Source organism: Lupinus angustifolius, chromosome LG03, assembly GCF_001865875.1.
Source record: "Lupinus angustifolius cultivar Tanjil chromosome LG03, LupAngTanjil_v1.0, whole genome shotgun sequence".
NCBI classification, from domain to species: domain Eukaryota; kingdom Viridiplantae; phylum Streptophyta; class Magnoliopsida; order Fabales; family Fabaceae; genus Lupinus; species Lupinus angustifolius.
Window position 1 is genome coordinate 6154264 of NC_032011.1, and position 72089 is coordinate 6226352.

The 72089-nt window shown below is 32.7% G+C and overlaps 5 protein-coding genes across 6 annotated transcripts; 1 reads left to right on the forward strand and 4 right to left on the reverse strand.

The window, feature by feature from the left end:
• Positions 2808-7915, reverse strand: LOC109343270 (protein TIC 20-IV, chloroplastic-like). 2 transcript variants are annotated; one of them, XM_019581489.1, is made up of 3 exons: positions 7698-7915; positions 4065-4147; positions 2808-3780 (listed from the first exon to the last, which is right to left on the reverse strand). In XM_019581489.1, exons 1-3 carry the CDS (start codon positions 7781-7783, stop codon positions 3143-3145), a joined length of 807 nt encoding a protein of 268 aa, XP_019437034.1. In that variant the 5' UTR covers positions 7784-7915; the 3' UTR covers positions 2808-3142. The 2 variants fall into 2 exon arrangements, with proteins under 2 accessions (XP_019437034.1, XP_019437035.1); XM_019581490.1 differs by lacking the exon at positions 7698-7915 and adding an exon at positions 5934-5943 and having other exon boundaries at positions 4065-4201.
• On the forward strand, positions 25577-42662 carry LOC109343271 (vacuolar protein sorting-associated protein 18 homolog). Its single transcript, XM_019581491.1, has 24 exons — positions 25577-25694; positions 25776-25941; positions 27341-27553; positions 27667-27806; positions 27974-28069; positions 28315-28382; positions 28669-28770; positions 28986-29130; positions 29243-29386; positions 29482-29601; positions 29754-29810; positions 30373-30432; positions 30860-30967; positions 31420-31562; positions 32519-32597; positions 32713-32775; positions 32938-33068; positions 33191-33296; positions 34199-34387; positions 40320-40547; positions 40799-40954; positions 41139-41300; positions 42079-42198; positions 42422-42662. The coding sequence occupies exons 2-24, from the start codon at positions 25776-25778 to the stop codon at positions 42590-42592; spliced, it is 2967 nt and encodes a 988-aa protein (XP_019437036.1). The 5' UTR covers positions 25577-25694; the 3' UTR covers positions 42593-42662.
• Positions 44982-45485, reverse strand: LOC109343273. The gene has a single exon (XM_019581492.1). The coding sequence runs from the start codon at positions 45414-45416 to the stop codon at positions 45159-45161; it is 258 nt and encodes an 85-aa protein (XP_019437037.1). The 5' UTR covers positions 45417-45485; the 3' UTR covers positions 44982-45158.
• LOC109342553 lies at positions 57634-58433 on the reverse strand. The gene has a single exon (XM_019580520.1). The coding sequence runs from the start codon at positions 58368-58370 to the stop codon at positions 58101-58103; it is 270 nt and encodes an 89-aa protein (XP_019436065.1). The 5' UTR covers positions 58371-58433; the 3' UTR covers positions 57634-58100.
• On the reverse strand, positions 64891-65331 carry LOC109342554. The gene has a single exon (XM_019580521.1). It carries the CDS (start codon positions 65260-65262, stop codon positions 64993-64995), a length of 270 nt encoding a protein of 89 aa, XP_019436066.1. The 5' UTR covers positions 65263-65331; the 3' UTR covers positions 64891-64992.

Sequence of the window (72089 nt, forward strand, 5' to 3'; positions counted from 1 at the left end):
ATATTAGATCATATACATTTATATATATTTTTTAATCATAAAATAAATCATATTGTAATGACTATAATGTATAATATAACGACTATAATGTATAATGTAACCTAAGATCACAATTACAATAAAAAAAACTGTGACTACCATCACAACTTTAGTGACAGTATGGTTCACTAAGCTTTGGGGCAAGACTATACAGTTAGGTAGACTGAAACATCATATATAGTGTTTTAGATTTATACATCTAATTTTGTTATATAGGTCTACCTTATTTTGGCAAATTTACTTTATTGATGTACTTTGATTAAAATAATACAATCTTAGTGTACATTTAAAATTATTTACTAAATTACTGTACTTTTTAAAAAATCGGCAACTAGATTGCTGAGTTTCTTATCTTTTATCTGCTGCAAACATAACTTGACAACTGCATTGTATTGTAGTGTCTGTCATTATATATATATTATAACAAACTGGTTACTGCCAAAAGAGTTTTCAATTTTTTAATTTTTTTAATAATTTCATGTTAAAATTGGAACTGCAAATGGAGTTTTATAATTTTTGTACTTTTCTTTTTAATTTTTATTCTTCTTAAACATGCAATAAGATTGGGGTTTTTGGATTTAAAGAAGAGTAAAGAAAATCAACGTGAATCTACAGTCAATTGGTCATACTTTTTCACGGGAGATCTATTATTGAAATAGTAAGATTTTATTTTTTATTAATTATATTATTTATTTCTTATTTTCTTCTATACCATTTTACAAAAAAGAATGTGTGATCAGAGTGTTCCTCCAACTACTTTAGTCCCTTCTAAGTATTACTGTATATACTACGAGTACCATAGCAACATGTTTCATGAGAAAGTATAAACCAATTGACATGTAGATTGACACTAACTTTTTTTAATCATCTTTGTCAACTCTCCTTTAAGTCAAAAACTCCAATCTTATTACATATTTGGGAGGAATAAAATTTGAAAAGAAAACTACAAAAAATTATAAAACTCCATTTGGAGTTAAAACTACACCTTAACATGAAATAAAAAAAATGGAAACTCCATTTGTAGTGCTGTTTTTAACATGAAATTATTAAAAAAAATATTTGAAACTCCTTTGGTAGGACGAATTTTTGTTTGCAATAGAAAAAAACAAGAAATTCAGCAATCTAGTTGCCAAATTTTTAAAAAATGTTTTGATAAATTATTTTAAAAGTACATTAATGTAATATTTCAGTCAAAGTGCATCATTTTTCGTTTATGTAATATCAGTCAATTAGGGTGTTCCATATGTCATGTCACTTTGTTATTTCAATCACAACCAAATTGTGTGAAAACATATATAAGTCATACTTAAAGATAGTTATATTAATTTATGTTTTTGATACTTTATGACTAAATTTCAATTGTAATTAAAATTTTAATGTGTTATCAGAATTTTATTAATTATATAATATTTTTACGACAAGTTTTTCTGTAAGTTGGAATGAAAACTCAATGCTGTGATCATATTTGTTTTTCTTTGTGGAAATTACGTGTACGTTTTATCCGTAGTATTAAAATTAAAAGACGGCTATTTTTATGTTGTTGAAAACGAAATGATTGCCATAATACTGATAAAATATGGTGTCAAGAACATAAAAACTATTGTCACATGTATGAGTGTTTTATAAAATAAAATAAAATGATATTAGGCAAAAATAAGATCTTCATCATCAAATAAAACCTTATTCTTATTTAAAACCCACAAAGTATTTTATAATTTATTATAATTCACTAAAAATAGAATAACATTTTTCTCACAATAAACATTATTATTATTTTTATTTAAGTTTTACAATTCTTTTTTCCACAACTATATTCTTTCTACAATATCTACCTTTTCTCAACAACATTTACTTACCTATCTCTCTCCTCATAGTGGAGTCAAGAGTATGAATTAATTTGTTAAAGATAATTTTAAGAACTAGTGTGATTGCTCTAAGTATATTATGTAATCATATTTTCAATAATGAATTCTCCCATATTTGATATTTGGAGCAATCTTTTGTTTTTATTTTTCATTTTCTATTAAAAAATAACTTTAAAACACATCTTTTAAAATTTTATTTATATCACATGTTACAATCTCCACCTAAAATTAATTCTCAATTACCGACTATTAGATAATCTATGATTTATATCCTACTTTATATGTCACTAGATCCCTATTAGTTTTGATGATATATATAAATAAATAAACGATTCACAAAATATATATTTTATAATAATAACTATTATTAAGAGCACTCAGTCTAAAAAGGAAAGTGATATACATTTATGATAATAAATGATATATTAAAAGCACTTAGTCTAAAAAGGAAAATACATTATATTTATTAAAATATAAGGTTTAAGTTCTCAATTAGATATAAAAAATTGATAAATATCTAATATTCAAAAAACAACCGTATATCAATTAGAATCACAAGAAATAACATGCCTTTTCCACCAAATATCATATTTTCGCTATTGTATATTTACCAAAATACTTCATTACTCCATGAATAAGTAACTAATCCCTTTTGAAACCTCTTGTGGGAATCCAATTTTTGACATTAACATGATATGACGCAAAACTTACATAACTTATAAGCACTACATATAATGTAAAGAATAAGCCAAACTTAACAGCCTAGTTTCATCTTTGGATTAAAGATCATATCTTTTTTTTTTTTTGCTTATAAGATATCTCATAAAAAATACACTATTTTCATATGAACTCAAGCAATTCTTATATATATAGAGAGAGAACCTTAGTAAAGGGGGGTGCCTATAAACCAGAGACAATATCACCAGACATTGCATAAAAATCAGCCATTAAAGTTTTAGGCATGGCAGGGAAAGACGAGAAACAACACAAGTAGCTACTAGAATCTCTATCAGAAACTAAGATATAGGGAAAAACCTTACTATCACTGCAAAACCACCTAGTATAAGTTTAATTGGACAAGACTACCCTGAAAGTGATGCCAATGAATTGAGCAAGTAATGATATAACTACCCTTACATCATTAATTGTTTAAGATCATAACTCACTTTACATTACATCAAAGTTCACCAAACCCACATTTTTTTCTAAATTACATATGTTCTTGATGTTGGAGTGAATCACTTTACACCGAATATAGAATGAACGAAAGCCGATTCACTAACCATAGGGATCTTCACAAACGTACCCAGAAGTGCACACCTTATGCACTGCATCATTACAAGAATATATGTCACTGCTACACCAGCCCAGTAATACACTCCAAGTGTTCCCTTGAAGTGTATAAGTGGCATGAAATTGCTTGATACCCATACAATCTGCTGAGCAATTTCCAATAGCATTCCCATCATCAAATGGAACCTGAATAGGAGAGGGAATTTCCTATTTTTTACCACAAATACAATAGCCAGATAGCAATATAGTATAGGGAACCAGGTTGGTAATCGGTTGACAGCTCCGGGGATATAATATACCAAATTTTCGAACAGCGGGAACTTTTCCATTAAAGGTCCGAGATAATACCCAGTTGCAGACATGTGCATTGCTATTAGATAGGGAATGCAGGATAATGTCCTCCACCACCATTCTGGCCTCTCAGCATTTGCAGGGATGCGAAAGCCTGAATTGTGATATATGTATGCTTGTCCATGGATCTTAGAAAATCTTTGAGATAAAGGAGTGTTAAGTGAGAGGCGAGCTTCATTATCAGTAAATAGTGGGGATGAAACAGTAGTGTTGAGTTGGGTAGATGATTTTCCTGAAAACAAAATGTTTGGCATTCAAGAAACTAGAAACAATTTTTAAGCACGGCAACTAGATAATGCATATACGCAATACATGTATATAAAATACCAAGTCACTGCAAATTTGAAGTAACATTGTGTATAAATGTCTTGATGCATTAGCATTTAAATAAACAAAATGTTATAAGATGATAGGGCACCTGCAATAGTTACATCTCCTGAGCATTGTGAAGACTCTAGCAGGTAAGCCAAAATCTATATAAATGTCCAAAAAGCTGGGGAGGAAGATGTAACTTACCCAGAGACATGCTTGCAAAAGGCATGGCATAATTCCGTTTCAAGCAGGTTGTAGTGCATCTTTCTGGAGCCAAATCTTTATTCCTAGTTAAATCAAATGCAAGGGATATAAATTTATTCATAACTTGAAACAAGGCTCTAATCAAAGACTAAAGTAGTGGGATTGGTCCAATAGAAATCAAGACTGGACAAGAGAGCACACCCAATCAAACAAATGCATAACAACAATGTGCCTAAATGAAAAATACTATTATAATGTAAACAAATATGGCACACACTACAAACTCATCAGTGCTGAAGAATGAAGAAAATCTATAAATTGACAAAAGACTTTTTAACTATCTAGACTTTATGATAACTACACAAAAGCTTAATGATGTGGCCTCACTGCCCTGATTTCCAAATTTCCGAGTATTATAAGCTAGTCATTATGTACTAAAAGACTGTATTCAATTTTAAATTCATTCTAAATTAGGACAAAATCTATTAAACCCTCCTCTATAAAACTCAACAAGGAATGACAATAGATTCATCTTGCTCCTCTTGCAAATTAAAAAGCAAGCAATAACACATGAGATAATGTCTTCATGGTGATGCACTGCGCAACTGTCTCTAGGGTCCTCAACAAGTACCAAAAAATATGAACACGTGCAGTTATAACCATGAATATCAAACTTAATGCAGTGTTCGTAACAATACAACAAGGTGCCCTCATTGCCCTGATTTTCAAAGTTCCCAGTATTATAAGACCCTTTCTTGTATAAGCTAGTTTCTAAGTGCCTAAAGACTGTTCTCTGTATTTTCCAAACTCATTCTAAATTAGAGAAAATCTATTCAACTGTCCTCTCTATAAAACTCAACAAGCAGAAACAATAGATTCATCCTGCTCCTTTTGCAAATTAAAAAACAACAAGGGATGACACATGAGATAATGTCTCTGTGATTACACACAGCACAACAGGCTCTAGGGACCTCAAAAAGTATGACCACCCAAGAAGTAAGAAGGCACGGATTGGTAACCATGAACATCAAATTTAATGCAATTTGTTGCAAAACCAAAAAGGTTCTTGCCAAAAGGATTGGTAGATCGCCAAACTCAGCTCAGTTGTTTGACTATTACATGAAATTTTTGACTAGGATTGTATGGTCATAATATATTTTTGTCTAAGAATCATAGATAACACAAAGTTATAATAACAACATAAAGTTAATATAAGATTAGCATAAAAAAAATCTTAAAAAACATATTTAAGATACAAATCTTAATATGTTCACACCAACTATATCAAAATATTAGCATTACTTATGTTAGAGGAGTATCTGACGAAATGCATGTCATATACCAGTGTAACAATTATTCCAAGATTTCTTAATGCTCATCAAACTAATACCTTAGACACAATTACATATTAAACAATAGACTAACAGAATAACAAAATTGATGCACGTAATACAGATGATCCATGGATAAAGAATGTACTACAAGGCAGGGGAACCAGTACAATTTGTTAAAAAATTAAATTAACAAAAAACATATGAGAGGACCATGTTGCAAATTTACAGTTTGAAACATAAGTGTGTCTCATTTGTTCCAGATAGAAATAGATTACAAATTAGTTTTTTCCTTCGTTATTAGGAGTACCCAGTACTTGACACGTTCAACTCTAACATATATAAGCTCCAACTTTAACATGCCTAAAAGCAATGTTTCTTCCTCAACATATAAATTAATTACACAGATATTATTATAGAAACTACCAACTGTCAACAAAAAAGCTAAAGAAACTACTGACCATATACTTACCAGAAATTGCTAAACAACAAATTAACATATTACTGGTCAACCAATTTAATTATACTACCTTAAAACCCAATGCTCAGTCCAATTTTTTTTTGTCGCCGCAAATAAGTGCTCGTACCCTATTACATCTATGAAAAACCCGATATCCATCCGTTCTCCACACCAGCTTCACAGTGACCCCAAAACCTATTCTTCTGCTGTCACCACCGTCATCTATTGGTCAAAAGGTCATAGGCCATCATGACATATTAATTATCCTACCTCCAACCATGAAAGTGCTACCCAGAACCTTATCTACTAACCATCATTCAACTGCACTATTCATTTACCATGTCAATTGTTTTTCCCACAAAAACAGCTCCTCACCTGTACTCAGCCATTAATTCAGACGGGAACCGACACTGATACAAAATCCATCCTCCTCTACCATTGGCAACTTAAGAATCACACCCTCACTATTCTTACGAGGTGTGGCCCTTTCAGCTCAATATTATTACCTTATAAATCTTTTGAAACAACACCTGATCAAATCCTAGAAACATTTCTCCATTTGCCATGGTAAGGTTGAGGACCGTATTGCAAATTTACAATTTGAAACAAAAATGTGTCCCAATTGTTCCAGAGAGAAATAGATTACAAAATGAGTTTTTTTTCTTTCCACAAACAGACCAATGTTTTCGCAAACTGGCCCACCACCTGGAAATAATAATTTGGCCTAAACTAAACCATTTTCTATATATGTACATATGTCATTATAATTTATAGTAATAAACTTCTCCAAACATATTAAAAAATAATTAACAGGCTTTTTTGTACACCAATTTAGGTTCACCAGCTCAGGACGTAAATAATTATAAAAAACAGTCCTCTATTCTAAAACACTATAAAAATTTGATCTGCTTTCATTATTAGGAGTACTTAACACGTGTTCTAAAATATATAAACTCCCACTTTAATATGCCTAAAATCAAAGTTTCCTCCTCAACATATTAATTAACTACAGATATTTTATTATAACAACTACTAACTGTCGATAAAAAACTAAAGAAACTAGTGCTCATAGACGTAACCAAAATTGCTAAACAATATTTTAACTTATTGGGTTTGCATCAATGGCAAACCCAATATCCATTCAGCAGACACACAAGAATACTCTGCCACGCCCGCTTCACAATGACCATAAAAACCTATTCTTCTGCTGCCACTGTCTTCACCTATCAGTTTAATTAACCTACCGCCGAAAATGAAACTGCAAGCCATAACACTATCTACTAACCATCATCCAACTGCACCATTCATTTACCATTTTCAATTGTATTTCCAACGAAAATGGTTTTTCACCTGCACTCAGCCTTTCAATTCAGACATGAACCAACATGAATACAAACTGCATCCCCCTCCACTGTTCACAAATACAAAATAACACCTTCACTATTCTAACCAGGTTTCACCCTTTCAGCGCAACGGTAAGATCGTTGCTCAGTGACCATGAGGTCAACTGTTCAAATCTTGAAAACATCTCTTGGATTCCGGGATAAGACTGACTACATCTACCGCCCGCTACTAACAATAAAGAAAACAATTTCGATTACCAAACCTAAATAATAGGTCAAGGGACTATAACAAAAATAAATTTCAGTCTCCGTCCAATTTTTATACAAAATCAACGGATTAAAAACTAACAGCAACATAAAAACTCAAAAACAAAATCATATAATAACGGAACCATGGGTAAAAGATTGAAAACAAGAGTAGTGAAATAAAATTAAAAAAAAAGAATCATATAACGAAAAAATAGAGAAAAAAAACGAAGGAGTTGGTGAGACAAGATACCTAAAAGGAGGAGGAGAAAGAGAGAGAGGAAGACGAAGAAGAGAAGAGTGAGAAAAAGCTGATGCTGCTGTTAATTGAGGTGCCATTTTCCTCAATTCTCAGATTTCACTCTTCTCTGCAAAGATAATGATAAAATTGATTTTGTTTATTTTAATTTGGTGTCTCTGTTTATAAGGGTGCGTGCCTCTCCGTGGAAGGCTCTGGAGAACGGTGTAAGTCGGTAGGTAACAGTGTCACTTTCTTATAGGGTTCTTTCTACGCTCTATTGTTTATTTTACTCATTATTTTTATCATTTTCTATTTTTTATATATAAAAGTTATGCATTAGTTTCATGATTATTAATAAGATGTTAATTCAGTAATATAAAATAATATTTAGGATGATAAAAAGTAAGGGTTTGATTTTGAAAGTAATACTTAGGACAAACAATTATATATATGAAATGTATTACTAGACGTCTTATATTCATCAAAGAACAATTCCTATTCATTTGTTTTCCTTTCTACCCTTCACCAACTACTTTATTGATTTTTCCATTAACAATGAATTCATCATAATATGCTTGACTTATCATATAATTAATATTTGAAATTATAATGACTAGTGTGTTGTTCGACACACAGAATGTCGATCGACCCACACTCATATTTTTCTAATATGTAATGTATCAGCTTCACGTTATACTATTTAAGAAAAAAAAATTAATATAAAAAATGCAATATATAAAATTAATAAATAGTGAAAATATAAATAAGAGAGTGTGTGAATGATTAATAATATTAATATAAAAAGTAAAAATAATAGAAATAATATGTGAAACTTTATATTAATTATTAAGGAGATATGTTATAAAGAATAAATTTGGAATATAAAAAATTATGTTACAGTGGTGGTTATTATTTATTTTGTCTTTATTAATAGTACACAATTATAGATTTAGATAACATGGATAGACAAATTATAGAAAATTATATAAACATTAAATTACAAGTTATAAACATAAAATACTTAATGAATAATTATTTTATGTTTATTAGTATTGGTATAGATAAACATGAAATTAGAAGTTATAAAATATAAAATATGAAAATATAAAATACTTCATGGGTATATATTTTATGTTTTTTGGTTATCTATTAGTATAAATATTTGATTATACAAGTGATCATTTATATAATATAATGTTACTTATTGTATGAAGATTTATAGAAGAAATTAGTTGGTAAACTTATATATTTATACTTTCATAGCATTTCCTTAGTTGCATTCGATAGAGTTGTGTAAAATGATGAAAAGTGAATGATGAGAAGTTGGTATATAATATTAGAGGAAAAATATAATTAAGGATAAAAGTAATTATATATATTTCTATAAATTATCGTATTAATAAAAAGTGAAATATGTTATCTATAATTAATAATTAATAAAATAAAATATCATTTTATGAAATATGTTATATAAAGATTTGTAAAAGAATTTAGTAGGATAATATATTATTCTATTTAAAAATATAATGAAGAATTTCAAAAAAGTTTCCATATTCCAAACCAAAAATAGATTGCAAGAAAAATAATTTTGTTAATAAAAGATGTAAATTCATGGATACAATATGTTGTCCCATAAATTATAAATTATATCACTGCATATATTAGTTGTTGTGGTTGGTTAATAAAATAATTAATTTTTAATTTTTAATTTAAAAATTATTTTTTCAATGAATCATAAATTCGTGGTGAGACAACACATGTTGTACCTAAACTCACGGGGTAAAGAAACATCTGGGCATAGTTATTAAAACCGTATCGTACCGGCCGGTTCAATCGGAAAACCGGTGAACCGGGCCTCTAACCGGTACGGTACAGGTGTTGAATCGGCCAAGTATCAAAATCGGTTTATACGTATCGTACCGGCCGGTTCAACCGGAAAACCGGTGAACCGGGCCTCTAACCGGTACGGTACAGGTGTTGAATCGGCCAAGTATCAAAATCGGTTTATACATATATTTTTTTTTTATAAAAATAACTTAAAAATTTATTATAAGGTGACACATCTTTCCAACCATTCTTCAACCCCTTCAAGGCATATACTTCCAAGACATACTTAGATTATACATGTTGGTTCCTAATGTGACATTTGTGTAATTTTGGAGTACTGTCTGAAGATAGGATTTAGTAGAAAAGTATAATATTCATATGAGACAACTTTGACTCATTGGTGTTAAATGTTAAAACTCCAAATTTATTTGTTTTGTAGAATGAGTTGTGAACTTATGTCATTTATTTATATTTTGCGGTTGTTAAGTGATACTTTTGGTTTGATATATGTTTTTTAATTTAGACTTTGAATTGGTTAAAGACTTAAAGTTGTTTATTTATGTGAATTTTGAGTACATTATAAATATTGATTATAAATTTGAGCTACCTATTTGGAATTTTTTTTTTGTTATAGGTTTATATATATATAAATATAAGTAGGTATGTCCGGTTTAACCGGTATGCGATTTAATTAATGAACCACTATACCAGTACCCTGACCGGTTTAATAACCGGTACGGTTTTAACAACAGTGTATCTGGGCTTTTGGAACATGTTGTTATTTATTTATTTATTTTGTATAAAAAACATTAGGGTTTTGGTTCGCCTATAAAACTCATAAAAGTTATGCAATGGAGATCCTACTTTCTTCTGCTACAACAAAATCATCAATTTAGTCTCAAATTTTCTTCTACAATCGTTAAATTCTATGCACGAAGCAACCCCGGGCTTCTCTGAAATCCCAATGACGAGAAAAGCCCCAATGCACGTGCCAAATCAGCGACGTTCGTGTTGCAGTTTAGTCCTAAATTCCATGTCTAGATCTGTGTCAAAGCAACGGCAAAATGCGAATTTTCTATATTTATTATCCGATTATGTTTGTGTTTTGAATTACAAACTTTGCCTCACTACACCTTTAGCTTGTTTTTGAGCATGTAGCAATGAAAATAAAGCTAGTCATAGAGGCAAATATTGAATCTGGCGGTTTTCACGTGGGGGTTTAACTTTTCTGTGTTTTTGCCTCTAAAAAAATTCGTCACATCATGATTTTCTATCTTAAATTTTGAATTTTTATATTTGTATGATTAGTTCAGGGATTTTATCTTTTTGTTGTAAAATTAGGTTTTTTCTCTTGAATTGTTGACGATTATTACATTTTAACCGCGCGTATGAGTTTTCTCGATGAAGTACAAAGGAGAAAATTTGGTTGAATTTCTTGATATCAGTCAAATTCTGATTTATTTTACTGTTTTTGTTAAAATTTATTTTGGTTTTTCGATTTTAGATTTATTCCGATTTTTGGTATAGTATTTGCCGTGAGGATAGTTATTCAGCTTTAATGCCAGTTCTGCTTCTGAAATTTCGTGACTGAGAGCTGTAATATTTTCTGAGCACCTATACATTTATTTTTTGTAAAAATTAATGTTTCTTTACTGTGATTATGTCTTGTTAGTTTCTTTATTTTGTGTTTTTTATTGTTATATGTTTCGTTTTCTGAACTGTTCAAGTTGTTGTGAATCCAAGATCCTGATTTTCAGGGTGAACCTACTTGGTGAAGCTACATTCATATGACTACTGGAATTAATGTGGCTTTTCTGAAATTCAACCCTACAATGGATCTCCCTTTGTGATTGTTACCATCCTAATCATTTTCATTGCAATATGTTTGAGTATATCAAAGTCAACATTTAATCAAAAAAACATCTTGTTTACTAAAAATATAACATTGTAATATCACCTTAAAGGTTTGTAATTTTGTATACACTTAATGCCTTATCAATTATAGAAAAATGTGGGGGTTCAGAATGTATAAATTAGTTGAATTTAATATGTATTCACTTATGGTGTAACTATCTTTTATTTGATATATCATTCATTATTTATATATTAACTATCATTGACTTTCAAACAAAAGTGATATAAATGAAATATGGATAAGTGTTGTGAGTGTAATTTTTTTTTACACATTGCATAAATTTCTTTTGTGATGGATGTCTCATGGGTATGTTTATTGGATGGAAGAGATTCAACACCATATTCGAGAGGGAAAAAATATCTAAGTTTCCCAAGCCAATCTACTTATGTTTGAATTATAACTTCATGCAAAGCGCAAGACTAACACCTTTTCAAATAGATATTAGACCGAAAGCACAAGGAGAAAAAGAGCACATGACATGAGATCATGGATGGAGAAAATAAACACATGACTTGAGACAGTAGAGGATAATAGTTAAGAAGATGAAGATCATTTATATAGTGGTAAATTCCGAAGAACTAAGCATTAGCACATTGCTTCATGTTTTCACATGATATCTGCCATCGTGGGTTTGTTCTAGTACCATCAAAAAACTACTCTTCGATATGAAGCAATAATATGACATGAGTCATAAATAAGGATGAGAATTTGTACTCAAACCAGTAGGTACCCACAAAAAATACCTACAATGGGTCAGGTCTGAGTTCATGTTTTTGGACTCGTAGGTAATTGAGACCCGAGATTTAAGACTCGCTGTTAAATAGTGATGTGATGTTATTAATTGACATGTATAATATAATATTATGTTGATTGAAAAAATTATTACTTAAAATGTGTTTAAAACTTTAAATGAGTAGGGATCTACTTACTCTAAGACTAATAAGTTTTTTAAACTTCTCATATTGACCATCAATTCTATGGACATCTAATTGTTTAGATCTACTATTTGATTTTTCTTAAATTAATGACTAAGATGTGAAGTAAGTTTAAAAACTTACTTTTGGAATAAGTGGAACATCTCCTACTTTAAATTATGTTTTTTTCTTAAATTCTTGTTGATTACTTTAATGTTTTTGAATTTATGAGTATCTAAAGATCCATAGGTAATAGACCAATAATTATCAGTATGGATCTGAGGTGGATCTTAGTCCAAAATAAAGCAAGAAGGCGTGTCACAAATATGATATAACACCTACATATGTGTATGGCAAATTTTATTTTAGTTTACAATAGATAGAAGATATAAGAGTTGGTGGTTTGTTGACTTTGTTCTGTATTTCACATCTACTATAATCTATAATGTGTATATACATATTACCATATAAAATCAAAACATGGTATAATTATTATTATTATTCAGCAATTTCTATTAACTTGTTTTATCCTTACTATTAAGTATTAACAATTATTTATAATTTAATTTCCATTGCATGTATAGAATAATTTGGAAAATATGAGTTAAGAAGTAAGGTCATCATAATTTCTAACTTACAAGGCAGTTTTGAGAAATTATGAGGAAGTGATCTTTGTAGGGAAAAACAAACAAATTATCAGTATTGTAGTTTTTAGAGAAAATCTCATTCTTCACTATATATGTTACTTATGGAGAGATTTTACACATTACTGATGCATACATTAGGAGAGGAGTTTGAAGAGATATTACAACTGGTGCTCAAAACCTTAAGTATTTATATTTTTTTTCAAAATGAATACAATGTTTTTATTACTATTCCAATAGGAGCTTTACGTTTAATTTAATGTATAATGAATACTAAAAATTAAAATACTAAATAAATTTAACAAAAATCGATATAATTCTACGTAATAAAATATATAAAAATTAAAAGAAAATATTATATTATCCTACTAAATTCTTCTATCCACAAGAAACTGATAGATGTCACAAATTTATAATTTGTTTATTAATAATTAATTTATAAATTATATTGTCGTTATTTTCTTGTGGTACGATAGTTTGTAATATAATTTAGGAGGATAATATACCATTATTTAAAATTGAATATTCAATACCAAAAAAATGTAGATTGAAAGACACGAAATATTTATCAACATGATTTTGTATATAAAAAATTTGGTGCTAGAAAAAATGATTGAGCACATCTTGACTAGGAATTAGTTTTCAATTATGAGTTGTGCACACTTTTAATGTAAAAGAGAAATACTTCGAAGAGTTTTGGGCAAGAATGTTAGGGGAGAGATGAGTATGACTTGATCCTATCCACTCACCTAATATGGCTGATCATGATCGAATTCGAATATGGTTGAGTCTCATCGGATTTAGAGCCAGATTTAAGTTTAAAAATTAGACTTAATCAATATTTAGGGTCGGACATGGGACAAGCATGATTCGGCCCGATCCGTCCCATGATCATTCATTCATCATATTTGTATGTGTCCTTATTCAATTGTTTACAAAGTATTGACACCTCTTTTGTCAAATGTATAATTGATTCTTTAATTTTTTGATGATATACACATGATTAACAATATGGATACATATATTATTTTATATGTCAAATTACATATTCATAATAATAAATAATATTGAGAAAACCTTATCTAAAATATGTATGCATTATATTTAATCGAGTTTAGAGTCAGATCTTAGTTCAAAGGCTGACCCAGTTGTCATTTAGAGTCGGTTTACCTTCAGATCTAAGGTCAGATCTGGATTCAAAAAATAACTCAACCAACATTTAGGATCGGATAAGAGACAAGTATTTATCCGTCTCACCCATATGTTAGAGCATCTCATTTCAAAATTTGAAAAGTGTGCTTTCTCCCCTCTTAAAATTATTTGCATATAAAAAAGGATCAATGATACACCATAGTTAAATAATGAGTATAATAGTTATACACTGTCAGTATAAAGATTTATGTATAATCATTATATTATCAATCATTTATTTGATTTAATTTTTTTAATCTTTTGAATAATTAATAATGATTAAATATAAACATTGGATGATACAATGACCATGTATATAAGTTATACATAATGAGCGTATACATTTATTTCTCAAAAAAAGAAATATATTTTCCTTCACTTAAATGTAAATATTTGCTCTTTTTGGTTGAAGAAAAAGTAAATAGACATATAGAAATAAGTGGAAAATAGAGTAAATTTGATGCTATTTATGTTATGTATATTTTAGCTGTTTTAGTTTGGCTGTTTTGCTTTAGGTTTTATGGAGAAAAAAACCAATTTTAATGGCACATTATAAGCATTGAAATTGGTGGTTGGTTATGTTTTTTTTCTGGCTTGAGTAAGGCTATTTATATTGCCTCAATTGATCAATAAAATATTGATCTTCCTTCTTTATACTATTGTTTCAATTCTTAGTTCTAACAATTGGTATCAGAACTCCACAAGAAGCCTGATATAGAGTGAAAGAGTGGAGTGTTAAAGAAGTGTGAGCTAAACACAGAGAGATGAAAGATGTCAATCTCAAATAAGTTTGTGCAACCATCCATTCCAAGATTCGATGGTTATTATGATTATTGGTCAATAATGATGGAGAATTTCCTCAGGAGCAGGGAGATGTGGAGCCTGGTGATTGAAGGGATCTCTGTTGCGACAATCGGGACAACCCCAACAAGTGAAACACAGAGAAAGGCCTTGGAGGAGGCCAAACTCAAAGATATGAAGGTCAAGAACTTCTTATTTCAGACAATTGATAGAGAAATCATGGAAACAATTCTTGACAAAGGGACGTCGAAGGTGATTTGGAATTCAATGAAACGGAAGTATCAAGGTTCCACAAAGATGAAAAGGGCACAACTTCAAGCCTTGAGAAGAGAGTTTGAGTTGCTGGTCATGAAAGAAGGAGAGAAGATAGACAACCTTTTGGGACGAACCTTGACTTTGGTGAACAAGATGAAGTCAAATGGTGAGACAATGGAGTAGAGTACAATGGTTAGTAAGATACTTAGATCATTGACGACTAAGTTCAATTATGTTGTTTGTTCAATAGAGGAGTCAAATGATCTGAGTACTTTGAGCATTGATGAATTGCATGCTAGTTTGCTAGTTCATGAACAAAGAATGTAGGGATACCAAGAGGAAGAACATGTGTTGAAAGTGGTTCAAGAAGAAAGATCAAGCAGAGGAAGGGATCGAGGTATGTTAAGAGGAGGATGTGGCAGAGGTAGAGGGAAACAACCTCTGAACATAACAATTATTGAGTGTTTCAAGTGTCATAGGTTGGGGCACTTCCAATATGAGTGTCCTAGCTGGGAAAAGAAGACAAATTATGCTGAATTGGAAGAAGAAGAAGAAGAAGAAGAAGAAGAAGAGATTTTGCTGATGTCTTATGAAGAACCTCAACAAACAAAGAAAGAAGAGATATGGTATCTTGACTCGGGCTGCAGTAATCATATGACATGGAACAAAGAATGATTTCTGAATTTGGAAGAAGACTTCAGCAAGACAGTAAAACTTGGGAATGATATGAAAATGGTAGTGGCAGCAAAAGGAAACATAAAGATGCAATTAAAAGGTATAACCCAGGTAATATCTGATGTCTACTATGTTTCTGAGCTTAAAAACAATTTATTAAGCATAGGGCAACTTCAAGAGAAGGGATTAGCCATCTTAATTCAGGACGAGACTTGCAAAGTATTTCATCCTATGAGGGCGCTGATTATGCAAACTAACATGAGTGGGAACAAAATGTTTCATGTGTCAGCCTTTATGCAACCGAAAAATTCCTTGTGTTTGCAAGTTGAAGCTGAATCAAATAAAGAGGCTCACATGTAGCATTGTCGCTTTGGGCACTTGAATCATAAGGGACTGAGAATACTTGCCTACAAGAAAATGGTGATTGGCTTACCCTCTCTAAAATCTCCGAAGGAAATATGCACCACATGCTTAACTAGCAAGTAGCATAGAAATCCTGTAGCAAGGAAAGGTTTGTGGAGAGCATCAAAGCAACTTCAGCTAGTGCACTCAGATGTATGTGGTCACATCAAGCCTGCTTCAAATAGTGACAAGAGGTACATATTAAGTTTTATCGATGATTTTTCTCGTAAAACTTGGATCTGTTTTTTACATGAGAAGTCAGAAGCCTTTGTAACATTCAAAAAATAAAATGCTTGTGTTGAAAAGGAGATAGGTGCATACATAACTTGTTTGAGGATATATAGGGATGATGAATTCACCTCAAATGTGTTTGGAGAATTTTGTCAATCACATGGTATTAGTAGACAACTCACAACAGCTTATACTCCTCATCAAAATGGAGTTGTCGAAAGGAAATCGGACGATTATGAATGTTGTTCGTTCTATGTTAACCGAAAAGTAAGTTCCTAAAGAGTTCTGGCCCGAGGCTATGAGTGTGCACATTCAAAATTAGGGGTGAGCAGGACCCGACCCTACCTGCTCACCCAACATGGCTTGATCATGATCGGGTCTGATTGGGTCTAGGGTCGGGTTCGTGTTCAAAAAAATAGACCTGATCAATATTTAGGGTCGAGTAGGGACCAATCATGACCCGTCTCGTCCCATGATCACTCTCGCTCATCATATTCGTATGTGTTTCTACTCAAATGTGTATAGGTTAATGATACTCTTTTGGTCGAAAGTATCATTCACTCTTTAATTTTTCCATAATATATACATGATTAATAATATATACACATATATCAAACTACATATTCATAATAATAAATAATATTGAGAAGTCTTTATCTAAAAGGAGTATGAATTATATTTAATCGGGTCTAGGGTCGGGTCGTGTTTAAAGGCTGACCCGATCGCTATTTAGGGTTGGGTTAGCTTCGGGTCTAGGTTCAAAAAAGTGACCCGACCAATATTTAGGGCCGGGTAAGGACAAACCTTAACCTCTCCCAATCTGGCCCATGCTCACCCCTATTCAAAATCGATGTCCAACAGTAACAGTTGAAAACAAAACACCACCAGAGACATGGAGTGGTGATAAACCAGTGGTAGAGTATTTTCGAATTTTTAGATGTGTATCACATGTTCATATACCAGACCAAAGGAGGAGTAAGTTGGATGATAAGAGCAGAAAATGTGTCTTTCTAGGAGTTAGTGATGAGTCCAAGGCTTGGAGGGTATATGATCCAGTTTCAACGAAGATCTTTGTTAGTAAAGATGTTACCTTTGAAGAAGAAAAATGTTGGGACTGTGGTAGAACAGAAGAAGAAGTCAAGTAATATTTATTAGAATGGGAAGATAAGGATGAAAATGTTGGAGAGGATGACCTAGATGAAGAGAAAAATGGTGAAACATGTTCCAACAATTTGAATAACAGTCCGATAGAGGCACCTGCGCCTTCAAATGAGCCAAATACATACGGAGAATTGGCTGAAGGGAAGGGTGAACAAAAAAGAAGACCATCAGGCTGGATGGCAGATTATGGAACGGGAGAAGGGTTATCTGAAGAAGAAAATATAAATGTAATGATGATGATGATGATTGAGGAAGATCTAGTTTCATTTGAAGAAGCAATGAAGAGCAGAAATTGGAGAGAAGCAATGTCAACAGAAATTGAAGCCATAGAGAGGAATCAAACTTGGGAACTTACTGTACTACCAAAAGGAGTCAAACCTATTAGAGTTAATTGAGTATTCAAAACTAAGCTTAACAAAGATGGGGATGTAGAGAAGCTCAAAGCAAGGTTGGTGGCGAAAGGGTATGCACAACGCCATGGAATAGATTACACTGAAGTACTTGCTCCTGTGGCAAGACTTGACACCATCCGTGTGATACTCGCAATTGCTGCACAATTCAGTTGGGAAGTTTTTCAATTTGATGTGAAGAGTGTTTTTCTTCTTGGTGAGCTTAATGAGGAAGTGTTCGTGTAGCATCCTGAGGGATTCGCAAAGAAAGGAGAAGAAGAGAAAGTCTATAGGCTGAGAAAGACATTATATGGCCTTAAACAGGCGGCTCGAGCTTGGTACATCATAATTGAAGCTTACTTTGTGCGTGAAGGTTTTGAGCAGTGTCTCAGTGAATACACATTGTTCACAAAGTCACAAGGAGGTAAGATATTAATAGTAAGTCTGTATGTTGATGATTTGATCTTCACTTGAAATGATAAAGTCATAGGTGATGAGTTTAAAAATTCAATGATGCTGGAATTTGATATGACTGACTTGAGAAGGATGAAACATTTTCTCGGAATAGAAGTTAAGCAGAGATCAGATGAAATTTTCATCTATCAAAGAAGGTATGCACGAGAAGTATTAGCAAAGTTTGACATGGGAAGTTGTAATGCAATAAAGAATCCAGTAGTCCCAGGTACAAGGCTGTCCAAGGATGTAGGTGGAGCTAGAGTTGACGAAACTCTATTCAAGCAGGCAGTTGGAAGTCTTATGTATTTAACTGTCAAAGAAGGTATGCATGAGAAGTATTAGCAATGTTTGACATGGGAGGTTGTAATGCAGTAAAGAATCTAGTAGTTCCAGGTACAAGGCTGTCCAAGAATGTAGGTGGAGCTAGAGTTGACGAAAGTCTATTTAAGCATGCAGTTGGAAGTCTTATGTATTTAACTATCACTAGGCCTAACTTGATGTATAGTGTTAGTCTAATAAGCAGGTTCATGTCCAGTCCCACCATGTCACATTGACTTGTTGCAAAAAGAATTTTGAGGTACTTGAAAGGTACAATTGATCTTGGGTTTCTTTATAAGAAAGGAGAAAACAACTTGAGACTCACAACATTTATATACAACGACTATGCTGGCGACTTAGACGATCAGAAAAGTACTTCTGGATTTGTGTTTGTGATGGGGTATGTTGTTGTTTCTTGGTCCTCAAAGAAACAATCAGTGATTGCTCTTTCCACTATAGAAGCAAAGTATATAGCAACATCATTGTGTGCTTGTCAGTGCGTCTGACTTAGAAGAGTGTTGAAGAAACTTGGAGTTAAAGAAAAGACAGGAACTGCAATTATATGTGATAACAACTCTGCTATACAGTTATCAAAAAATTCAGTGTTTCATGGTAAAAGCAAACATATTGATGTAAGGTTCGATTTCTTCAGAGACTTGGTGAATGATAGAGTTGTTGAGCTGAGCTACTACAACTCTCAGGATCAAATTGCAGATATCATGACAAAACCAATCAAGTTGGAGCAGTTTGAAAAACTTCGTGGCATGTTTTAATTTTGGCGGTTTTGCTTTAAGTTTTATGGAGAATAAAACCAATTTTAATGGCACATTGTCTACTATCTTAATAAAATTGCAAAGGGCTGGTGCTATTACTAAATAGCTATTCCCTTTGCTTGACACTTGAAATTTTAAAGGGTAAATATGTCATTACATCTTTATTATTAAAAAATAATAAAACAATTTTAATGAGTAAATATGATGTTATTTCTCTCTTTTTATGTCTCACTTTCTACACCATCCATTTCAAAATTTCTTCTCTCCACCGTACGCCCATTTCTCTCTCTCTCACACTTTATCTTCTTCCTTTTTTTTTTACCTACTCAAACTTCTTCCTTTTTTTACCTACTCAAACTTCTCCATTTTTCTTACTTTCTTCTTCCTTAAACATCTTTCTTTTTCTTACCTTCTTCTCCCTTAAACTTATTTCTTCATCTTCCCCAAACATCTTTCTTCATCATTCCTCAAATTTCTTTCTTCATCCAGATCCTCTATATTTTTTCTTCCTATAACAAGGTAACATTTTTATTTGACAAGTTAGTATTTTTTTTATATCAGAAGAGTCTTTGCATGTTCATTTTGTGTAAACTATTATTTATTTTTACTTGGTTGAAAACAAGTATGCATTTTCATTTCTTTAACGTATGTTTATTGTGTACGACTCTATCCCATTTGTTGAGATCAAAAAATTTAGATCTGTATGTTTTTTACAAAATGTTGTGTTAGCTTTGAGATTTTGTTCTATGTGATTTTCTTTGTGTATCCCATTTTTACTTAATCTGTGTATCCCATTTTTTCACTTTGTATATTGAATCATCACAGACATTCAAGCATAGGAATGATGGATGTAATAAGGATGGTCGTGGTCACGTCAAGTTCATTTGATGCTCTAATTGTGGCAAATGTTGCCCCAAGGCATTTTCACATTTTGTCATTTTAGGTTAATAATCATAAGGTGTTTGATGAAATGTCTGAATTATTGTGGTTTAATTTTTATGTTTGTTTAATATTTCTTATGTTAAATAAGATCCTGAAAATTTAAGATTTTGTTTAACTAGAGAGGTTTATCTTTGTATCTCTATGTTGTTGGGTGCTGATACTTTGATTTCATTTTGAAACCTTATATTAGATTGTTAGCATCTTAGGGAATATGGCTCCAGATCAAAATATGATAAGAAAATTATATCTATTAAACATTTCATTTCGAGACTTGATGTTTCTGGAAATTATTGGACTTCAAATTGTTGTCTATTTTCTGGCTATATCAGAAAAGAGGGAGAAATACAGAATTAATGTCTAATTTTTATGATTGCATAATACAATTTTTTTGTAGTATAGATGTTTAAAAGAATAAAAGAACAATTGAATTTCTGTTTTGGGTAAATTAATGTACAATAGTTCCACTAGATTGATTTGGAACCTTGAAAAGTTATCAATTTAGAACTTGTGTAACCATTTAAAGTCTCCAACCTTTGCTTCAGTTCATTTTAATATTTTTAGTATTAATGTGATTAATAATAATGTTGCTTTCCTTAGATATGACACACTGGATATTTTTCTATCTTTTCAGCAGGTTCAAAGCCTAACTTAGCTGATCTCGCTGTCTTTGAGTTCTAAAACTGATACGCTATCTGAAAGCTGACAAGGATATTGTGGAACACACACATATTGGTGAGTGGTACACAATAATGGAGAGTATTGTGGGAGAATCTTCTAGGATTAAAGCATAAATTGGGTCAATAATTGTAAGCATCAATTTTATTTTCTTTATTTTATTGATTTGAACAATTATATGGTAGGTATACAAGAAAGCATATCTTTATTTTATTTTCTTTATGCTATTCATTTTTAAGTATAATTTTTTTCTCTATTTTACATATTAAACTTTAGGAGAATGTATTGATTATAGAACTTTAGACAAAGCTATTTCAAATTTAGAGATGGAATTGGCTACTGTAAGGGTAGCTTATGAGTCTATACAAAATGGTTGTCATGCTCTAGAAGATATAACCATGATTGAGTCATCCTATAAGAGAAAGTACCTGATGGTGATAGGTATTAATACTACATTTAGCAGCCAGAATGTTCATAATATGATCATTCTGCTATTGTTTTTACATCACAATTTTCTATTACAACTTATTTGGAACTTCTTTGTGTTATTTTGAGTATGTATGTTTTTGAGTCTCTTGTATCTCACAGTGAGTTTATCTTTGTCATGTTTACTATATAAAAATTTTTGCTTGCTTTTTTAGTTCAACATTACTAACTAGATTATGAGCTTTTACATACCCAACAACATCAATATCATCCAAGTAAGTTTTACTCTTTTTTCCTAAGTTCATCTCTAACTATGATCTACTTACTCTTAATACTCACTTAAAATCTCTAACTATGGGCAGGTAACCCACAATCATTTAAGCACAATTTGTTGGAACCAAGAGAACCATACACTGCGGCCTACTTCATCACAGACCTTTTTTTTTTACTTTCCTTTTCTCCTTACCGGTTAGATCTCAGCCGTTCTCATGGGAAAATAATGTTTATCTTTCTTTAGTTATATTGAATGGAAAAGAATCAAATGTTTTTTTATGAGTCAAAAATTGTATTAAAAGTGAGTCTAAGGAGCACTTAACTCAAGATCAATTGTTTTTTTACTACACACATCATTACCCATTGATTTTGAAGGTCACTAGCTTGACTTAACTCCTATTTTATGCAGTTTTTTCGAGCTTAATTTAGAGGTTGTGAAAGTATGTATTTTTTCTTTGTTTAACTTTTTTATTTTTAAAAAATCTAACATTAATTACTGTGTCTATGTATATTTCATATTTTTCTATCTTTAATTCCATTTTAGACAAATTTTCTATTAAATTATTGTTCTTTCTTTGTGTAAGTTTTGACTTCTATTAAAGATAAAAAAAGGTGGAAAAAAAGTTTTATTTGATTCTCTTGCAGCAGTATCCCAAGGTATACAATATTTCCTTACTAAATAAACTTTAATAGTTTAATTGCTCTCCTTTAATTACAATCTCCTATTCAACAAACACAATATGACACCTAGATGGAAAACTTGACTCCACTCTATGGAGAAAGTGTTTTGTAGATAATTTTAAAATTGGTGTCGTCAGTCAATTATATTTACCAAGAAATCCAACTTTATTTCACTCATGATTCAAGTATTGTGTGAACCTTCACTTTTGAAGGCTTACTATAAAGGTAGAATCTGTTTTTATGATACCTCATAAGAATAATATTAAAATTATCCCTTCCTTTTGTAAAATTTGTGCATGTGTTTTTCAAATGTTCTATTGCCTTAACAATATCTTTGCAAATTTGTCATGTATCTGATGCAACTTTTGAAAGTTTTTATTTGAATGATTGCTATAGAACAATGGATTGCAATGTATAACAACTGAAAATATTATTTGTACTTTAATATTTTCCTTACTTCCTCCATTTTAACTTCTGCATGTTAATTTTTTGTGTTATTTTGGATATGCATGCTCATTATCTAACTTACTTATTAAAAATGAATCATTTTTATCATTTTTTTTATCAATCAAGCATATTTTGTGCATTTTTAATTAGACATTATATTTTCATTATCTAAATCAGTGAACCTTATTTACTACATTACTATGAGTCCTTTTTTGTGTGTACATATATCTCAAGTTTTTATCTTTTCACTAACTTTCTCTCCGCCTATTTTTTCCTTATTCTTCTTCAACATTAAGGTTTAGAAGCAAACGAAGAGTTGCAAAGTGTCATAGAGGTCATGGAAGCTCCAAGAGACAGAAGATATAAATCACCTACCAATAGACCAACTTCAAGGCTTAAAGTTTTGTATAGATTCAAAACCATCTTAGGTTATGTTAAAATTTAGTCCTTTTTCAACTTGCATTTTTATATTTCATTTTTTTGTTTAATATCCATTTTGGTTCTCCTGAAACTAATAGTGATATTTATATTTTGAACTGTTAACAGTGGAGTCAATAGCTATGGTTTTCCAGTATTACATGTTGGCCTTAGGAACTGCGGTCATGAGGGATGAAAGTGACGTGAGCCATTCAATCCCATGTTTAAGTCTGATTGCTACTTCATGTTTAAGTCCTGTTATATTTCAAATGTTCAATTAGTATATTAATTATATTAAAATTATTAGATGTAATTAGTCTTGTTACTATGTTTTTAACACGTTATGGAAGCAAGTATGATAACCCCTTACAAATGACATATACACAAATGTATTTAACAAAAATGAGTATCTAAGTTCAGATTCAATTCATATGTTTGATGCTAATGAAATGATTATTTAGCATACTAAATCCAAAATTTCTTAACTAGCTTAAAATTTATGGTGTTCCTAATCATAAAATAAAGTTGAAGATTGTCACTCCTATAATGTTATTAACAAATTTAAACCAATTTGTCACTAAATTGATAAATCATTTACTCAATGCAAAGATCACATAAAAAAACATTGAAAATGTCATATATATATTCCTTGAATGTCCATGTTTAAAATCAATATAATTATTGCACTTCATTAATTGAAGTTTTTTAGCAAATTTTAACTATATTGTAGATATTATTTTTCCAAATACTAAATTAAGTGATCTACTTACAATATCAAATGCCTTACCCCAACTACACTAATCACTTTAACTACATGCACTTATATTTTAGGTAAATAAGTGGTTTTAGTTAAATAAATTCTTTTAGTGACAAATGAATTTTTTTAATAATCTTTGCATGTCAGCCTCCACATTTTTTATGTCATTGAGAAAATATCATTTGTGAAAAAATTAGTCAAGTCTAAGGTATTTTTCTCATCATGCAAACACACACACACATATATATATATATATATATATATGCATCTAAAGGACATGAAAAGTATATTGAGAATAACTTCTTTATTATTAACGATGATAAAATATCACACACTAAATTTAAAATACATGTACCAAGTCTTGACAACTCTGATTGCAACATTCATTACGAGTTTGAACTTGCAGACTTATTGAAATAAGCAAAGTTAATTATATGGGATGAAGCTCTAATGACACATAAGTTTTGCTTCGATACACTTAATAAAATTCTCGAAAATATAATGATTACGACAACAAATGATTCCATTTTATTCAGAGCAAAGATTGAAATTTTTTGAGGTGATTTTAGATAAACCTTGCCAATGGTTCCAAGTTGTCGTTCAGGTATTGTACATGTAACAATCAATGCATTTGTCATTGATATTAATGTGTAATTTTAACCTTTCCAAAGAATATGCGTCTAGAAAATCATGACAATGCAATAGAAATCACCAAAATGTATCCTACAACTTATTTTACAATGTTTTCTAAACCTTTTCTTTAATTTGTAACAATTCTTTATTTATTTAATATAATAAATTCAACAACATCTAATTCCTCATAAACTCTATACCGACAATCAAATATATCAATATCATCTTTTATGGGCTCAATAACATTTTTATTAACAAATTATGCTTTTACTTTTTAAATAAATTTACGCAAAATACATTACTACCCGTGCGAATGCACGAGTATCCTAATAGTAAGCATTAAAATTGGTGGTTGGTTATGTTTTTTCTAGCTTAACTGAGGCTACCTTTTACTTTATAGTATTGCTTCAATGTTTAATTCTAACAATAGAGAAAAAGATAAAATAAAAGGGAAATGATAAGATTTTTTATTTCATAAACCAAAAAGGAAAGCCTGATTTTTTATTATATCATCACCCTAGGACATTAATAATATTTTCCACCTAAGCTGAAAGTATATATTTATCTCATCTTAAAAGAAACGTTGATTAGAAAAATCAACAAATACAATTTTATCAATCCTTTTCAAAAGATAAGCAAACAAATATATATTTAATTAATAATTAAATTGTTCAAAAAAAATAAGATTTACTTCATACATTGTTAATCTGTTCTGTTCCAAGGTTCAAACATTCGAGAAACCTCTCTGATTATAGAAGACACCGATCTCCTCTGTGAAAATCTCTCAACAATCAACGTTTCATCAAGTAAGCCCTTTTCCCAAATTGTATAATTTTAATTCATTTTCATAATTTCCAATTCACAATTTTTGCGAAAAAAATCAATAGATGGTGGATCAAGGAAGACATGTTTTCACGGTGGATCTTCTAGAACGATATGCTGCAAAAGGGCGTGGAGTTATTACTTGCATTGCTGCTGGAAATGATGTTATTGCAATTGGAACTAGCAAAGGCTGGGTTATCAGGCATGATTTTGGGGTTGGTGATTCATCTGGTAAATAAAGTTTCAATTTTTGTAGCACCTTCAATTGATTGTTATGTTTCGTGCGTATAAAATTAGTTAGTTGACTCAGAATTTGGGTATCTTAGTAACTTTTACTTTTTGGGTATCTCATCTGTGATTTATTTATGTTTTATTCATATTTTACTGTTTCAAGGAATTTGAGTATCTAATTTTACTTCTTGGGTTAGATGATTCATTTGGTAAACTTTCAATTTTTTTTGTGTTATCACATTTTCCATTGATTGTTAAGTTTCATGTGTTTTCCTTTCAATAACGGTTTCGGAAACTTCGGAAGAACAATTGGGGACATTTGCAGCCTATGTGGCCACAATTGCTATCGCCATACGGGTTCAGCGCCTCCCAGAACTTTGACATGTCGGCGTCTGTAAAAGCCGCACACTCAAATTTAAAAGAGTCCCTCTCCATACTAGAAAATTAGAAATGAATTGGGACACCCTATTCATATGTTTATCTCAGTAGCTTTTTACTCTTTTCGGCATCTAAATCAGTAATTTACTTGTGATTTTTTACATGTTACTTTGGGTATCAAAATTTTACTTCTTCAGGTTGGTGATTCATATGGTAAGATGTCAATATTTAGTGTTGTCACATTTTATTGTTAAGCCTCACATGTTCTCCTCTCTGTACTAGAAAATTAGAAATGAATTGACACACCCCATTTGCATGTGTATCTCAGTGACTTTTATTCTTCAGGTATCTACATCAGTGATTTGTTCGCATTTTGCTGTTTCAATGAATTTGGGTATCTAAATTTTACTCCTTAGGATTGGTGATTCCTTTGGTAAAATTTCAATATTTGATGTAGTACTGTATGGATACACATTTTGCTTTGATTGTTAAGCTTGTTGTGTTCTTCCTAGCAGAAATAATCTGTCATTTCATTGATATGGCCATGGGTATGTCAAAGTCAGTAACTTTAACTTTTTTGGGTATCTAAATCAGTGTTTTGCTTGTGATTTTTTCACATTTTATTGCTTCAATAATTTTTCTGTTGACATCAGTTTGCTTGAGCTTGTGTTTGAACTTGGAGTTTTTCTTGTGCTCTGATATACTTCTTGTTCAATTGGGTCAGTGATTCATCTAGTCAACTTTCAGTTTTTGGTGTTACTACTGCATAGATAGTGGATACACATTTTCAATTGATTTTTAATCTCCATGTGATATTGATAGTAGAAATGAATTGCCACCCCATTCATATGAGTATCTTTGCCTCAATAACTTTTACTTTTCGAATATCTAATTCAGTGATTTATCCACATTTTACCGTTTTATCGTTTTTTTTAATATTAACTTGCTTTGTTATTTATATCCTGCTTGGGCAATTTGGTTGATGGAAGTCTGATATCTTTCTTGTCTGTTTGGAGTACAGAAATTGATCTCTCTGCTGGTCATCCTGGGGAGCAGTCAATCCACAGGGTTTTTGTTGATCCTGGTGGGAGTCACTGTATCGCCACTGTTGTTGGTCCAGGGGGAGCTGAAACATTCTATACTCATGCGAAATGGACCAAGCCGCGAGTTTTGAGCAGGCTGAAAGGTCTGGTTGTGAATGCCGTTGCATGGAATAGGCAACAAATAACAGAAGGTAGTTAGTTAATCACTTATATTACTGATGCCTAGTGTTTTTTGATTTATGTGCAACAAGATTTTCCCATATTCATTTCTGGTTATGATTCTAATTGAACTTTTTAAATGCAGTTTCCACAAAGGAAGTCATGATTGGTACAGAAAATGGTCAACTTTACGAACTGGCTGTGGATGAGAAGGACAAGAAGGAGAAGTATATCAAGTTTCTGTTTGAATTAGCAGAACTTCCTGAAGCTTTTATGGGTTTGCAGGTATATGTTCTTTGTGGTTAATGTTTTAGGTTCATTTTTTCAAGATATTGTCTATGGCTTCATGCAATTCTTCTAGAAATCGAAGCCGATGTGTTTTCTTTCTTTTCGTTTTTTGTCCCAAATGTGACTTTAAGTCATTATCACTCATTCTTATCCTTTCTCGTCAGATGGAGACAGCTACCATAATTAATGGGACTAGATATTATGTGATGGCTGTTACTCCTACACGGCTTTACTCTTTCACTGGCTTTGGATCCCTCGAAGTAAGTCAAATACTATGCATCTCCACATTTTTTCTTTTCACTCTTTATGTTATAGTATTGGAGTACCCTATCCTTACTATCTTAGTGTTGGATAGTTTCATATGGCTTGTTTGTGCTAAGACATGATGTCTTATTTTATCCTGTCACATTATTAAAGATAAATATTAATCTTCAGATTTATCCTTTTTCATTATGTCCTCCATCATCTTTCAAAGTTTAATGATTTTGTTGTTATACAAATGTAGACTGTTTTTTCAAGTTATGTAGATCGTACAGTGCATTTCATGGAACTTCCTGGTGAAATACCAAACAGGCAAGTAGTCTCTCTCTTTTTTCCAATAAATAATCTAAGTGTTCCTGGAAACAACCACTCCGCTAGCAGGGGTAAGGCTGCGTACATCTACCTTCCCCAGACCCCACTAGATAGGAGCTGTGTACTGGGCCGCCCTTTTAAATAATCTAAATGTTGTGTAATGGAGCATTGAACATAAAATGTAGATCTAAAGGCTGAAAATCCCCTTGTTATTTACATTCTTTCACATTATTGTGTGTATTTGATCTTTCCTTTCTAAGACTTCATTTTATTGGTTATCTTTCAGTGAGCTCCATTTTTACATTAAGCAACGAAGAGCTGTACATTTTTCATGGCTATCTGGAGCTGGTATCTACCATGGTGGCTTAAATTTTGGAGGACAAAATAGGTGAACTACATAATTACTTGAGATTGTTTTCTGATTTTTCAACAGTGGATAATGATTCAGAACATGCTCATTACGTGGACCATGGGTCTGCAGATCTTGTTTCATATTTGTGTTTTATGTGTGATTGTTCATGTTGTTTTCTGTGCAACCCTTCCATATTGTTGTTTCGTTAGGAACTTATTTTCCCTTCTCTCAATTGTTTTATAATTTGACAGCTCTTCTGGTGGAAATGAAAATTTTATTGAGAATAAGGCTCTTTTGAACTACTCAAAGTTATCTGAAGGATCCGAGGAAGTTAAACCAAGTTCGATGGCATTGTCTGAATTCCATTTCTTATTGCTTTTAGGGAATAAGGTCAAGGTATGTATGCATTTCTCAGTCTTCATTGTGTTTGCATCATAGTGCCTGTGCCATACACAGACTTTGTTTTGAAGAGTTTATCCATCCTTGCTCAACAGTTGAACACTTGCAGGTTGTAAACAGAATCAGCGAGCAAATCATAGAGGAACTTCAGTTTGATCAAACTTCAGATTCAGCATCAAAGGGTATTATTGGACTATGCAGTGATGCCACAGCTGGTTTATTCTATGCATTTGATCAAAACTCCATCTTCCAGGTCTGTGCTCTCTGGTTACTGCAGCCTTTTGTATTTTGGACTTAACTGGCTTTTGGTTGTAACCGATGCTGCTAATGGATTTGGAAATTTAGTAGGTGTCTATCAATGATGAAGGTCGGGATATGTGGAAAGTATATATTGACATGAAAGAATATGCTGCTGCTTTAGCAAATTGTCGTGACCCTTTTCAAAGGGACCAAGTATATTTAGTTCAGGTACTGTTTCATTCCCCACATAGCGGTACTAAGGCTTGGTTGTTCTTGTTGTTGTACTGTTTCATTGTGACTAAGAAGTGGTTCGTCTGGCTATACAAATTCATGTATGTTTTTGTTTGTTTGATGTTTGACTGGAATAATTTGCGGTGCAGGCTGAAGCTGCATTTTCCACTAAAGATTATTTTAGAGCTGCATCTTTCTATGCCAAAGTAAACTCCCCTCTCATGTTCACTATTTGGGTTTAGTTTGTTAATGCTAGTATTATCGTTTCTTTTGTGACTTCAAAAATAAATATGATGCCCCTTTTGGTTTTGCTCCACTATATTTAAATTTGTATTGGCTTCTTATTGAAATAAACTTTTAAAAATACCATATTGCGGCCCAATTTATAATGAAAATTACCCAAAACATTATGTTTAAATGATCATAATACATCTTTTCCCAATAAGTCTTCTTCATATGGGCAGAGATCCATACTTGGAAATTTAAAAGTTCCATGCTTTCTTCAATTATATAATCTCACGTCCTCGTGATTGGCTACTTAATGTCATGTACAATCACTGTTCATAAATCTGAACTTTGGAGGTGTGTAATTTTTTTGTAGCGTCATCTTTGGTTCTTTGCACTCTGCACAATTTTAATAACTTGGTCACAATACTGAACCTTCTGTGCTGAAGTCATGTGCGTATCATTCTCTCAAGTAGTAAAACTTGGGAATTTATTTTGGTTATCCAAAAGTAAAAGAAAATCTGACAGGAATATTATTTGCAGATCAACTATATTTTATCGTTCGAGGAGGTTACTCTGAAGTTCATTAGTGCTGGGGAACAGGTACTTTTCATATCGCCGGTCTTTTCAGTTATGTGAAACTAAATATGTAGCCCTTTTTTATTCCTTAAGCAAGGATTATATGACAGTTCTGTTTGTCAGTTTCTTGTATTTCCAGAAGAGTATCATGTAATTTGGATTTTCTTCTTGAAACAAGTTTTAACTGTCCTGCTTTGTTTATTATACTCTAATGCTTCATTTCAGTTTTCATTTATACCTAAAACTTTTGTGTGGGTCCATTAAATGGTAAATGTCTTCAATTATATTTTATTTCTTATTTGCATTTAATCTTTATAGTTATAGCTTTCATGTGTTGGGGCATATGCTTATTGATTTGCTTGGTCTGTTCTTTGAATTGCTTATAGTATTCCCTGAATTGAAATTTGACTCATGCATATACAAATTCATTGGTTTCTCTTCTTATTTATAGGATGCTTTGAGAACTTTCTTATTGCGGAAGCTGGATAATTTAGAAAAGGACGATAAATGCCAAATAACAATGATATCTACATGGACTACTGAATTATACCTGGACAAGGTTCTACTATTACTTGGCACTCGGAAAAACAATTTTGTTTCTCATTTTTATTTGGTCTATCTCTTTTCTTATGAACATTGTCATGATGGAGCCTTACATATTATCTGAAGTTGGAAGATATAGGTTATTATTTCTCTATATTATGTCCTGCATTCCCATATCTTTCCTAGAAGCATTTTTAACCTTTTGTTTCCTTTATTTGTCTATGATGCTTTAAGAGTAAGGTATGGGCGAGTCATGTTGCTTAATACATGATAGTAGATCAATAAGACTAATGCATGCTTTGGCTTTTATGATTGAGCATAATTAATGTAGGGAGCAATTTATGAGACTCTTGAGTAGATTTAGGATATTAAATTACCAGATCAGTTGTTTTCTTTATCCTTGAGTTTGAGTTATGTGATATTTTTGTTTGTAAAGTAATTATTTGGGTTTCATATTTTGATCTTTAGATTAATCGACTTCTTTTGGAAGATGACTCTGCTTCGGATAGTAGCAATTCAGAGTACCAATCAATTATTAAAGAGTTTCGTGCTTTTCTCAGCGACAGCAAGGATGAATTGGATGAAGCAACTACAATGAAACTTCTAGAAAGGTAGGAGTTGATACTTGATATGGCTGCTGCATGTTGGTTTGGCTGGGACATTCATTTTTTTGTGCATACTTGTTCTCTTCAATTTTATTTGTGCAGTTCCGTTAGTTTATTTACGAAAATATCTCAACCACAATCATGTCATTCACAATTCTATTCAATATTGAGACAGGAAAGATAAAGGGCGTGCTTCTGGGCACACTAGGGAGCAGTTACATGTTAGTTTGTAGCTTTGTTAAGTTTAAACTTTAACTAAAATGTGGCCACCCTTTTTGTCCACAAAGGATGAAGCTGACTACTTTAAGTATTAATATGGGGATTATTAGTTATCTAGTTGCAATGGGGTGACTCCAGCCTTCTGCGTTGAGCTGGTGCTGCAGTTTTTTAATTTTATGTCCATAATACTGTTGTGTTAGTGAGATTCTTCTGTGAAGCTAAATACTTCTGACCATGAAAAAATGAAGAAGCACTTACAAGATAAATCATAGCAAGGAAGTAGTACTAAATAGTAAAGGTGCCATTTTGTAGAAAGCGTTACATTTAGTGAAAAGTTAAAGGTGCTATTTATTTTATTGGGTTAGGTTCTGTCGTCACTGGTGTATAATAGGATGAATTTCTAACAATATTCACCATTGCATTGAAAGTTTGTCTCATGCTCATTGTTCTCATAATTTTTTTCATTAGTCCGAGATATGTTTTACTAGATCAATATATAAGTTGCCAAATGTTATTTAACTGTAGGTAGCATGTCTTTCAATAACATTGGATTTTATTGCTTCACATGATTCCTATTCAATCCACTGTTTAAGTTTATTTCCTTGTCATTTTAAAGTTTGGCACAGTTATATACATTATGGAAGGGTTAAAAGTTTGTCACTTTTGCAAGTCAGTTTATTCGCTTATTTCCTTTTCAATAATGCTTACGTTTATTCACATTATGCTTTTGCAATATTTAACAGTTATGGAAGGGTTGAAGAATTAGTATATTTTGCTAGCTTAAAAGGGCAGTATGAGATTGTAGTTCACCATTATATTCAGGTGCTCTGATTCCATGTGTTATTGAAGACTTCCATTTTTATCTGTTATTTTGTTGAAATATAATATCTGATACTGGTTTTATCTCTTCTTTCTGTACCCGTGGGCTTGGATTCAGCAAGGAGAGGCAAAAAAAGCACTGGAAGTGCTTCAGAAACCTTCTGTGGCTATAGATCTTCAGGTACGGTTCAAGCTCTAGGATTTGGAATGTGATAATCTTTTTGTCTCTATTCAATCTCATTCTTCCTGAGCGTTCAGTTATTACTTTTGTTTGGGATTGAAGACTTGCAATCTCTGTTGCAAATTATTGTTTGTAATGAACGATATTGCCTGTCCTATGCAGTACAAGTTTGCTCCTGAGCTTATTGCCCTTGATGCATATGAAACTGTGGAGTCATGGATGGCTACAAAGAACCTTAACCCAAGGAAACTTATTCCTGCAATGATGCGTTATTCAAGTGAACCTCATGCGAAGTACTGGATATTCACATTTGCATTTTCAGTCGGTTTAATGTTTTCTGTCAGAAATGAGGTCATCGATTCATCTCCCTTTAGGAACTTCAATTTATTTTGTGTACAACTTTTTCCACATGCAGGAATGAGACACACGAAGTTATCAAATATCTTGAGTATTGTGTTCATAGATTGCATAATGAAGATCCTGGAGTTCATAACCTGCTGCTGTCTTTATATGCAAAGCAGGTTTGGTTTTTTAGATCCTTACACTTCTGATTTGGTGGCAATGAAGGTTGTTTCATATTCCTATTGTATTGCATCAAATATATGACCGAAATGATGTGAACTCTCATGTGATAAAATGGATGCTATTAGTCATTCACGCTCATGCAAATTTAATAAGGAGTTGGCTACAAATATCTTGATCTTTGTATACCTGACTGTTAAATTGGAGAATTTTAGGTAGGGAAGGAGGAAAATAGAGACTAGATACTCAATATAATGAGATTGATATTCTGAATAGTAGACTCCCAGTCTAGTTCTAATTAAATAAGGAAACAAATCAAGGAATATAAATAGGAAATAAATTGTAAGAGATCATCTAGGATATTCTAAAATAACGATATTCTGAGATATTTTTTTATATATTCTAACATTAACACCAAATTACCTGTTTTTCCACTGCTTGTGTATGTAAACAAAAACTACTCTACAGTTTGGTACCATTCACAAAATGTGAGAGGACAAATTTGGGCTGTAATTTTAAGCATCTTTGAATATTTGCAACTTCTAAGACCGAATCCAATTGCCTGTTTTTCCACTTGTGTGTGATGACAAAGACCATATTCTTTACTGTCTGTTCAATAAAACTGAAATGCTATGATCTTGATTGCAAGTTTGCAACGGTAAATTTAGTTGAACAAGAACCTTAAGGAAGTTATATGGAAAATTTCTGTTTATAAAATATAGCATGGAGAACAATTGAAATTTGATTGAATCTTAAAGTTGTCTCATTCTTGTAGATGATGCATGCATTTTTTGGTTTATTTCGATTAGACTTGAAGGAATTTACCATTTCTTGGATATGTCTAATATTGACATATTGCTTATCTATTAATTTAAAACTTGTTTTCCTTTTGCCCACTCAGGAGGATGATAGTTCACTCCTACGTTTCCTACAATGCAAATTTGGAAAAGGGCAAAAAGATGGTCCTGAATTCTTCTATGATCCTAAGTATGCCCTGCGTCTTTGCCTCAAGGAAAAACGAATGCGTGCATGCGTTCATATATACAGCATGATGTCTATGCATGAAGAAGCAGTTGCTCTTGCCCTACAGGTATACTTAATGCTATATTTGTTGAAAACATCAGTGTAGCTTAATTAGAAATAACTTCTTTACAAACATTATTCATCTGAGATTTTTTACAGCTTGTAGTTAACATGTTGAAACATATATTTTTTCTTATAAAAAATGATATTTTATTTTTATGCATTTGGAGTCTTAAATTAAGGAATATTTCATTGTTGAGGCTCATAAGTTCTTTTGAATACCAAAACACTTTTGAGTACCATCTTGCTTTCCTTTTCTTTCCGATTCTCATCCTCTTCAGTGTGGCTAGAATATGGTAGTCACAAAGGTTGCAATTATCTTGCAGTCTTTGATAAGAACGAACTTTGGAATGATAGAATTTGTAAGTTTATAGAAAAGGAAGTAGTGTTGTAGATGCAGAATTTAGAAGTGATGCAGAATTAAAAAGATAGAAACTAGAATTCAAGAGAGTATACCCCCTTGCCCAAGCCCTATGGCCGCGTAACTTAGAGTGAATCTTCCGTAACCCCTTTCCACCTTCCCTCTTGCATTTATTGTCCACTCTCCTTGCGGTTTCTTGCGGATACAACTCCTTGTAGGTAGGACACTCCCCCCATGATCTTCCGACACGTGGCCTTCTGGAATACACTTTCTAGATCTTCTCTCTCTCATTTGTGACTTGTTCTTCAGGTGGGTCCCCATTAGTACCATTCCTATCATTCGGACCTTCTTGAAAATTAGTCTTGTCCGCAAGACTGGATGAAGGAAACTGATGTTGGATGATGAATGCCTCTTCCCAAGTAGCTTCTTCGATTGACTGACCTTTCCATTTAATCAACCACTGTTTTGTTTGAACCCCATTTTGTGATTGAGTTCTAGTGGCTAAAATATCTTCTGGTTCCAACAGAATTCCTGTGTCTTCTCCCATGCCCGGGGGTAAATGAGGTTCAATGGGGTGGTTGGAAGCCGCTTTCTTTAATTGAGAGACATGAAATACTGGATGAAGTTTGGAGGATGGAGGTAAACACAACTGATATGCCACAGAGCCGATGCGACGTTCCACTGTAAATGGACCATAGAAACGTGCCGCCAGCTTCTGATTAATCCTCTTGGCTAGAGAGTTCTGCTTATGGGGTCGTAGATTAAGATAAACCGAATCTCCTGGCTGGAATTGGACGTCTCAGCGGTGTTTATCGGCTTGGTTCTTCATGCCTTGTTGTGCACGTTTCAAGTGAAACCGTAGTTGCTTGAGGGCTTCATCTCTTTCCCCTAGAGCATAAGCGACCTATGCAACTCTAATCTCACTGGGCAGATAACTGAGAATAGTAGGGGGCTTCCGACCATAGACCACCTCAAAGGAGGTAGTGTTGATTGACGCATGTCATGTAGTATTGTAGCGTAGTTCATTTCAAGGAAGCCAGTGGGACCATGTTTTGGGTTGTTCCCCTGCAAAACGACGTAAATAAGATTCTAGGTACATGTTAGTTACCTCCGTTTGACCGTCGGTTTGTGGGTGATAAGATGAGCTCAAACAAAGTTTGGTTCCATAAAGCTTGAACAATTCGGTCTAGAAATGGCTTATGAAGATGGGGTCTCTATCACTAATAATGGATTTAGGAATCCCATGAAGTTTAGCAATCTCCTTCATGAATGCTTCTACCACCCCTTGAGCAGTGTAAGGGTGTTTCATGAGTATGAAATGTGCATCTTTAGAGAGCCTATCTACCACCACGAAAACCACTTCAAATCCCCTTGATTTAGGCAACCCCGAAATAAAATCAAGTGAGATATCATCCCAAATCTGCTCTGGAATTTGTAAGGGTTGGAGTAGGCCGGCGGGGGCTAAAGTGGAGGTTTTGTAGCGTTGACAAGTATCACAGACCTTCACAAATTCTTGTACAGTTTTCTTCATTCCTACCCAGTAAATATTTTCTGCCAACTTGCGATATGTGCGATAATAACCCGAATGTCCCCCCTGGGGAGTGCTATGAAACTCATGTAATAACTTGGGGATCCACGGGGAGCTTGCGGAAAGCACCAACCTGCCCTCGTACCTGAGTATTCCGTGGTTCAAGGTAAAACCTATTTTTGTGTTGAGCCCTTGCTGGATGCTGGATCTGATTTGATTCAAATAGGTATCGTGTTGGATCCCTTCCAACATACCCTGTCCCTCCATCCATAACGGTGCAGAATTTATGTATGAGAGATTTGGCTCAAACTTCCTTGCGTGACAATGCATCTGCTGCCGTGTTCTCGTTGCCTGGTTTATACTTGACATCAAACTGGTACCCCAATAGCTTTGCTATCCAGCACTGTTGATCCGCCGTAGTAATACGTTGGTGCAATAGGAATTTGAGGCTCTTATGATCAAAACATCCCACAAATAGTCTTCCTAGCAAATACAGCCTCCAATGTTGAATGGTCAAGACAAGAGCCATGATCTCTTTCTCATAGGTAGACTTGGAGAGATTCTTTTCTGCTAAAGCTTTACTGAAATATGCAATTGGCTTCCGCTCTTGCATTAACACTGCCCCAATACCACGACCGGAAGCATCACACTCCACTTCGAATAGCTTGGAAAAATCAGGCAAGGAGAGAATAAGAGCTTTTGTAATTACTTTCTTGAGGCGGTTGAAGGTCTCATGTCCTTGCTCATTCCATTTGAACCCATCCTTACTGGTCAATGCAGTAAGTGGTTGAGCTACCTTTCCATACCCCTTGATGAACTTACGGTAGTATCCTGTGAGTCCTAGGAACCCCCTAACACCTTTGACATTGGATGGAATGGGCCAATCCAATACTGCTTATATCTTTGAAGGATCCATAGCAACACCTACATGAGAAATTATGTGTCCCAGATATTCTACTTCTCTGGTGGCAAAGTGGCACTTTTTCTAGTTAACATAAAATTGATTATCTTGTAGAATTTTCATAACAGTGGCTAGATGTGATAGATGAGAATTTCAGCTAGTGCTATAGATTAGTATGTCGTCAAAGAAGATAAGGACATACTTACGGAGTAGGTGCCTAAATGTCTCATTCATGGTGGTCTGGAAGGTAGCTGGTGCATTGGAGAGGCCAAAAGGAATCACCAAATACTCGTAATGTCCACTATGAGTGCAAAGTGCAGTCTTCTCTATGTCCCTTTCTTGCATTTGAATCTGGTGGTAACCCGACTTGAGGTCCAACTTGGTGAAATATGTTGCACCATGTAATTCATCCAACAATTCCTCAACCACTAGTATGGGAAATTTGTCTGGCATGGTAGCCTTGTTGAGTGCTCTATAGTCCCCACACACATCCTCCAAGAATTGTCCTTCTTTTTCACTAACAAGACAGGGCTGGAATATGCACTGGTGCTCATCCTGATGAACCCCAATTGAAGAAGATCCTGCACTTGATTCTCAATCTCATTTTTCTGAAAGTGGGGATACTGATATGGTCTCACTGTCACTGGTCCTTGTCCTGGCACTAAGTTAATGGCATGGTCAAATGGTCTATGTGGGGGTAATCCTTTAGGAGTTTGGAAAACCTCTGGCCATTGATCCAACACTTGTTGTAATTGCTCCTTCTCTTGTGTTGTTAGGGATGTGTTTTGTTGACTCAATATTTTCTCCATAGTGTGCAACCTGTGTGAGGAGCGCTCCTTCTGGAAAACATTGCCCTTTAACCGCTGCACATAAGAAGCCAATGGGTGTGACCCCGCAGCTCCTTGTAATAAAAATTCCCTTCCATTTTCATGGAACCTCATGGTCATTTCCTTCCAATTTATCCTCACTTCGCCCAAGGTCCTCAACCAAGCTATGCCCAAAATCACATCCAAACCACCTAACTCGAGTATGTGAGCATCAATTATACAAGTATAGTTTCCAATTCAAATTCTGAAATTTTGACACACCCAATGAGACATTACCTTGTGTCCATCTCCTCGCTTGACTCTCACTCTTCTTGTTTCCTCCACCCACAACCCCAACAACTTCACCAACTTCGGGGAGACAAAATTGTGGGTTGCACCACTGTCTAACAACATCAGTATAGGGACTCCTTCTACCATTCCTTCCACCTTCATGGTGGATATATTTTCTGTATTCTTGGTATTTCTAAAACCCTTGCCAAGACTCATGTACTCCAACACCTGGCATTCCCCTTCATCGGTTCTGCCCTCATCCCCCGATTTAGCCTCCTCTGTCATTGCCATTTCCTCTTCCACTTCTTCATCTTCTCCCAATACCACTATACGAAGTTTTGGGTCAGCATACTTGTGGAGGGGATTATATGGTAACCCGCACCGAAAACACAGCCCCTTCTTCCTACGTTCTTCCCATTCTTGGGTCGATAGATGTCTGACTCCTCTTCCTCCCATAGGCATGATTTGATTTCTGGGCATCTCCTTTTTTTTTCCGGTTCTAGTAGAGGCCCAATTGTCCCTGTTGCCGCGATTCCCTACCGAATGCACTTGCTCATAGCGAGGCTGAGAATAAGTCATGGGACAAGCAAAATTTGTGCGACTCGGGGGTCCAATTCCCTTCTTCATGGCTAACTCCACATTGCATGCCAGTTTCATAGCTTGTAAACTAGTTTCTGGATCATGAATTCTAACCCAGTTCTTGATGTCGTCCTTCAAGCCATGTAGAAAATATCCCACATACTGTTGTTTTGGTTGCCGAGGAACCAAGGAGGCCAAATACTCGAACTCCTCTACATATTCCTGCATGGTTCCCTTTTGCTTCAAAGATGCTAATTCCTCATACGGGTTCTGCGTCTCCAGGCCACTGAACCGGTCCATAAGTTCTTCCTTAAACATCTCCCAACTCAAATTCGGGTGTATCTCCGTGAGGATGGTGAACCAATGTACCGCCGGACCATCCATGTTCACCTGGGTGAGAGGTATCTTTGCTGCCTCGGGAGTTTTATTGACTCTGAAGTAAAATTTTGCCCGTGTGATCCATCCCATGGGATCGTCTCCATCAAACACCAGCAACTCAACCTTCTTTGTTCCCGAAATTAACATGTCCAAGGCGTTTGCCACTATTGCCATGGTTAACGCCTCCTGGTGCACCCCCTTTGTCTTTCCATGACTGTCGTCGATGACCTGTGATGTCGAGGCAGCGTAGGCAACTCCTGATTCTCGGGCTCCTCTGTTTGTTTCTCCAAACAACGCACCAATGTCGCAATATACTTGCGAAATTCGGCCTGATCTCGTAATTCCTTCTCGATTTGCACCTGTCCTTGTGCGACTGCGTCCAGGGTGTCCCCAACCTCTGTCAATTTCGTCTCCACCATGTTTAACCGCTGATCCACACCATCTAACCGAGTTTGGTTTCTGGTTTCCATGAGTTATTTCACAATTCTCCTCGGATATGATCCGGCAGGTCGGACCAAAATGATAAGAACGAACTTTGGAATTATAGAATTTGTAAGTTTATAGAAAAGAAAGTAGTGTTGTAGAGGCAGAATTTAGAAGTGATGCAGAATTAAAAAGATAGAAACTAGAATTCAAGAGAGTATACCACCTTGCCCAAGCCCTATGGCCGTGTAACTTAGAGTGAAACTTCCGTAACCCCTTTCCACCTTCTCTCTTGCATTTATCATCCACTCTCCTTGCGGTTTCTTGCGGTTACAACTCCTTGTAGGTGGAAACTCCCCTCATGATCTTGCAACACGTGGCCTTCTGGAATACCCTTTCCAGATCTTCTCTCTCTCATTTGTGACTTGTTCTTCAGGTGGGTTCCCATTAGTCCCATTCCTATCAGTCTTACTGAACAATGTTGGTTATCCAAGAACTAGGGTTTGAAAAAAGTAGTTCCAAAATATCCAGTTAGACTTAGAAGTTCTTCAATCTGCAAGTTTTTTATATCTTAACTTGGAATATATTCTTTTAAATTATTTGAAGGGATTTTACTTAACATTTTATTCTTTACGAAAGTGACTTTTTGTGCTTCACACTTTTATACACTAGGTTGATCCAGAGCTTGCTATGGCCGAAGCTGATAAGGTTGAAGATGATGAAGACTTGAGAAAGAAGCTCTGGCTCATGATTGCTAAGCATGTTGTTGAGCAAGAAAAAGGAACTAAGAGGGAAAACATTAGGAAAGCAATCGCATTTCTTAAAGAAACTGATGGCCTCCTGAAGATTGAAGATATATTACCATTCTTTCCAGATTTTGCCCTGATTGATGACTTCAAGGTATAGTTATTTTCACTCTGCTTTTGCTATATTGGTTGGCAGTTTTCAAAAACTCATTGATATATTTAATGATACTTACATGTTCTATTTTTATTTTTTTATGTTGCCATGTGTGTGAATTAACTTGGCATCCTTTTTAAATATGAACAAAAAAATGTTATATGCGAAAAACGATTATTATTGACGTGCCTTGAATGATTGGATTAGTTTTTATTGATTTCCTAATGCGGAATTTATCTGAATTTGTGCAGGAGGCTATCTGCTCCTCATTGGAGGATTACAACAAGCAAATTGAACAACTTAAGGAAGAGATGAATGATGCAACTCATGGCGCTGACAATATTAGAAATGATATCAGTGCACTTGCTCAAAGATGTACTGTTATTGAACGTGACGAGGAATGTGGGGTATTGATCTTCCTGATATTTTTCTGACATCGCTTCACTTGCTGTTCTTTTTAAATTGTTCGGATGTTGACTTGTGCATCATTATTATATTAGAATTTAGAATCAATCTGCTTTTGTCTTCATGGGAATTTAGTTACCTGAAGTTATGCTCTTGTTTGAAATTATCTTTAATTTGACTCCCTAGGTATGTCGGCGCAAAATTCTAACTGCTGGCAGGGAATTTGGCATGGATCGTGGTTATACATCAGTAGGACCAATGGCTCCTTTTTATGTCTTTCCGTGTGGACACTCCTTCCATGCACAATGTCTGATTGCCCATGTGACTCGTTGTACTGTTGAATCCCATGTAAATATACTATCATTTACTCTTATTTTTCCGTCATCTCATTTTGACTATATCTCCTGCTACCTGAAAGTTTATCAGTCTCAGCAGTATCTGCATTATTTGTGATCAAAACCAATGAGTTGTCTTATTCAAAATTAAGAAACCAATGAACTGCACAATGTTTCAGAATAGTTTAACACGGGTGCAACGTAACAAAGGGCATAACCATCTGTTCTTTAGTTGCTCACATAAAAAAATGTGAATACATTTGAGAGTTAAGGTGGTTAGTAGAATTGGGAGAAAAGCATGGTAGCAATTTTATTTTACTACTAGTATATTCTAATAGTTGCATTAAGTTTATTTAAATAGCAAAAATGTACTATAGTAGAGCACAAAAATGGTTACATATATGGAACATAAGTCATAATGTGAGTTATTTAGCAATTGTTAGATAATGAATACTAGATGGATACCTGTGGTTTTTTGGTAACATCATTGGCTTCTAAAAATTAAAGTTTTGTCGCTGCAAGTGTATTCAGGTAATTTCTAATTGTAAACTACCATCATTGTAAATGCTCCATGTTACCACTGTGTTACAATATGTGGTCATTTGTTGAAAATATAGTTGGCTGTTGTATCTTATAGAATCTGCATTCACTATCCTTAATCTCAAGTATGGTTATGATTGCTAAAACCCTATCGCATCTCGTCACAATGTCCCTGTTTCTACCTCAAATCAGCATATTCTTATTATCACCAATACCTCATTTTAATTTCACTCTAATGGGAAATGTTGCAGGCTGAGCATATTCTGGATCTGCAGAAGCAACTTACTTTGTCGGGCAGTGAAGCAAGGAGGGAATCCAATGGCACCCTTTCTTCAGAGGAGTCCATACCAAGCATGACCAATGTAGATAAGGTTTGTTCAGAACTTCATGTATTTGTACCCAAGTGACATGTATCAAATTTCCTGTTGCTCAATATTACATTCTACTCGAGTTGAAATTTCAGCTTCAAATTCCTTACCTTGTTTTATATTATCATTATTATAATTTCCCGAGATTGTTCTGTCGATCTTTTCGATTTCTAGATATTCATCTGTTGCCTGCATTTAGCTTACTAATTGTCAAATCGATGCGCAGCTCCGGTCACAATTGGATGATGCTATAGCTAGTGAATGCCCATTTTGTGGTGACTTGATGATCAGAGAGATTTCTTTGCCTTTTATCCTTCTTGAGGAAAATCAGCATGTGTTATCATGGGAGATCAAACCAAACGTTGGAAGCCAAAGAAATATCTCCTTACCTGCTTGATTTGGAATTTGCTTGCATTTTGTGAAAGACCTTGCTTTTCTACTTGTTATTTGTGAATTCTTCATCCCATTTTCTTTTTTAGTTTGCATATTATGTTCCCAATACCCACTGTAAATCCTGTGCCTTGATGTAACTCACCATTGCATACTTTCTATTCCAAGAAAGCATTCTTAAATAGTTGACGATTTGGTGCACGACGAGGCTGCCACCTAGTTGGAATCTGAGGAGGGTAGATATACGTAATCTTACTCTCGCAAATGAAGAGGCCGTTTACAAGATTTGGGTTGAATCCACTCATGACTTGTTTGCTATATTGTGTATTTGTGTATCTGTGTTCTCCCTTTCCTTTTTTATTTTTTCTTATTCCCTCCCCGTTCTGATAAATTGTTCTTAATTGTATTTTTGCTAAAGAAACAAGGAATGGTTTTCATCAATATAGATTGATCAATCATATTCTAATATTATTATTATTATTATCTTGTTAGCTTAAATAATACCAGAATCATAACACTAGAAGCTTTGCTGTAATTTATACTATAAAACGTTCTTTATATTATTAGGCATGTTTCCCCCTTCCTAAAAAAAGTTCTTTATATTATAGATGTAAATAATTTTAGACTTTTAAATTATTTTCTATTTTCAAATTGGTCTTGCAATTTCTTTTACATTGTTTTGGCTTATATCCAACAAATTTTTCTTTCAATCAAATATTTAGACTCCACTGAAGGAGGTGAAGATGACAATGAATTTATAGATAACTAGAGCAACATAATGACAAATAATATTTATATTCTTATTTAGGTAAAACACATTATTTTATAATTTATTACAACTCTATATAAAATAAGAATAATATATAATTTTTCTCCACAATAATAAATATCAATCTTATTCTTATTTAAGAACATCTCTACATCTAAAGAACATCTATATTTTTACTCACTTTTCCTTGACTAAGAATAATCAGGATTCTTCTTATTTAGGAAGAAAAAAACAAAAAATAAGAATGACAGTCTTATGAGCTCTAAGTATTAATGCAATATGACCACAATTATGTCCTTGCGTATTAAGTTGTGCATCATATTATGATGGATGATAATTCAGCTAACAGAAGCAAGAGAAATACAGTGAGAATATAAGTTTAGGTGTTGTTACAACATGATTGAAAAGTAAAATCATCTTGTTGAATCAAATTAGTGAAAGTGGTGGCAATTCACGTAGAGGTTAGGATGGTGTGTTGTGTGCAGATATGAAATTTAAATTTTAAAAGATCAAATACAAATTATAAAATTACTTTTTTACGAGAGTAACATACTGCATATATCAAACACCAGTGCCGTAAGGTTAAATGTTCAATTCTTTAGAAAAGTATTTGTTGAGAGAGCTAACTACACATTTCATAAAAAAATTAGTTTATTACCCAAAATAACATTAATTATAAAAAACAGTACCATAAATGGAAGCAGAAATGACTATTTATGGAGAACATCCACTGCAATGAATTTACTACAGCCAGTAACAACTCTTGATCCTCAACTCTCTTCCTGTTGTCAGGGCTTGGCTCACTAAATATTTTATTTGATATGAATTAAGTATATGTTTGGTTGAGTTTAAACTAAGCTTTTATGAAAAAAAGATACACTAATTTATGTTTTTACCAGTGTTATTAAACTCGGATTGGTCAATGATTCGGTCAGGGCACTACGCTAATGAGTCAATTGTTGGACTAGTTAACTCGTTTTACATTAAAATTTTAAAAAATTCATAATAATGAAGAATAATATTTAATAATTGTATACTCAAAATTTAAAAATATTAGCTTATATAATTAAACAACTAAGAAAGAAAATTTTACTACTATAAAACGACATAAATTAGTTGTAAACATCATCAAACAACATATAAACTATGCTTTAACTATGAGCGTACAAAAACGTACAACAAATTTAAAATTTAATTAAACAACGAATAATTTGCTATAACATGAGCTAATAAATAACAAACATAACTAATTAAAATTAGTTGATTTTTCACGTAAAAATGACATCGATTTGATTGATTTGTTTTATAAAAATATTTTTTGATTGACTCGGCCGGTCGAACCGGTCCGGCTATCCGAGTCGTCAGTTTTAAGCTTAAACTAACTGAGTCAACCCAATTTTGGTACAAAACCGATTAGATGAGATACTTAGACTGATTAAATGTTCAGTTCACGGTTGAACCGATCAGACCGGCCGGTTCGAGCCGAGTTTTATAACACCACTTTTTAATCTATAATCTCGTAATTTATGGTAATATAAAAACACACTTTTGTATAAGTAAAATTTGAGAAATAAAACCCACCTTAAAAGATTGAGAGAGAGAAAAAAACATTAAAAGATAAAATTTCTATGGAGTAGAAATCTAATTTTGTATTTCCTTTCATCATCCACAGTACAAGTTTTAGAGTGTGATGGGAAAAACTGAAAAAACCCATTATCTGCTGTACAGCTACAATTACTAATATCAAAGGCCTAAACATTCATTTTCTTTCCAACTGATTAGACTCGGTCAATGAAGATCCGAGTCAGCCTTGACCCCAGCAACTCAAGTACATCACTTTCCGGAGAGAATCATCCGAGCTGTTCTCCGTCACAGCTCCGGTGAATTCCGATCCCATCACGGCGGAAAATGGTCTCAGCTCCGACGAGCCTCCGGCGGAGAATAAACAAGTCCGGTTGTGGTGAATAGAATTGAGGGTTGTCTTCCACTTATGGCTTGGATCTGTGTGACCTTGTGCTATGGCCACTGTAGCTGCCATACAAATACGGTTCATGTAATTCATTTTTTGTTTCTTTGTTTTTTGGATTTTCTGCTATTTCCTTGGATCAGGAATCATGAAGCGAGATGCATTAGGAATGGGGTGGGGTTATTTATTGAGGAAATCAGAACTACTGAGGGCGTGGTTTTGTGCCAATAATGGTGGTTTTCAGAGTGGTGGGGCCTTGATGTCTCTTTCTTATTTTGGAGCATTATGGAGTATACTTTAATAATTCAATAATTTAGTTAACTAATTAATCATTTTGTAACTATCCTCTTATAAAGAGTTGTTCATGAGATTTAAACTTTTAACTTTTTAACGATCTTGAAATCTAACCGACCTTATATCATTATATTAACATTTTATTAGTTAATAATTTAATGATTAAAATGACGGTTCAACTTAAGTACTTTATTCAATCACATAGGAGGAAGAAATAAATTATAAGATTATGAAATCTACAAGGGCATTACATTTCATGTTTGATGTGGTTGAATATTTGACAAATATCCACTAGAGAATAAATTTAGTATTTAATAGGTGTATTCTGATAGTGTTAGTCTTTTTATACTGTCAGTAAATTATTCATCATTTGTAGATTAATTATTATTGACTTTCAAATAAAAGTAATACAAATTAACGATATATGATGTACTAATAGTGTAAAAACTTTACTCTAACAGTGCATAAATTTTAAACTCATAAATTTAATCTAATGATGAATGGAGATAAGATAGTAAGAAAAATAAATGTATTAAGGGGAAAATTAAATTAATTTCTATCATTAAATTTTTTTTGTAGAATCATGCATCAAATTATTTGTGCATGTGTGGAGTAGGTCATTAAATACCTCAATCCGGAGACTTATCAAATTAAAGTTGGTCTATTTTATTTTTTAGAGATGTATAGAGGCTATGAAAAGTCGTAGATAATATGATTATTAAGTATTTAGATACAATATTTTATAAATTAAAATCATTTATAATTGAATTGATCATGTATATATATATCACTTGTATATCTTTATTTTATAGTATATGGTAGATGTATATCAAATATGAAAATGACATCCAATAAAGTTATTCACTAGAATTGGGACGTTTATTTTTGACAGCACAAATAAATATGTGAGGTTTAACTTATTTAGTGACCCAACATGGATTAGCTCTAATTTAATTTTTATATTTATATCTTATATATGTGATTTTAAATTCCAAATCTCCTTTAACTTGAGTATAAAGTAAACAAATAAGATTTTTTTTGCTTATTAATTAAATTGAATGAGATTTTAATGTATTTTAGATAGTTTTCATTTGCTCACTTTATATTAAATTTATTAATTAATTAAAAATGGGTAAAAGAAAAAAAGTAAAATATTTTTTTCCTTAAGTAATAAAGTGAGCATTGTTTGATTTAACAAATTGTATTCATTCACCTATTATAAGAAACTAATCCATTTTAAATTCCTTTAAAAAAGAGCTATTCTCAAGAATTGATTGATTTATCTTACAATCTAAGTCTAGTTCCTCACAAAATAAATATTTTACTCTAATAACATTGATGATATGAGAGGAGAAATAGAGTAGGTAGAAGACGTGGTAGATTTATACGAAAAGGACATTGATGACTAGCCCCTATTTCACCAAATGCCATCGCCATTTATTTATTTTTGAAAAATATTCTGACGTTGCTGTCTCTTTCTCACGGGTCTAGGGTCCATTTCGTGATAAACTATTTTGCCCATTTATTATAGGCTCAGCCCGAGAAAGTATTCTAAAAAAATATTGATTTTTTTAATAAAACTATCATTACTCAATTCCTCGCCATACTTCATAATAGTTTTTAATAATGCCTTAAAATTTTAAAATAAAAATTAAATATGAAATTTTTTAAAAAAACAAAAGAATGCATGGACTACTATTTTATGCATGGATAATGTGATCCTTCAACTATAGGACAATCCTGATCATGAACGTTATTATACAGGTAACTGGTCTTTCTTTCTTTATTCAGTTATTACTTTTTTTTGTATTTTTGGGCCATATATTAGTCTGTAGTGATGTAACACGTTGAAGCTTCATGGCTGATGGATGGGCCTGTATGGGCTGAGGATGGCTTCACGTGACACCTGGTGAGTGGAAGCTTCAATTATCTGGGATGTACATCTTTTCAAATGATGATTAAATTAATCTCTATCATGTGTTATAAAAAAAATTCAATTTTAAGATTAAATTGATAAAGTAAAAAACACAAGAGATTAAAATGACTATTTATTCTTAATTTTATTTATGTAGGGAATATAGCCCTTTATAGTCCCAACAAGTAAATTTATTTGCTTCCTAATCAAGTAAATTTATCAACTAAAAATAACAAAATTATGTCTTATCTCAAAACTCCTAGCTAATGGGTAGATATCCCAAGTAAGTGGAAGATATTATCTTTATCCTACACATATTATTCCAAGTATTTTCTTAAACTTGTGAAATAACTTCACTTTCAAAGGCATTATAATAATGTCAACAATTTGGAATGATATTTTTACAGAAAAGCTATGTTTTGTATGTGAATAAAATTAAGAGAAGTCTAGAAAATATAATATTGCTTCACTTAATTTTGTTCAATTTGTATAAAATTAATTATCCCATTATTAATGTAATTGTAGTCATTTAGACTAAATTATAAATTATAATGTGAATTTTTGTGTGACTTAAAGTAATATTTTTAAATTCAATCCATTATAAATACAGTTCACTGTAGCTTGATGCAATAGATCATTTATTCTGTATTACATTCCATCATAATATAATTATGGTGGTGGCTCCAACTATAATATTACTGTCACATCAGTTCATTATATTATTATTGTTTTTGATGGATTCACAGCCAATGGAGCTTGAGTTGAAGGTGGGACTGGACTTTTCATCTTATTCTAGTATTGGACTTCATTTGATTGAAAGGTGTACCTAAAATGACTTTTCATATATAAAAAGAGTGTGATATTTATACAATAAAAACTTATACATAGTTATTGATGAATAATATAAAAATGACTTTTTGATTGTAATTCTTTTATTTAAGAGTATGTATAAAAATGAATGATGAATAATATAATAATATACATTTCTTTCTCTAAGGAGAATGGAAAGGGTGCACTCATCCGTCATTTTGTTATTCACCCTACTTGTTTTCATGACAAAGTTGGGAAACAATATATTTAATTGCTGTGCAATGGAAGTAGTTTTAATAACATTTTTATTATTATTGGGGGAAGCTAGACTTGATAATAGTTCGCAATTGGTTTTTGTATATTATCATTGGTAGAAATTGTACACTTTTTCTTCAGACTGGTGTATGAGTGGTTTGCTATATATATATATATATACCTCTTCATGTTTGGGCCTCCCCTCTTTAAAGTGAAGTAAATAGACTTTGAATACTCTTATCTTCCATTAAAAGTTAAAATTCAATAGATTGTGAAAATATAGACGTGCATCACCCTCTTCAGTCCCATACAAATTCAATATGAATTTTATATAATTTTACTGCATTGACTTTTTAAAAGATAATTCAAATTGATAATGAATAACACAATAATTACATATAAATCTTTATATCAATAGCATATAAATATCACATTAAAAATTCACGAAAACAAATAATATATATATACCAAAGACATATATGTAGAGGAAAATATTTACAAACATATTAAAAATTAATTTAATTATAAACAATTGTTCTGGATAACAAAAACTCAATCATCCTTAAATATGAGATATTAGGTATATCTTTACATAAGTTTTTGACACATTGGGCCGCGCATCAAATTAAGACGTATAGGGATGTAGCGCAAAAGTATGATCACATGATTGTTGCATATCGGAACGGCGGCAATAACGGTAACCTCATTAACCATAATTGTGACTCTAACGTTTCCCACCCACCACCATCCTCTACCCAACCCACTGTCTCTGCAACGACCTGTGCCATTTACCCACCGCCTTCATCGCCACCACCCTACCATACCCAAGGCAATCACTAACCTCGACCATCCATAATTTCATTCGCTAAGTCCCACCCAACCTCTACCATCTTATATCATGACTCAGCCATGAACCCAGCAATTCATGTACATCACTTGTCTCTGTATGTTTTCCACGCCTGAGCTGTTACCATTCGCAGCTCCGGCGAGGTTCGGCCTCGGGTCCAACAAGCCTCTGACGGAGAATAAACGAGTCATGTTTTGGTGAATAGGGTTGAAGGCCGTCTTCAACTTATGGCCTGGATCAATGTGGCCCTGTGCTACGGCCACAATAGCTGCCATGCAAACACGGTTCATGTAACTCTTGCTTTTTTTTTTCTTCTATATGTTGCAGATTTTCCTGTTACTTATTTGCCTCAGGTTAGGATTTAAACGTTAATGTCTTAGTGAATTGGAATTTGCAAATAAGAATGGAGGTTATTTATAGAGGAAATGTGAACTTGGGAAGCAATAGAATGTGGTTTTATGTCATGCACTAGTCACTGACTTACACGTTGAATTGTAGTATCGTGACACGTAGAAATTTCATGGCTGATTCATGGGCCTGTTGTCCTATCAGCATTTGCTTCATATCCTCGGGATGAGCATCACGTGCATGCACGTGAATGAATGACCAATACTACGGCCTAGTTAGATATTTTTTATACTTTAGGTAATAAAACTTAGGAGAACAAGTGGTACTCATATCAACTAAATATCTACAACTAACAAAAAAGAAGACAATTTGAAAGTTTGTTTATCCATTCCACTATAGAATAAGAGAAGAAAGGAAAGCATGCATTAAAAAAAACTCCAAGAATGAATTAAAATGAGTTTCATAACTCATGTTGGTGAAATCTCAAGTTCTCAAAAATCATTTTGTTCCGAACATGCCAAATGTCCAAATTGTAGCAAACCAATGAGCCATCCATAAATGTTTTTCTCATTGTCCATCCATAACAAGCATTCATGGATTGAGAAATGAGACTTTACTTCATTATGAATAACGGATGTAAGACCAAAGCAAGAATAGAGGTTTTGTCAAGTAGAATAAGATATTGGGCAAGAAAAGAACAAGTGACTCGTAGATTCCTCCAACTTACCACAAAGAGCACACTGAAGAAGGTCTTGTACTCCTAAACCTCCTCTTTGAGCTATATTGAGTTTAGTTGGTATTTCATCCAATGCAATATTCCATATTAAGCACTTCATCTTTGATGGAGCATTACACTTCCAAAGCTTTTTGAAGAAAAGAAAATCGCATCTTTCTTCCTCATTTTGCAAAATTTGGTATGCACTCTTGACCGAGTACTTCTCACCTTTGTCATGTAACCAAATCCATGTACCATCAATGTGTTGTTTAGGTTGAAGGTCATTTATGATTTTTTTAAAATCAACATACTTCTCTTCCTCCCAAGCGAACAAGTTCCTTCTCCATATAAGATTCTAGGTTCAAGTCCTATTACTCCATGAACCCAAGAAGTCAATAGTTGCATCTTTATCCAAAGCCACCTGAAATAATCTTAGAAATGAAAATTTGAGGGAATCTCTCCCCATCCAATTGTCAGTCCATAATTTAATAGAGGAACCACAACCTAAAGATCTACGAAGACCATCCTTTACCCAACCACAACTAATCCCTTCCCCGGTTTGACTAAGATTTCCTAATTCTCTCCACCAAGATGAACCCTTCCTGAAGTAATCAAGAACACCCTCCTTAAGTAATCAAGAACACCATCCTCTCCACTACTCAAAAATCTATCCCTATATCTAGATCTTAAGACTTTCACCCAAAGAGCATCTCTCTTACTTAATAATCTCCACCTTCATTTACCTAAAAGAGCTAAATTGAACACACACAAGTTTTCAATCCCAAGACCGCCTTCCTCTTTTGGCCTACACACCTTCTTCAATCTTACTCAATGAATGCCTTTTCTCTCCTCCTCATTTCTCCATAGAAAACGTCTTTGAATTTTATCAATCACATTAATAATAGAGATCGAGGCTTTAAAAAAGAAAAGTAATAAATAAGTAAAGAGCATAATACCGATTTAAGAAGAGTTACTCGACTACCGAAGAGCTTATGCTTCCAAAGAGAAAATTTCTTTTTGAATTTATCGATGATAGGAGACCAAGTAGAGAGCCTTTTAGGGTTAGCACCAATAGGAATCCCCGGAAATTTGAATGAAACAGAACCAACAACATAATTTAACATATCAACTACCTTCAGAAGAAAGTCTCAATTTGACTTAAGACCTATGAAGCTGCTTTTGTGGAAATTAGTTTTCAACCCGAATGCCAATTCGAAACATTTCAGAATACTTTTAAGCACCAAAATGTTATGCTCAAAATTCACACCGATAAGAAGGATGTCGTCTGTATATTGTAGGTGAGAGACAACAACATCATATTTACCAACTTTATACCCAGTAAAAATGTTCTTCGAAACTGATGCTCTCATTATGCTGCTAAGACCTTCAACAACAATAAGAAAAAGGAAAGGTGCAATAGGGTCCCTTGCCTTAAGCCTCTCGCCATGGAAAATTCTTTAGTTGGACTCCCATTAACTAAAATGGAAATTGAGTTTGAATGAAGTAAATTTTTAATCAACATCCTCCATGTATGACAGAAATCCAACCTATCCATCATATAGAGAAGGAAATCCCATTTCACCGAGTCGTAGGCTTTTTCAAAATTGACTTTTGAGTATGAAGCAATCACCTTTTTTATTCTTCCTAGCTTGATCAATAATCTCAGTAGTAACCACCACCTCACCCATGATGAATCTTCTTTTGATAAAAGCAGACTGACAATATGAAATGACCAAATGAATCATTTTTTCAAGTCTAGCAACTAGAAGCTTGGAGATGATCTTCTAAATGCAACCAATGAGAGATGAGTCTGTATTCACTGAGACTATGTGGACAATTATTTTTTGGGATTATTACAATAAAAGAAGCATTACATCCTCTAGACAAATTCTCAAACCTATAGAAATCTTCAACACCTTGATTAAATCATCCTTAAGACATTCCTAGAACTTCTTAAGGAATGTAAAGTTGTATCCATCAGGTCCAGGGCTTTTATCACCATCACAACTCCAAATTGCTTCCTTGATCTCTTCTACCCCAAACTTAGCAGTGAGGAAGGCATTTTCCCCTTCAGACAGTCTATTGAAATCAATACCATCTAGAGAAGGTCTACACTCAGTGCACCCCTCAAATTTTGCCTCAAAATAAGAGTCAATGTAATTTTTAACTCTAGTTGGGTCTTCAATCCATTCCCCATCAATTGTCAATCCTTTGAATTTCTCGAGCCCCCTGTTTTTATTTATAGACAAATGATTTTTTTTGAATTAGAGTCATCTTCATGAATCCATCTATATCTAGTTTTCTGCAATAAAATGTTTTTCTTTTTTCTTGAGAGGCGCCAAAGTTCAGTAGTAGCCAAACGTCTCGAATTGACTTCATCCTCCGATATAATACCATTGTTATCTTTTACATCAACATAATTTATAACTTTCACTTGATCTTCAATTTTTCTATCCAACATATCAAACTGATCCTTGTTCCAATTCTTTAAGACCACTTTTAGTTTCTTTAGTTTCTCTAACACAAAGATCCTCTTCCATTGCTTTCTAATTTCTTCCATTCATCAGCTACAAATTTACCGAAACTATGGTATGAAAGCCAACAATTATTTGTACGAAAAAGTGTTGGGCTCCAATATGAATCATCAATTTTGAGCACAATGAGACAGTGATCCGAAAGAGTCATAGGGAGACCTAGTTGAACCAAATTGCCCCATGAAACCATCCAACCGTAATTCACTAGAAATTTGTCGATCTTGCTCATTGCCTTTCCGTTGGATAGAAACCAAGTGAATTTCTTCCCACAGAGCGGCAAAATCAAACAATTCCATATCATGGACAAACTAATTAAATTCTTCACATTCCCTTCCATTATCTCGAATACCAAATCCTTTTCTCTCATCCTGGTGGAGAATTGAATTAAAATCACATGTTAAACACCATAGATTACTAGAATCACCCAACTTTGCAGATTTAGCTTCCTCCCAAAACTTACGCTTTCCATTCATATCACATGGGCAGTAAATAGTCATGATATGAACAATCTCATGATGTCTTCTGCTACAAATGAATTCTTATTCTAGATACTCAAAATACCTCCAAAGTTATCTTCTGACGGCTTGAAAGCCCAATCAAAGTTTTCATCCCCCACAAAAATAAACACAACTTACTGTCAATATTCTGAGCTTTAGTTTCTTGAATGCATAAGAATTCTGGTTTATACTTCCTAACCAAGTCTTTTATCGTCTTTTTCTTCAACCGCCCTCCCAAACCTCTAATATTATAAGATATTATCTTTAACAACTCTTGACTCTCCATTAATGAAGATGATCATAACATTATGGTTTGATGTGTTGTTAAAGGACACAATATGATTTTCAATAATAGGGAGTTGGACTTTTGTTGTGGGCTTGATGCACACTTGGTAATAAACTCATGATTTAATATTATTGGGAAGAGTTCTGTTATTTTTTTCTCTTTCCTCGTGATTGGCCTATCCTGATACGTTAAGGTTTAGTGTTTGGATGGGGATCCTCTGTCCCAAAAATTCCCTCTCGCCATGGAAAATTCTTTAGTTGGACTCCCATTAACTAAAATGGAAATTGAGTTTGAATGAAGTAAATTTTTAATCAACATCCTCCATGTATGACAGAAATCCAACCTATCCATCATATAGAGAAGGAAATCCCATTTCACCGAGTCGTAGGCTTTTTCAAAATTGACTTTTGAGTATGAAGCAATCACCTTTTTTATTCTTCCTAGCTTGATCAATAATCTCAGTAGTAACCACCACCTCACCCATGATGAATCTTCTTTTGATAAAAGCAGACTGACAATATGAAATGACCAAATGAATCATTTTTTCAAGTCTAGCAACTAGAAGCTTGGAGATGATCTTCTAAATGCAACCAATGAGAGATGAGTCTGTATTCACTGAGACTATGTGGACAATTATTTTTTGGGATTATTACAATAAAAGAAGCATTACATCCTCTAGACAAATTCTCAAACCTATAGAAATCTTCAACACCTTGATTAAATCATCCTTAAGACATTCCTAGAACTTCTTAAGGAATGTAAAGTTGTATCCATCAGGTCCAGGGCTTTTATCACCATCACAACTCCAAATTGCTTCCTTGATCTCTTCTACCCCAAACTTAGCAGTGAGGAAGGCATTTTCCCCTTCAGACAGTCTATTGAAATCAATACCATCTAGAGAAGGTCTACACTCAGTGCACCCCTCAAATTTTGCCTCAAAATAAGAGTCAATGTAATTTTTAACTCTAGTTGGGTCTTCAATCCATTCCCCATCAATTGTCAATCCTTTGAATTTCTCGAGCCCCCTGTTTTTATTTATAGACAAATGATTTTTTTTGAATTAGAGTCATCTTCATGAATCCATCTATATCTAGTTTTCTGCAATAAAATGTTTTTCTTTTTTCTTGAGAGGCGCCAAAGTTCAGTAGTAGCCAAACGTCTCGAATTGACTTCATCCTCCGATATAATACCATTGTTATCTTTTACATCAACATAATTTATAACTTTCACTTGATCTTCAATTTTTCTATCCAACATATCAAACTGATCCTTGTTCCAATTCTTTAAGACCACTTTTAGTTTCTTTAGTTTCTCTAACACAAAGATCCTCTTCCATTGCTTTCTAATTTCTTCCATTCATCAGCTACAAATTTACCGAAACTATGGTATGAAAGCCAACAATTATTTGTACGAAAAAGTGTTGGGCTCCAATATGAATCATCAATTTTGAGCACAATGAGACAGTGATCCGAAAGAGTCATAGGGAGACCTAGTTGAACCAAATTGCCCCATGAAACCATCCAACCGTAATTCACTAGAAATTTGTCGATCTTGCTCATTGCCTTTCCGTTGGATAGAAACCAAGTGAATTTCTTCCCACAGAGCGGCAAAATCAAACAATTCCATATCATGGACAAACTAATTAAATTCTTCACATTCCCTTCCATTATCTCGAATACCAAATCCTTTTCTCTCATCCTGGTGGAGAATTGAATTAAAATCACATGTTAAACACCATAGATTACTAGAATCACCCAACTTTGCAGATTTAGCTTCCTCCCAAAACTTACGCTTTCCATTCATATCACATGGGCAGTAAATAGTCATGATATGAACAATCTCATGATGTCTTCTGCTACAAATGAATTCTTATTCTAGATACTCAAAATACCTCCAAAGTTATCTTCTGACGGCTTGAAAGCCCAATCAAAGTTTTCATCCCCCACAAAAATAAACACAACTTACTGTCAATATTCTGAGCTTTAGTTTCTTGAATGCATAAGAATTCTGGTTTATACTTCCTAACCAAGTCTTTTATCGTCTTTTTCTTCAACCGCCCTCCCAAACCTCTAATATTATAAGATATTATCTTTAACAACTCTTGACTCTCCATTAATGAAGATGATCATAACATTATGGTTTGATGTGTTGTTAAAGGACACAATATGATTTTCAATAATAGGGAGTTGGACTTTTGTTGTGGGCTTGATGCACACTTGGTAATAAACTCATGATTTAATATTATTGGGAAGAGTTCTGTTATTTTTTTCTCTTTCCTCGTGATTGGCCTATCCTGATACGTTAAGGTTTAGTGTTTGGATGGGGATCCTCTGTCCCAAAAATTCCCGTCCCCATGTACCAAGCCAATGAAAGATTATAGAATAGCGTAAAAATATTAATTTATGTTATTTAAATTTTATTTTTAATCAAATAAAATTCTCTGATTGGATGGGGACACCAAATGGGACAGGTGATCCCCATCCTTAGCATTTAAGGTCAATTTGATAATTGGAGTTTGGAGAAGAATTAAAAGAATTGAAACATCTCAAAGCTACAAAATAATATTTATGAGATAGCTTTGAAATCTTCTCTTTTATTTCTTTCACGTTCAAAATCTAACTCACAAACAAAGTCTAAGAGGTTTCTTCATTTCTCTAGTTATATTTAGGTTTGACTACCTCTTTGCATTCTAAATAATATATTTGACTTATGAAACAAATATTCTACTCAATTCAATTGATGGCATGAACCATACATGCTGATCTTTATTTAAAAAATAGCACTCGAAGGATGTGTTACATTTCAATTCTGGTTTATAACACATCAGAACAAAGAGTTGAAGCTGATATAGTTTGGTAATCTATGAATTAAAAGCACGAAGCAAAATCATTTCAATTCTAGTGTTTTTTTATTAGTTAAGCAAATTATATTCTTGAATAAAAATGAATTATGTGACTTCTTCTTTTAGCTAATGTTCAACAAGAACCAAATTAATATTTTAATGTCTTGCTATCATTTCCATTCTATTATATTTTATCCATGTACCACCGAATCCTACTTAAATATTTACCAGTAAATGCTGTTGTTGGTTCATGCCATCAATTGAGATAATTCGGAGCTAAGTTCATTGTAAGGCAGTCACCAAAAAGTACCATATATACCAGTAAATGCTGTTGTTGAAAGTGAAACCCCTAGATAAGGCAAAGTGAAACTTAAGTAAAGGTAATTGTAAATCAAGCGAAGGAAAATATGAGCTGTGAGAAAAAGGGAAAAAAGTGAAACCAAGAATACCAATATAATTGAGTTTTATAATATCTCTGCTATCTCCTTCAATTAATGGTATAAGGAAACACGTTTATACAGAGACTTTTCTGGTCAAGTGTTTTTAATCAGCCCTTATTGATTGATAGAAATATAGAACATATGGTCACCGGTTGGAATTGATTCAATTCATTCATGGTCTACTGTATTGTATGAAGAATAGTGCTATACTGCTATCTCATTATCCTTTGAATGTCACCGGTCATTCAAATTACGGACTACATCACATGATGCAGTCACAATATTGTGGTTGTGTGATTGCCACAACTGCATCACACCACAATTGTAGTATGACATTAAATCATACTGATGGGGCTGCATTACAAAATAATTTACACAGCTACCGTTGCAATCCACCTCACAACGACCACAATAACTGACAACCGCAATCATAATAACTACAACTATAACCACAATTACAATCACGATCATAATGGTGACCACAATTATAATTTAAAACACTCTCCAACCCAAGAGCAATAAGCAATATGGATAACAAGTGTCTGACGTGATTTTTATTGATATATACATTTGTATCTTTTGTCTAAAAACTAAAACTTTTCAGTTACAAGAGTTGCAGAATTCAACCACAAAGGAACACAAACTTTCATTGGAATTTGACATTACAAATATTCATATAATCCATCATCACTAATTATATAAAGCATCTCATCATAAAATGTCTATGCTACTTTTGTTCTTCAGTTTCATTCATAGTAACCTACACTCGGTTCTCTTTTATATATGAGTAAGTAATACATGATATGTTATCATGTCAAATATCCGTACGTTAGAGATATACTTAGTTGATATGCTGCCCTCAGTTTCTTCTCTTGTTCACTGCTCCTGTCTCTATGGATGCTGTGTTTCTTCTCCTAGGTTTAGATTCATCTAAGTCGCGAATCACAGCGACCCAGTTCGTTGTGTTCGTTGGGGATGGATGAATTATGTGACTATTTCAATTGGGACCCCAGCAACTTAAGTACATGACAGTCCTCAAGGACTCCTCTTTCTGCTTGGCCTTCTCTTCCTTTAATTTTCTTGAAACAAGAGTAGAAGAAGTACTAGGGATATTCTTTGTTTGAGAAAAAGATCTAACATGGTTTTTAAGGTGCTGATGAGCACACCTTAAAGCATAGTTCCACCTACACAGACCTTGGTCCTTCAAAGCCTCTACAACTCCAACACTGGTAGCCACAACCCATGCTTTGTTTGTTGCACAACTCATTTTGTGATGATCACACTGATAGTGAAAACTAATTAAGATGTTGTGTTATATAAATTGAGAAAGGAGAGAATATAGTACTGTCGGTAGTGCAGTTTGTTGTTGGAAAAACCTCTGAGTTGGTAGCTCTTATTTATAAGAAGAGTAGAGTAAGAGAAAAGATACTATAAGCAAGAGTTGTACTGAATAAAACTGGTTACAAACTTGGTTTTGGGGGAACCAGAGGCTGTGTAGTGGTTTTGGAAGTTATAAAAAATACAAAAGAACTTGGTTTTAGTTAGGCGTGCATATCAGCTATCCTACAAGATATGTTACTACATGCAAGTATAATTGTTTTTAGCCATACTATGGTGCTCTTCTACATGTTTATTATTATTTAAATCTCAATTTTTATTGTTTACAAATATCCTAAAAATGTACTTAAATTATGGGCATCAAGTATTTTTCACGAGTTGGACCACTTCTCAGTTACTGTCACCGATAATAAAAGATTCTAAACTCTCCTCTTTTCTGGTACCTTATCCTAAAACGCGTTTTCAGTATTATTTTTTATTTAAAGTAGGAATTGGGAACTAGGATGGATAAATAAAATATGGATAGAGTAAGCAGTTAAGAGAAATAAAATTGAAAAACTATATTACATCCTTTAAAATACACTATAAAATTAAACTACTCATTCCAATAACAGCTAGAAGTCTAACCTTCTCCGTGACGTGACAGTATTTTCTATTGAGTATTCGGTTTAATTTAACACCTAACTTTACTTATGTCAATACATTTATATTACTTATGTTTAAAAGTTAATAACAATTAAATACAAATGATTAATGATAATATAAAAATCTCTTACATAAACAATGCATATATTTTTCTCTAAATAAAGTTTTTCTTATTAAACTAAGAATGTAGTATCTATATATTGATATAAAAATTTATATAGAGATAATATACTACTGCTTTCTAGAGATGGCAAAAATACTCGCCTCGTGGGTATCCGCTAAAATACTCATAACAGGTGCCTACAAAAAAACTTATGGGTGAGCATATTTATAAATTTATTTTTTAATTAAACAAAAATATATATATATGACATTTTTATCATTATTTTATAATTATATTTTATTTATTTTTGTATTATTTTATAATTATATTTTATTGATTAAAATATATGATAAATTTAATATGTATATAAATTTTATTTTTCACGTAATAATTATTTTATATATATTAATTATTATAAAATATGTAAATATATATTGAAACTTTAAAACTGGTGAGATATCTAAAAATAGTACAGATATGGGTATGGGAAAGATCCACGTGTGCATGTTTGCCCTGTTGCATCCCTACTGATCTCTATTATTTATAATGTGACATCGTATGTTTTTCTACCTATGGTAAAGTAGAGGCAAGGGATGGAAAAGGGATATAACTAGTAGTTTGGATATAAAAATAGACTATAATAATGCAGAAAAAAAGTACGGTATAGAGGGAGAAACGAAGGTGAACTGGCATGATGCAAAATAGGCGTTTGCAGAAGCGACAACGACAAGTGAATAAAGAAAATAGAGAAGAGTAGAAGAATAACAATAAGAATTTTAATGTGGAAAAACCTCATCAATGTGAGAAGGAAACAGTCACGGGACCTAGTCTAGAAAATATCTCCATTATAGAAAGTAGATTACAATATTTGATTATCTCTTACAAAGAGGATAACACTCAATCTCACCTAAAATGATGGAAATACAAACTCTTTCTAGTATCTCACTAGGAATACAAATCTCACACTATGTGGGTAAACTCTCTCACTTTCTTGTATATGATGTTGTTTCTCATTTGCTTGTTGTATCTTTTCCTCACAAGTCCCCTATATATAGTGAAGGGGGGAATGCTCTATCATAAAGACGTATTGGATGATTAATTGTTGTTATACTTTTCAAGACACTTTGAAAAGTGTTACTCCAACTTTTTTAGTTGGACTTAATAATTCTCAAGAGTCAAGGAATAATTCCAAGACTTTGGAATAACATCATTGAATGATTCAACGATTCATCTACTAAGATTCATTGGTTTTGTTTCCACGTCAATTAGGAAGGATTCCCTACACTAAGTTAGTAACTTTGGCTGTTTCATAAATATAGCTAAAAAGTCAAAAATAACCGAAAAAGTATAAAATGACTTATTGATCTGGAAGTGTTTGGTAAATGTAGATCAGATTACTTATTGATCTGGAAGTGTTTGGTAAAGGTAGCATCGAGTTATTGAAAAGTATAAAATGACTTAAAAAAACTATTTTTGTTTTTTGTTGAAACGTGATTTTTGTTTAGAATGGATATATACATAATTTAAAATATGAAAATAATGATATAAAAATAATTACAATATAGTAGTACTGGAAGTTTAATGGTAATGATTGATATATAAATACACGGTTCAACATTTGTTGTTCTTTTTCTACCATGAATATATTAATGTAAAATACATAAAATATAATTTGTTTTTAGATTACCAAAGCTAACACCATTTAAGAATGTTGTGATAAAAATGAGTATGATATAAATAAATATTTGTACGTGTGAAATGTTTAAGATCATCTTAATTTTATTACATCTTTGTTTTAACATATCTTTATATTAGGAAAGAGTAAATATGTCATTCTTGAAAATTGATGAGAATAAAACTGGAAGAAAAATTGGTAGCCTATGGGCTTAAAATAGTAGGGCTTATCTTTAATTTCCTGTAACTAAATGGGACTAAAATTATTGATAAACTTTTAATTCCTTTTAAAGGGTTCACAAACTAAATATTGTGAACTTCGAGCCGGACATCAAACCAAAATAAGTCTTATATTAGGTTTAATCGTTTTAAACGATTAACCATTCGGTCAGACCGTATGATTTCATATGTAATTAATAATTTTATCTATAAATATGTAATTCTATCTAAATGTAAATTTTTATACAATTTATAATTATGTACAATTATATCTCTTCATATTTTTTGGATCGAAATAAAACAAAACATTAGAGTATTGTTCCATTTTTTTAATTTTTAAGTGAACCGTCTGATTCACTTCTCGAGTTAATGTGGTTTAACCAGTTTAGCACAGTTGGACCGGATTTTCCTCGGTTCAAGGCGGACCAACCACTAATTCAGTTAAGACTACAAACCAGAACCGTTTTTCAAGTCCGATCAGCGATCGAACAGGTCAGATCATCCGGTCCGGTTCTCACAACACTGCCACAAACATAACATTAGTTATATTTTCATAAACTCCTATATATTTTGTTAGATTCAATACCCTTCAAATTAATTTATTTTCATCTTATGTATCTTTGGTTTGGTCTATATCCCCTCAAAATTATTTTTCTCAATCCACCTTAAGTATCTGAGTTATATAAATTACAAAACTCCAAAGATATCAAATAGAAATCTACAAGGGCAATAAAGATTGTTGAAATATGTTGAATGTTGATAATGGGTAGACTTAGATTATGATTCATTCCACATTAGAACTTTCACAAAAATTCAAGGAGAAAAGCTCATATTAAAAATCGTTTGATATTGATTTGTTATTTTATGTCTTGATTATTTTGACTCAATCTCCTATTGGTTATAAATTTAATATAAACTTTGCATCAACTGTTCATGGTAAATCATTTTATTGTATAAGTAAATAACTAAACAGTATTTGCATGTGAATATAAGCACAACCTGCAGCTAAATGTTAGATAATGCTTCATTAATTTAAATATAATCTAACCTGGCGGATCTTGAACAAAATTTTAGAGGGGGCAATAATATTTAATTACAATTAATTAAAAAAATAGAAAAAATTTCAAATTTAAATGGCTAACGATACTAAAAATAAAATATTGTCATTGACATATTAACCTAATCTTATTGCTCATTGAAAGTCATACGATAGAAATTTTGGACTATATATATATTAACAATGCATACGTAATCTTTTTCATCAAGTGTCAAATTATTATGAGCAGCCACCAACATCTAAACATGCAAGGGAACTTGATTCATTATATATAATTTTTTGAATGACTACACAAGTTGCACTGTATTTATTTATCTAGCCACAAATTAAAGAAATATAGGAGCTCTCACTAGTATCTCGATAAAGACATCATTTGAGTGTAGGTAAAAAAAGTATATCTGTTCCAAAAAGTTTGTATTTCAATGTGTCACATTTTATAATTTGAAAGTTTAATAATGAAATATCTCTTTGGCCAAATGTACTAAGTGACACATGAAATAACACATTCTGTAGGACAACAAATATATTTAAGAAGAGTACAAAGTAAAAAAAATATTTTAAAAAAAATAAAAAATAAATCCAGGGGGTAGTTGCCCCCACCTGTCCCTTCCAAGCTCCGCCCCTGCATCTAACAATGTCAAATTGAATGTGTGTTTAAAGTATATTGTTGTAGTGAATGAATGTGTGTATGAAGTATATTGTTGTAGTGAATGAATGTAGGGTGGTCTTAATATATCAAGAAGGATGAAAGTTGCATTAGAGTCAAACAGTAATGTAAAACTGTGGAATCTTTGTGACATATGCAAATTAAAACAAGAGGCTGGAGTATGGAGTATGGGTGCTGCTTGTGGAATTAAGGTATATGGTTTTGGTTTGTGGGTAGATTTTTGTTATTTGTGTATATACAAAAGCACACTTATCCTATGGGATTAGGACCACATTGCATGAACTAAACATTGGCCATTACGTGCTAGAAGCGACAAAAATAACAAAAATATTATTTTGGTTGGGTGTTTTCTAGTGCACCTTCCTCCAACTGCGCACATTGTTTTAACCCACGAATATACAATTTCATCTGAAATTTGCAACAAAATCATCTCTAGTACAAGAGAATAAAATCTTTTTTCTTACTTTAATGGGTAAAAATATTATCTCGCTACAAATAATAGAGAAAAAATATATGAGTTAAAATTTCTACATTGTTAGTGTAGAAATTTATACATAAATACTATATTATTCACTATTCATTTCGATTACTTTTTTTTAAAATTAAAGATGATTAAATATCAACGGTGGATGATGCAGTAGCAATATATAAAATCATGGAGTGAGAAAAAATGTAATAACAATGTATGAGTTTAATATACTGTCATTGTATTATCTATCATTCATATTTAAACATAATTGACTATTCAAAAAAATAATTCAAATAAATAATAGATAATGGAGTGACTTTCATGACGATTTATTTTGTTTTTATTTTTATGTTTACCCGGATTCCCTCTTCCTTGAGAAGATTCTGACTCCCAAAATTGAGTACTTGACCATATCATACATGAGTAATCATAATCTGTGCGAGTTATACCGATAGCAAAAAAGGTGTGAAAAATTAATTGCTAACATCATGATGTGCTTTATAAGATACGTACAAAAAAGAAGTTATTTAACTATGTCTAATAAAGTTGTTTCTTTAATAACCTACTGTATAGCTTCTAAGTCCATATTTTTTGTAAATTTTTAGCTCATTTTTAATTAATTATTATTTTGGTTTCAGTTCCTACAATAATGTTTGGACTTTGGACAATACAATTGATAATGTTTTCAATTAATATGACACATGTGGTTGTTAACCATTTTACTAATTAAAGCAAAATTTTGGGAAATAATATATAAATAAAAATCTAATTAATAGGAAATAAATTCAATATTCTGAAATTTTCCGGTTACAAAAAATAGAGTGGACACTGAAATTGGTTCATCAAATAATCATGAACACAAAAAAATTTCACGAAGATAAATTGGTCCTTACTAACTTTAAGTTGACTCAAATTAGTTCTATAGTATAAATTTTAAGGACTAAAATGACCAAACTTCGAATTTTAGAGGACTAATTTAAATATTCATGAATCAATTTAAACTTTCAATTATTCATGCATCAAATTAGGTTTTCACTTGAGAATTTTTTTTGGGTACAATACTTACGAATATATTTAATCTTAAATTATTAATATAACCCCTTAAATTTGAATTATCCAGAATTAACTGGATTCTTCTCCTGAGAATGTGATTGGAGCAATTACTTAAAATATTTAATTTAAAAATAAAAATTTGACTCTTAAAATTTTATTTTTGTCATGTGTTGGTCTTTACATACTAGAGAGAAGTTCAACTCATCTATAATGAGAAAATATATTATGCCTAAAAAGTTTACCACTTCATATATAACTCACTTGTGATTGGTAGAAAAAATATATTTAAACTAAAAGTTTAATAACTAAGTATTTTTTTAACCAATCATAAATAATAACGTAGAGTGACACTTTTTGGGATGAAATATGAGACCCTCTACAACATACGTACTACTGATTTTGTGATTATTTATCTTCTACAAACATTTGCAACTCATCATTCAGAATAATGTATTGCAAGAATCTTTGAAATTTGTCCAAACTTTTAAATAAAATATAAACTAACAAATAATCAATTGAAATATATTTTAAAACTCTAAACTGAGATGCACCATTATTTAAATTAATAATAAAAATGACACATATCATTAAATACCCGAAAGTTTAACACTTAGGATAAATATATTGGAATTATGACATATATTTCGTTCACTAATATATTTTTCTAAGAATTTGGACCCCAAAGGCTCAAATACACAACCATTCTAATAGCCTCTTCTTCTTTCTTCATCTTCTCATCTCTCACTTTCTTTGAAATTGCTGAAGAAGATGTAGAAGATAGCTTCTTAGCCTGAGTTGCTAACCTTATTTGGTTCTTAGCATGTTGAGCTATTGATTTCATAGTGTTGTTCAATCTACAATACCCTTGATCCTTCAATGCCTCCACTACCCCTACAGAGGTTGCAACAACCAAAGCTCCTCTTGTTGCACACATAATTGATGTTAATTTGGAACTAGTGTAACTTTCCCTATTATGTGGTACAATGACTTAAGCAAAGTATGAGATGAATGAAAAATAAGTTGCAACTTATATGCACGAGGCTTTGGCTTTTGTGACAAAACCAGAGGCGGTTGTTACAACTTAAAAGTGGTTTGGAGTATGTGGATAGCCTGAGGTTTTCCTCTTAACTTATGGTGGGACCTTGTGTAAATATCATATATTTTGTTGTTTCAAATCATATCTCATACATTCGATAATCATTTTTGTACTATCAAGATATACATATTCACCCTTTGGAGTAAGAAAGTAATCTCTTGCGGGGTTCGTGGTTGTCCCACCGAACAAGTGTCACTCTCAATAATTAAACTATTGACCTTTTAATTATATTGGAATCTAGCGAGATCTTATATTAGACCAATATCTTGTTGCTATTTTATGATATAATGATAATAAAATAAAAACCTGCATTAGAATTAATGTATAACTTTTTTACTCGATATATCATATTTTTATTGGCGGAGATAATATTTAAGACAAATTTGAGACACCTTACCTCTCTTGCATATTGAAGTTAGAGTAAATATTTAAAAAAAACCTGAAATGGTCCTAAATTTTTTTAAATATGGGTTATATTTTTGAAATATGATGGACTAAAATGAGTATTTAATATTTTAAGTTATGAAATGACTTTTAATTTTAATTTTTTCCCGCTTTTATTGGTTCGCTTTTGTCTACATGCAGCTGATACCGAGAGTAGTCGAGTTTGGTTTTAATTTATTGATGCTATTTAAGGCTTTTGTGCGGCACATGAATTTAATTAGCATACACAATAGTTTACTCTTTTTTATAATTTTATCAAATAAGCACCCATAAATTGATTTGAATAGTTGAATAATATGCAACATTATTTTACTAATATTCGCAGTATAAAGTAATTAAATTGAGCTTGGTTTTGATTGACGGAAGGGTTGAGATTCTCAAATTTGTGGAAAATAACATCAAATCACTACTTTATATTATTTAATTTTGATCCAATTAAATTCACAGAGTTTAAAACGAAGGGGAAGTTGAGATTCAGAACATGTCGGTAGAAGATCCTCATTCTATTGAAAAGTTTTGACATCGTTAGTGTTTTTTTTACGATTTTAGGCTTTTTTACACATAGTAAAGATAAATAAAAATCTTATATGATAATTTTGATGTAATTTTTTTAATTTTTATATTAAATCAATTATCACAAATTCTTATTCACCTATAAGCGATAGAATATTTTTATATCAGAAGTAAGTCAAGTAAAAATAATTATATATAAAAATAATAAATGTAGCTTATAGAATCATACGCGAACATTATAATAAAAAGATAATTATTTGTCACATAATTACTTAAATTATGTGCAATTATCTTTTAATCTTTATCATTCAATCTCAAAGTTTTTATTAAAGGGATTGAGAAGATACTCTTAGCAGTATAAAAAGAGAGAATTTATTTTCACCTAATTCTTTATTCCCGCGTTAAAATATATTTTGATCTAAATACGTTGTAAATGTACAATTAGGTGATACTGTAAAAAGTTTAACACTAAATAATTTATTAGTCATGCAACTATTTTGAGTTGCATTACATTGGATGTACGATGGTTTAGGGATGACTGTGTGGATACATATGAGTAATGCATTATTCATACTCACTTTGTTTTTGTTTTATCTAGACTTATTCTGGATCCGTGCTTATACTTGTTGGATCTGCTACCCATTAGTCTTTGGGTACCAGTAGATTTGTGGGTACCCACAAATTCAAAAATATTAAGAATAATTGTGAGGAATTTATATAATTGTTTGTTTATTTCTTATAATCTTATATGTTAAATACAAAATATAATTTAAAGTTTTAAATACAATATAAATTGACTATTAAACACAACTCATTTTACTCAAACAAAATAAAACCAAAGTCATTACTTCAATATTTATGATGTAAAATTGATTTAATAAGAAATGTTTAATGAACATAACATTAGATTACATAAATAAACTAACAACACAACTTCATATCAGTACTTAACAATATAATATAATTGTTTAACAACATAACAATTATATTTATTGTAACGCCCCGAAAATTACTACAAAAATATTGGTCAAAATGAGTAATTTTTTTTAATAATGTAATACAAAATTAATTTCCTTATATTCGTTTCATTTTCGGGACATCACTTTAAGTAATATAAATTGTGGAAAATCAATAACAGTTACCTAATGGTAACCAACAAAAACTCAACATATCTTTGAATAATTCTTCATTGAAAGAGCGTGAAATGTTAGTACGAAATACAGGCGGAATGAAATCTTCGCCTAAATTGAAACTATACAAAATAGGCTGAGTCATTCAACATATTAAAAGTATCCTACACAGATACCCTACTAAAAAAAAGCATAACACAAATGGAAATGACTTCTAGCGGTTAGTTCTAGTGTATGCGGGTGCGCTAGAACACTCGCTTGGATCCTCCTCCATCTCGGAATCAGAGGAGAGGTCTACTACCTCGATGGAGTCCTCTATGCAGATTAACTCCACACAATCCTCCTCTTCAGCTTTCAGCTCCTCCTCAGCCTCCATCTCCTCCTTCGGGTCATAGGATGAATTCTGCATCCTAATCCCCGCTCTCGCATCTGCCTGAGGTTCGGGCATGATCCGTCGAGCAGCTCTCCTCCACAGTGGGGAACAAATCACATCGTCCCAACTCCTACGCCTCGTAGATGGCCCTGCAGCAGCTGGCGCATGAGGAGTCACAGACTGAGTAGACGACACGGTAGGTGCCGACCTCCGATCGAGCAAAGTCAAGGAAGCCTCCAAGTCCACATGATAGGATGGGAAGCGCATCGTGAAGCCATCACATACCATCTCCAGCTCCAAGATACAAGGGTCTATGTAGGTGTATCGATTCCCATCAATCCTCCATGTCCCTCATAGGACATCAAGAATCGGTAGCTCCAAAACCTCGTTGAATGGTCCATTTGAACAAGAACGCGTACTGAAGACAAACAGAAAGAAAATGGAGTAAGACATTTAATGAATATTATTCATTGATGACGTGAAATTACACATAATATCACATCGAGACATACACACATAATATACACAATATATATATATATATCACATACATTAATGTAAATGATGAATGATGTTATAACTTAAACCATGAGGATCAATATCCACAAGCTCAATGTATGAATGCTATATTTATTTCATCCATCCTTACACCAATATTCTCCCAATAAATTATTCGGAAATAACCGAGAGTACATGTCCCATAACAAACCGATTTGAACGCACCAAATTATTCCTCGCAAGGATATATGATCCATCTGTTCCAAAAGAACTTTCCATTTCAGGATGGTGTCAAATCAAACACTTTTTGGGCATCCCTCTCATCGATCCTGATTGCAAAAAAGGTTGTCAGAGATCGTCTAGTTTGCACTGTGAGAACTGTTCAATCCAGCAGAATACCTCATTCAGGAATACAAGGAACTCGTCTCACCTAGACTCTCCCTCAAGACTTTACTGACGAATCATGGCCATCGCCATCCCTCTCAATATCGTAGGGCTCGTTTGTCTCCCGTAAATTTCCTCTCCACTACTTCATTATCCATAATGAGTATGCACAAGAAGTTAGCCGATTAAATCTTTTAATCATTCTTTTACATGATCAGCCCAACCTAAGACATCTCTCAAAGGAATGCTTTTTGTGGGACATGATCTTACGTCATCACGTAATAGAGGAATAACATCCTTACCACTACGAACCATCACTAAATTACCCTGGACGACCACATGGCCAAACCTCTTACGGTCAGACGACCTCGCTGCATGGTATCATGTAATCCTTTTTGGGTATTGCCCTAGTCTCGACATCACCGTCGGAAACCTTGCCTTGAATAGGCACAAGAACAAAGGTAATTGTATAAGTTTGTCGATTTGGGCACCAAACTCTTCACTTGAGCCACAGTCTCTCCCAAGTATTAAATACATTTCTCACCCAAACTACGGCTATTGCCTAAGCAACCAATCAATAAAAAACAATCAAAGTTGTTGTCTGTCTCTCGCCTTGAGAAATTTTCGCTCAAGTGACGAATTCATCAAAATAGACTCGATTTACTGTCTGGCTCTCGCCCAAGCAAGGAACTATCACGCAAGCGAGGTACTTTCGCCCGGGCGCCCAAAACTTCCTAGAACAGGCAAAACACCTGTCTAGCCCTCGCCTAGGCGAGAACCACTCGCTCAAGCGAGAGCGGCTCGCCCAGGCGAGGGTGGTCCAGTGTCCAGGACCACTCCCTCGCCCTTTTAGGCCACCAGATCGAATATCTCTGTTGTTTTCAATCCCTACGTGTTTTAGATTTTCGAGTGGTGTTCCTTCGTGGTTAACTACCACATTACTTGATATTTTAAATCTATCCTAAGTATACAACTTAAGAAATTATCCGTACTTCATCTAGGCACATAAGTATTTGATTAAGTATGGTTTTCTTAATACACAAATATAACTCCAAACTTTTGAGGTAGTTTAGGAGATCCGGACGCATATTCGGGCACCACTATGTCACGATGTATTCTCCCTCACCTTAGGTTGTCGAGTGCTTGATTCCCTTTAAGTGTGGGTTGGTTGGTTGTCCGACTTCGGAAGCTTCGTAAGCAAACACAAAACAAATTAGTGATTTGCGAATTAAATTTTCACATGATAACCCTAAGGTAAAGATATCGTTTAACCTATTTATGAATTCAATCACTTTCATCCATCCGGTCCAAGATTCATATCTTTTAACCATCATTTATCCTCGAAAGACTTGTTCCCGATTTCCAACGTTTTCAAGGTAAGTTTTTAATAAAGTTTTCACTTTTATCAACGCATAGATTTATATTTTCATGGAGACTTTTTAAGCCATACTCACCACTTTAAGGTAAGTTTCTTAATCAAAGTCCATACTTTTTAAATCAATATCTCATAAGTTGATCTTACCACTTTAAAGCAAGTTATTAAGTAGATTCTATATTTTTCATAATAGTTTCCCATGGTCATTTCAACACCTTCTTGATAGTGTTGATCTCATACTTAAAATAACATTTTAAATCAAAATTTCTGAAGTTAAACTTACCACTTTAAAGTAAGTTTATCTTAACAATGTTCATACTATAACTAATCTACTATCCAAGACTTCATAACACTTTAAGTTTATAAAGTCAAGACTTTTATAAGTCAGCTTTTATCCCAAATTATTACTTGAACTTGGAAGTCAAAGAATATCATTTACTAATCAAACCCTTAACACATTATACTTTAAAACAACACTTTTTCATAGAAGCTCATCCTTTTTCTTATTATGGTTCTTTAGTGTTGATAACACATTCATTATGCATTACTAACAATACTAATTTACACTTTCAAAAACACTCAACCCATAAACATTTTGGGTTTCAAATATAGAAACTAAATTTTTCCTAAACACATATAGGCAACAATTTTAGACATAATGCCAAGAAAAGTTTTGATTTTTCAAGTTATCATTAAACACATTAAAGGTTCCTTTGATGTCAAAATAATCACCTTTAAAAGCAAATTCAAACACTAACATTAAAACCAAAATATACTATTCTAAACTTTTCCAAGGCCATGTTTTTTCAAGCAAAAAAACAAGTGGAAAAATCCAAACTTTACATGGTTAGAAAACTCCTTAAATGTTCCTTTATATACAAATCATCCCCTTTTACTAAAATCAACAAAATTCATACTTTTAAATACTAAAAACAGCCTCATGAACAACAAAGAGTTCATGGTTTCAAAAACAACTTTCTAAGTTCAAGAAAGCACATATTTAGAGTTTTTAGCATAAAAAGAGTTAGGAAGAATATTAGAACATTTCAACAGTTGAAAATGTTCATAACATACATATAAATATCATACTAAAATTTCATAAACATCTAATGGTCAGATCTTAAGAGATGAAAAATCAAACAATGAAGAACTACCTTATAGTTCTTAGAAATTCAAAAGTTAAGAAAGAGTATGAAAATGCCAAGGGTTTTTCCCAATCTAGGAGTTGACTTTTAAGGACAAGAGATCAGATTTGGGGAGGGAAAAGACCATAGGTTTTTCAAAAAGTGGATTGTGTAAGAGGTAGATGAGTAATTTAAGGGATTATATGTAAGATATTTGTATTTTTGCTTTTTTGATAAGCAAGCTTCACTCATTAAAGTGATTTGACATCATTGGAAAATCATTTGTGATTAAACCATGTCCGAGTATTGTCGGCTAATACTCGACTGGATATTAAAAACTCCCGATTTCGGTTTATGGTTAGAGTTTCCAAACACGGAATTTTGTAACACCAGCGATTTAATGAGTATTGTCGGCTAATACTCGGCCGAATATATAACTTGATTATTGTATTTAATGAGAAATATATATGTTAGTTATTATATTAATATGGAAAATACATAAGTTTGAAATTAAGATTTTGCACATTGATCTTGGATACTAAGTTAGCGTCTTGAGCTCGTCTATTGGACTTGACATGATAGAAATGCATTGGAACTGAGACGACTAACTTAGGTGATGCTTGTTGAAATAAAACAATTGGTAAAACCTTGTTGAAAATATTTAATGAGCTAACTTTGGTTAGTGTGCATACATTACATTCTTGTAGTTGGAGTTGGAGAAAATGGAAAGACACGATGATAGGAATATCAATTGGATTTGGATAGGGGCGGCAATAATGGTGATTCGCCAAGAAGTCTTGAATGATTGCTTAGGTGAGACAGTC

What these genes read in the sequence shown, in the direction of transcription:
- LOC109343270 (XM_019581489.1), bottom strand. Translation starts at nt 7,783, where the DNA reads ATGGCACCTCAATTAACAGCAGCATCAGCTTTTTCTCACTCTTCTCTT. An exon ending in CTTTCTCCTCCTCCTTTTAG is followed by an intron (nt 4,148 to 7,697) that starts GTATCTTGTCTC and finishes TGATTTAACTAG; the next exon opens with GAATAAAGATTTGGCTCCAG. An exon ending in TTTTGCAAGCATGTCTCTGG is followed by an intron (nt 3,781 to 4,064) that starts GTAAGTTACATC and finishes TTTTGTTTTCAG; the next exon opens with GAAAATCATCTACCCAACTC.
- LOC109343271 (XM_019581491.1), top strand. Translation starts at nt 25,776, where the DNA reads ATGGTGGATCAAGGAAGACATGTTTTCACGGTGGATCTTCTAGAACGA. An exon ending in ATCAAAACTCCATCTTCCAG is followed by an intron (nt 29,387 to 29,481) that starts GTCTGTGCTCTC and finishes GAAATTTAGTAG; the next exon opens with GTGTCTATCAATGATGAAGG. An exon ending in CTGTGGCTATAGATCTTCAG is followed by an intron (nt 32,776 to 32,937) that starts GTACGGTTCAAG and finishes TGTCCTATGCAG; the next exon opens with TACAAGTTTGCTCCTGAGCT.
- LOC109343273 (XM_019581492.1), bottom strand. Translation starts at nt 45,416, where the DNA reads ATGAATTACATGAACCGTATTTGTATGGCAGCTACAGTGGCCATAGCA.
- LOC109342553 (XM_019580520.1), bottom strand. Translation starts at nt 58,370, where the DNA reads ATGAGTTGTGCAACAAACAAAGCATGGGTTGTGGCTACCAGTGTTGGA.
- LOC109342554 (XM_019580521.1), bottom strand. Translation starts at nt 65,262, where the DNA reads ATGTGTGCAACAAGAGGAGCTTTGGTTGTTGCAACCTCTGTAGGGGTA.